The sequence below is a fragment of the Lactuca serriola genome, chromosome 5 (genome assembly GCF_051521515.1).
Source record: "Lactuca serriola cultivar US96UC23 chromosome 5, Lser_US96UC23_V15, whole genome shotgun sequence".
Lineage (NCBI taxonomy): Eukaryota > Viridiplantae > Streptophyta > Magnoliopsida > Asterales > Asteraceae > Lactuca > Lactuca serriola.
Window position 1 is genome coordinate 321094880 of NC_136412.1, and position 72089 is coordinate 321166968.

The 72089-nt window shown below is 38.2% G+C and overlaps 1 protein-coding gene across 1 annotated transcript; it reads left to right on the forward strand.

Annotated features, from left to right (window-relative positions):
- The first annotated feature begins 15211 nt into the window (after positions 1-15211).
- On the forward strand, positions 15212-18198 carry LOC145050892 (uncharacterized). The gene is made up of 5 exons (XM_078999080.1): positions 15212-15935; positions 16830-16969; positions 17048-17122; positions 17255-17443; positions 17752-18198. The coding sequence occupies exons 1-5, from the start codon at positions 15212-15214 to the stop codon at positions 18196-18198; spliced, it is 1575 nt and encodes a 524-aa protein (XP_078855206.1).
- The last annotated feature ends 53891 nt before the right edge of the window (positions 18199-72089 follow it).

The following is a 72089-nucleotide window of genomic DNA, read 5'->3' on the forward strand; positions in this document are numbered from 1 at the left end:
ATTTTAACATAATCAATACAAGCTTGAGAGCATGAGGGTAGACTTACCTCGTTTTTATTAGGTTCATGAGAAGAGGATACCATCAATGCAAACGGCAACTCCATCATTTGATCTTCAGCTGCAACAATCTCTGCCGGAGCATCATCACCAACCTGTGCAAGGTGGGCATTTTCAGGTCCAGATATGTTCAGGGCCTGCATCTGATCCTCCTAATCAAAGAATTGCACAACCATGGCCTTCTCACTGTTGACCTGAGCACCGTTGCGACTGTTTCCAACTGCAACCATTGTCCTGTCATTATTTAATCTTCTGTCTGGCTGTGGACAATCACGAGCAAAATGCCCTGGCTCGTGGCAGTTGAAACACCGCAACTTTCCCTTGCTGAACCCAACCTTCTTGTCAGAAATCATCCCCCAGTTGTTCTTTCCGGTCTTCTTGGCAAACTGTTTCGCCCTGAAAACTACCCTGGCAATTTGCCATGTGATATCCATCTCTTCAACGTCTTCATGGTGAATCTGATTGAGATCGGCAAATGACAGTTGGGGTGGAAGATCTCCAGCTACGAGTGCATTGTAGCAGTTAACAAGCCCTGTAGCAAGAGCGACATTTTCATCACCCTCCTTTCCTTTTGAAGAAGAAGCCATATCGGAGGAGGAAGCAGCTTGAGCAGCCACAGACGATTGGTTCTTAGAGAGATGTATGGATGATGCAGCAGGAAGACAAGAAGCTGATGGAGTGGAGCAGGACTGAACCTGAGCTTGCTGAGCAACAAATGATTGACCTGCAAAAGAAAAGGTGAGAGATGAAAGAGCATTGTTAGAAGAGATCCCAAGGTTCGTAGCTGAGTATGAGTTCACATGGTTGATCTCTCGCTGCTTGTCATCAATATCACAGGCCTTGATGACAGCCACCACTTCAGCAAGAGAGATCCAGCTAAGATCCTTAGTCTTCTTTATAACAACTACATTCATGTCCCAAGACTTTGGGAGAGCATTCAGTAGCTTCTTGTTTATCTCAGACTTGGTGTAAAAAATCCCGACTACAGTCATTTCAGTGTTAAGAGATGTGAACCGCTGCAGCTGTGCTTCAAGAGTTTCTCTAGGAACGTAGTTGAACATATTGAATCGTTGTCGCAACATATCTTGGTGACTCTCCTTCATATATTCATTCCTTTCATAAACCTCGATTAAGGCTTCCCACAAAGCCTTAGCAGACGTACACTCCCTAAAACCTTGAGCAATGTCCGGAGATAGAGCCATGGTCAAAGTGGCCAAAGCCCTTTCTTACTCTTCAACCTTCTCGAAGTCTTCATCTGTATAGTTTTCCATCTTCTTTTTAACCACTTGTCCTGCAACAGTTGTGGTTATTCTGACAGGATCTTTTATTATGCTTCTCCAGATTTTGAAGTCCTTCATCTTTATGTACTTTTCAATCCTATACTTCCATTATGGGAAACCTTCAGCGGACAGGAGTCTAGGAATTTGGGTGGTTGTGCCCATAACAGAATCCAGCTCGTGGTGGTGTGTTTGACTTTGAGAATCCATTAATATTAAATTAATTTTAAACATAAATTAAATTATTTAAAAATAAATTAAGTTTCTGGTCAAACACAAGTTCACAGTCAAATTAGGTTTACGACCGTAAACTAAGTTCACGGTCAGGGAGGAGTTTGCGGCCGTAAACTCTATTCACGGTCCGGAGTTTGCAGCCATAAGGTGTTTCCGGTTAAGGTTCATGGTCCAAAAATTTTAGTTTCTAGTTGATGAACAATCTATATTCACGGCCCAAGAACAAGGTTCACGGTTCAAGAACTGTGAAGAGTTTGCGGCCGTAAGCTAAGATTACGGCTGTAATCTCCTAGGAACTTGAGAAAAATGCAGTTTTTTGAATGAAACTTGAAACCCTTTCACATCAAACACCAACTTTAGTCGCAAACAGATAAGAACACAGTCCAAAATCGATTGTAGAGTGCTTTTGACGCTGTCTTTGCTCTTATACCAATTGTAAGGTCCTGAAACGGATCTTACCAGTGATCAAATAGCAAATACAATCGGTTAGCAATAAAGAACAAGTAGAATAGAGAATCAACAAGGTTGCACACGCTTTTCTATTAAGAATAACGTCTGGTACAACTTGTGGTTACAGCAGCCATGAACTCTGAGGCATCAACAACTGACAAAAGACCTAGCACACCTCTATATATACTGGACCTGGGCTGGCCTTGGGTTTATGGCCGTAAACAGGCTTATGACCGTAAAGTCACTGTCGGGCCGTAAACAACACATAAACTACCAAAAACTATGAATTGACCAAAAGAACCTATTACATAGAAAGCCTAGACCAAGCCACTAATTAGATCCTTCAAGTTTGTTTCAAAATTCAAATGTAGGATCAATTTGCTAATTTTATTATGTTTGGTGTACTAGTTGTTAGTTGAAAAGCTAGCTGATAACTGAAAAACTAGTTTTTAAATAAAAAGCTAGGTAATAGCTGAAAAGCAAGTTGATAAAAAATAATGTTTTGGTAAAACTATCTGAAAAAACTAGCTGAATAAAAGGCCATTTGAGAGAATGTGTGTCTATAAGTAATTAAGGGGTATATTTGGAAAAAATTTAAAAAAACTCCTAAAAAGCAAAGTCTAAGCAGTTTTTTAAAACGCTAGCTTATAAGCTACTTTTGGCTTGCCAAACATGACAACATAAAAAAGCTCGAAAAATAAGCTAGTTGTGGCACGCCAAACATAACTTTAGTAGGGGATTATAGTGCAAGATAGAACGAAAAAGGTGAAGAAAATGGGTGGGAATTAGAGGGACCGATTAAGTAGAATCTGCCATGTCGCAAAGTAGAGGTATAGAAAACTGTCATGTGACGTTTAGGAGTCTTTTATTAAGAATAGAGAAGAGAATAGAACAGATTTTTATGGTTTAGAAAATAGTTAATTATTTAGAATGAATATTTAGTTTTGACCGGATCTTATGCAAGTGTACGGTTCATTAGCTTAGACCAGTTCTTTAGGTGTAGTAGTTCATGTGGGCATCTTAGAAGGCTATATATAGCCTCTACTTATATGAATAAAAAATAGTTCTTTTGTCCCTTACTTTTCTTTATAAATTTCATATATAATTGTTTGGCTAGAGAAGTTTCATTGTTTACTCTCTTTCCATAGTTGTGTGACTAACAAAAGTAGGTTGTCACTTTTCTTCTTAAAAACTACATTTCGTATCAGAGCTCTTAGGTTCTATTGAAGAAGGTGTAAGTTTCTTTTGATAGCAAGAGAGGTGAAACCTCCATCCTTGATGATCTACTTTTCGGGTTAAATAGATACTAACCAAAAGCGGAGAAGAGAAGCGGAAAGAAATCAAAACAGGTGGGTTTTTATTTGCTTGCTCACAGCTTGTAAAATGAAACAGAAGAAACATGATTGTGGTTTTCTGGACAGGTGGTAGAGGACTCACTATAGGAACGAGTTGGATCAGAAAAGGTTAGGACTTTCACCAAGACAGAAGAAGAAAATGTCATTTATACTAGCAAAAGAAGCAGCCCCGGTGTCCTTTCAAGTGTCGGTGTTGACCCCAACGAAATATCCGGTATAGGAAGTCAAGGTTAATTCGATCATGGATGCACATGGCATATGAGAGACGGTCAAACTGAGGGCATTAAGTGAAGAAGCAGATCCAAGGAAGTCAAAACAAGCACTCGCTTTCTTGTTTCAAGCAATACCCGAATACATGGTTTTCTAAATGGTGAGTTACACCGATCCAAAACAAGTGTAGGATGGGTTGAAGATACGGTATTTGGGAGTGGATCAGGTGAGAACGGCTCGACTTGAATCGTGAAAAAGAGAACTTGATGACTTGCGGATGAAAGAGGGTGAAATGGTTGATGAATTCACGACAAACTTACCGGTTTAGCTGCAAAAGTAAGAAGCCTTGGATATGAGCTTAAAGAGGTGGAGTTGGTGAAAAGACTACTTAACTCGATGCCAAGATCGTTTTTCCAAATTGTGGCGTCAATTGAACAATGTTTTGAGCTAGAATCTATGTTGTTTGATGAGGCCGTTGGAAGCTTGAAAGCTTATAAGGAACGAATAAAAGGAAGCAAGAAAGTGGAAGACACTTAAGGTGAGTTGCTATTGGCTAGTCAAGAAAAAAAACAAATGGTTGTAAACATTGTGGCTATGGAGGTTCAAATCGGGTCATGGGTCCAGGAAGAGTCGAGATGGAAATGAATGTGTCTAGATAAAAGTCACGCTAAATGTCACAAATCTGGTGAGTATGGTCATTATAGCAATGAGTGTCCAAAGTGGGAGAAGCAAGAGGCAAATCTAATTAAAGAAGAAATTGCTAAGAACGAGTGCTATGAGCAAACTAATTAAAGGGTTGACTGTTGGGTTAATTGGTTTGTGCATGGCTGAAACTTTGAATTTAATAAGTTTTTATTGTTTTATGTTTTATGGTTTAGAAAATAGTTAATTTTTCAGAATGAGAATTTAGTTTTGACTGGATGCTTCTTTAGGTGGAGTAGTTCATGTGGGTATCTTAGAAGGCTATATATAGCCTCTACTGATATGAATAAAAAATAGTTCTTTTGTCCCTTATTTCTCTCTATCAATTTCGTATTATAATTGTTTGGCTAGAGAAGTTTTATTATTTACTCTCTGTCCATAACTGTGTGACTAACAAAAGGAGGCGGCCACTTTTCTTCTTAAACTACAGGTATATATCTATGCCGAAGAAAATACACCATTTTGTTGTGGTGCAAGTATACCACCATAAAATTCATGAATATTTTAAACTTTTAAGAAAGATTCAAAATCATCATTGTTTACAAACTGTTTCCAAAATAAGAGTCATATCAGAGAAATCCGAAAATCGTGAAATAAAAACATCAGGAGGTTCACGATCACGCTTTCGCCTTCCCGTGATCTTGAGAAGTACCTGAAATATAATCCAACAACTGAAAGCCCAAAACTTAGTTAGTTTCTCCTAAAATACCAATACATAGAAAATAACACAATATAATAACAACATGCAATGGGTCCACAGCTTTACATACTGGATTACTCTAAGCCCACAACATAAGTCTGGATTGCCTCAAAGGACCATAGCTTATGTCTGGCTTGCTCCTCGGCCTGGTCAGTCAACAAACTTAATACCGATAAGCCCTCAGTATGAGTCTGGCATACCCAGCCTGGACCACAGCTCGTATCTGGAATGCTCACGAGTCCTCAGTATGAGTCTGGCATGCCCTCCCTGGCCGTCAATTCATACCTGGCATACTCCAGGGTTTGTGGGCTACAACACAAATCAGTACAACCTCAACCCAACTCCCACAATATATCGACATATAACATATAATATTGTAAACAGATAAACAGGCAATTCACAGGTAGTCCTACAGATCTACCAGACTAGCAAAGCAAGACTAACATGCATAACTACAACATACTCATCATATTAGCAATACCAGGTTATCAAACCAATAGGCCAGCCTTGGTGTCTTCGACCCGAAAGTATAATGAGGAAGACTCACCTCACATGCAGATGAACTGATAAGATCTAACTCTAAATCTCAGCTCCCGACTCAAAGCCTACAACCATCATGACCAACCCATCAAAACCTCAAAATACCCAAAGTTCCCTCAAAATTCAAACTTGGTCAACCAAAATCAAATTCAAAGTCAACAGTCCATGTTGACCCAACTCGTCGAGTGCATGTACCAACTCATCGAGTTCCTTTAGTACTCAGAGAAATGGGGAAAACCCAAGCCAACTCGTCGAGTTATCAGGACAATTCGTCAAGTTCGTACAGTGTCTAGAAAAGCAGGAAAACCTCAGCCAACTTGTCGAGTTTTCCCAGCTTAGCTCATTCAGTCCTTTTTCATCCATTCTAATGGTTAAGAATGTAGATCTGGAACCCAAAAGCTGAAAACCCACGTAAAGTGGATAACTTTACGTCCATGCATAGCACAAAGAGGCTAAAACACTCAAAGAAGGCTTATTAAGGGACTTAGAACATGAAGGAAGCCTAGATCTAAATAAAGCTTGAAACTTTAAGACCAAGGAGACCACAAAACGTCCAGATCTGAAGTTATAACTTCATGACATGCTCAAACCAAGGACAAACCCAAAAATGAGCCAATATGACAATAAACTTTCAAGGAATGAGATCTAAGCTATACATAAGCAAGGTGTCAAATTTATACCTCCGAATGACTGCAACAAGAGAGAGGATCCTGGATATATAGCCTTCTTTCCACACAAACCACTTCAAGTTTCAAGCTTCTTCAAAAGAACACCAAGAAAACACTTATTCAAGCTGTCACACACACAAATATGGAAGAGAAATCACAAGACTAGGGTTTTTAGACCGGGAAAGCGGGTAAGGAGGTGACCCAAAGGGTATAAGGCCTTTAAATAGGGTGCAACACCCTAAAAATTAGGGTTTCATATTCAGCCACCAACTCGTCGAGTTTTCTTCTCCGACTCGTTGAGTTGGTCCAAAAAGATCTGCAACCCGTAGACTTTCAACACATCGAGTTGAGGCCATCAACTCGACGAGTTCTAAGTAAAAATTGCCTTTTTAATAAAATTCTCATACTTGGGAATCAGGATGTTACAACTCCTCCCCCACTTTAACTAGTCTTCATTCTCAAAGCCTGTTGCAGTGAACAAATCCGGATAATGCTCCCGCATCTCAGCCTCCGACTCCCAGGTCCACACGGATCCCTTCCGATGTTGCTATTGTACCTTTACCAAAGGTATCTCCTTGTTACACAGGACCTTTAACTTCCTTTCCAGAACAACCACCGGCCTCTCAACATAGTTCAAGAGCTCATCAACCTGAATGTCATCCAATGATACCATTGCATCCTCGTCCAGTACGCACTTTTGCAACTGTGAAACGTGGAAAGTGTTATGAATCTGACTGAGCTCCTCTAGAACGTCCAATGTATACGCAACCTTGCTAACCCTGGAAATAATCTGGAATGGTCCAATATATTGAGGGCCCAAGTTCCCCCTCTTCCTAAAGTGAATCATACCCTTCCAGGGTGAGACCTTCAGCAACACCACGTTACCGACCTGAAACTCCAACTTAGATCGGTGCCGGTTGGCATAACTCTTCTGCCGACTCTGAGCAGTCTGCAATCTTTGCATGATATGCTGAATCATCTCTGTAGTCTGCAGAACCACCTCGGTCCGACCCATGACCCTGTAGCCAACCTCACCCCAACAAACTAGGGTACGACACCTTCACCCACACAACAGCTGAAAATGCGGAGCACCAACACTAGAGTGGTAACTATTGTTGTAGGAGAACTCAACAAGAGGTAGCTAGGAGTCCCATCTCCTACCAATATCAATGACTCCTACCAATATCAATGACGCATGCTCACAGCATATCCTTGAGAGTCTGAATGGTCCGTTCGCTTTGGCCGTCGGTCTGCAGATTGCAGCCTCATGCCCAATTCCTCATGGAACTTCTGCTAGAAATGGGAGGTGAATCGAACATCACGGTCTGAAACAATAGAGATAGGAACCCCATGGCGAGCCACAATCTCGTAAATATACACATCGGCCAGCTTCTCGGCCAACAAGCTCTCCCGAATTGCCAGGAAATTAGCACTCTTGGTCAATTGATCCACGATAACCCAAATAGCATCAAAACCCTTCTTTGTCTTCGGTAACTTAGTGATGAAATCCATCGAAATCTGCTCCCATTTACACATGGGAACCTCCAGAGGCTGTAGCTTGTCATGCGACATCTAATGCTCGACCTTGACCATCCTGTAGGTCAAGCACATCTCAACATACCAACCGATCTCTTTATTCATGCACGGCCAACAGTAACTCAATCTCAGATCCCAATACATCTTGTTCGCCCTCGGATGGATAGAAAAGTGAGACTTATGAGCCTCCTCCAATACAATTTGTCTGACCCCACCAGACACAAGAACCCACACTTGACCACAACGGGTCAACAAACCACGACTATCCGGCACAAATTTGGTGATCTCACCCTTGATCCTCTCAATCTTCCAATTCTCCTCTCAAACACCCTCATAGTGAGCATCCTTAATCAAACCCAAAAGTGGAGAATCTAAAGATATCCGCATAAATTGCACCTCAACATAAGGCCCAGTCGACTAGCGGCTAGGAGCATCCGCCGCCACGTTTGCTTTACCCGGATGGTAAATGATCTCGCAGTCATAATCCTTGACCACGTCTAGCCACCCGCACTACTTCATGTTTAGGTTCGACTGATCCATCATATGCCTCAAACTCTTATGATCCGTGTAGATAGTACAATCGAACCCATAAAGATAATGCCTCCAAATCTTGAGAGTGAAAACCACCGCTCCTAACTCAAGATCATGCATAGGATATCTCGTCCCAAATGCAGACTGCTGCTCAGGGCCTCACCGGAAATCCAACCCCTTCCACGTCAGACGAGTGAGGGGTACTGCAATCTTGGAGAAATCATGAATAAATCTCCGGTAGTACCCATCCAAACCCAAGAAACTTCTGATATCCGAGGGAGACCTCGGAACCTCCCACTGCATCACCACCTTGATTTTGGCCGGATCGACTAAAATCCCATCTTGGTTATCGAGGTGTCCAAGGATCCGAACCTCTTGCAACCAAAACTCGCACTTCAAGAATTTAGCATAAAGCCGTTCTCGCCTGAAAATTCCCAGAAATTTGCGAAGATGCTACTCATGTTGCTCTCTGGTCTTGGAATATACCAAGATATCATCAATAAACACGATAACCGAGTGATCAAACATTGACATGCATACCTAATTCATCAAATCCATAAATACTGCAGGCACATTATTGAGCCCAAATGACATCACCACGAACTCGTAATGCCCATAACGAATCTGGAACGCGGTCTTCTCCATGTCCTTCTCCCTCACCCTGACCTGATGGTACCCAGACCTCATATCTATCTAGGAGAAACAAGATCCTCCCTGCAACTGATCAAAGAGATCATCTCTCCACGGAAGGGGATAACAGTTCTTTACCGTTAACCTGTTCGGCTCCCTATAATCGATGGATATCTGGTACGAACCATCCTTCTTCTTGACAAATAAAATCGGAGCTCCCCACGGGGAACTGCTCAAACAGATGAACAACTTTCCTAGCAGCTCCTACAGCTGAGATGACAGCTCCTGCATCTCAGGCGATGCCAATCTTTATAACGCCTTAACAATAGGGGGACGGACCTGGCAACCTGCCTCTCAGGAGGCACGTCGGGTAACTCCTCCAAGAATACATCAATGAACTCCCTAACAACTGGAACAACAACAACCAATACCTAATCCCCAACTCGCGTATCCACTACATAAGCCAAATAAACCGTGCACCCACATTGAATATACTGTCGAGCCCTGACTTCCGAATAAAACCCTGAACCCAGCTTGGTGTCCTCTCCATAAATAACCAGTTCTCCTCCACTTGGAGTTCTAACAACCCCATGATGACCCTCATTGTCGATCATGGAACCGAAACGGCTCAGCCAATCCATACCCACTATCACGTAGACGTCTCCCATAGGAATAGGAATTAAAATGATCGGGAAAGATACTTCGAAAATCTCCAGAATGCAACCCTGATAAACCGAGATAGTAGAAACCCCATGTTCGTTGGCGATAGAAACTTGCAACGGACACTCCAACTCTACTATGGGCAATGCAAACTCCCTACTAAAGGACCGAGAGAGGAAAGACCGACTCGCACCCGAGTCAAACAATACAAGAGCAAGCAATGAGTTCACTAAGAACGTACATAACAGAGGTACAAACATATGACCATAAAACAATCACAATCAAGTTGGTCGTAATGATAGCAAATCCTGGAACTGAGTGCTAGAACCTGCTGGCAGCAATCCCTAGCCATGTGACCCTGCCGGCCACAATTGTGGCACCTAAAAGATGACCGACAAGTACCCTCATGCGCCTTGCCGCACTTGCTACAAGTGCGGCCCTTCCGACCCGTAGATCTGTCATCAGTGGTCTGAAACCACTTTTTCGTAGGCTGCGGCTGCATCAGGGCCTGCCTTCGCTCTCTCAACTGAAGCTCTATCTCAAGCTCACGCCGCCTAGCGGCCTCCTGTAACTCCAACAAAGTATCACACCGTTGGGTAGAAATAAACTGCCGAGTATTCGTCTTGAGCATGCTCAAGTAACGAGTCATCTGAGCCTGCTCCAAATAAAACTCAGGGAAAAACATGGCCCTCTTAGTAAACATCTAGCTAATCTTCGTCACCGACTCTGATCTCTGCCTCAAATCCAAAAACTCATGAGCCAACTTTTCATGCTCAACCCGAGGTATGTAACGAGTGCGAAAAATCTCTCTGAACTGATCCCAAGATACCACATCCCTCTGCTCATTAAATTAAGATCTCGTAACAAGTCTCCACCAAACTTTCGCTCCAGACCTCAGAAGGTTCAGAGCGCACCTAGCCTTCTGGTCAACATGTCATGAACAAGTGAAAAAGCATCCCTTAATGTCAGATAGCCACCTCATGGCTATAATCGGGTCCCGAACTCCCATGAAGGCCGTGGGCTTCATATTATCGAAGTCCCGATATTGAAAGACTGGGCCTGGTCCAACACCTACAGTGCCTACGACTACGAAGGCTGCAACAGCAACAGTCTCAGCAATGGCTGCGAAGCGGTCATCAAAGAACTCTATCATAATGGTCTTGATAGACCCAAACATTTTCGGAATCTGACCCCGGACGATGGTCACAAGTTCCTCATGGAGAATCCTCCTGATCCTGGCATCAAACTCCTCTGACCTCATCTGACTGTCAACCCCTAATCCCGACCCGGATCTAATCTCAACTCGCCTCATAGTCACCATGCTGAAAATACACGAGGAAGATATCATATAATCCATATAATAACATGGAACCAAATCCCAACAAATCCCTAGGGGTTGTGACTTCCTTGCTACTCACACGGGTCATATGCTTTCAGTAGTACGGGCCCATACTAGCTTGAACACCTACCCGTGTTTGTCTCAAGGATCATCACAACACCCTATCAATACTCATAAGCATAGACGAAGAATCAATCCTCACTCCTAGAGGAAAGGCTAAATATCTCACTATAGGCCGACTGACCCCTCACGACTCATCCATGAAACTTCCACTAAACCTGCAGCACTCGTGTATGCTAGTCATACATAACACTGGACTCGATAGACATTCGAATGACTAATCCTACCCTAAGCCCTTCATCAAACAAGAACAGGAAATAAGGCCAAACCAAACATTCTCATGCTATAAGATCTTAGTTTTATATAACCATGATGCATACACTAAGGAACTACAGTAATGAAGTTAATTTCATAAAATAAAGGACCTAGGCTATCAGGCATCATATAAACAGGCAATTCTATCATGCAATTCCTAAATATCCCTAGCCTATCACTATCATGTTGTTCTAACATATCACCATATCAAATAATAATATGGTATTTTGGGGTCTACTTAATGGCTCCGACAGATCGTACACATCACATCCTCCTTTAGTATTTTGAAAATTGTTGAGTATTTATTGTTGCGTCTTTTGTGCCTTTTTACTTAGTCTTTTGTGTATCCGGGTTGGGTCTGTCTACCCGTGATTAATGATTAGGGTTTTACTATTTAAGGTGCATGCATGCATCGTTTATTTGTTAATTGTGTCATTGTAAACCCTACACACCTCTACAGTAGCAGTTCTTTATCGAGCTCTTCTAAGGCTGTAATTTATAATCAATCGACACATTCTTGATTCATATTCTGTGTTTGATTGCTTTTACTTGTTTGAATCTAATCGATCTTAGGTGTTTTCAACTCATCAATTGGTATCAGAGCAGGAGACTGTGTAATCTATACACATCTCTTATATCGAAAGAGTTTTTAGGGTTTCCGCTATTATTGGATCTTGTTCAGCCGTCACCATTGTTATCGACGCTGATCTTTGATCTTTATATTACCCAAAAACCATTTAGTTTACACATCTGATTCGTACAGGTTTTATCGATCTCTAAACATGTCAGACGATTCTCAAGTTAACTCAATAAATCTTTTGAGCAACATTTGATCTACAACCAGAATTCCCATTCTTTTTCCTAATGATTATGAAGTGTGGGAATTGCATTTTGAAGACTACGTCCTTGGGCTTGAAGACAATGGATATTTGATATGGGAAGCCATTACTGTCCAGCCGTTTACTCATACAGGAACAAGAAGAGAAATCAAAACTCAAGTTGACTATAACAAGCTTCTTATTAATGTTAAAGACATATCACAAGATGAGAAGGATAGGCTGAGAAGCAACGTTAAAGCAATGAGAATCACCAGGTTTGGTTTGCCACCATACACTTTTCGTTTGGTTAGTTCATACGGCCAACAAAAGCCATTTGGGATAGGCTTAAAGAAATATATTCAACTGATGTTGATCTTGAGCATTCCACTTAGACTCTACTGCTTTCAGAGTGTGGATCATTTGTACAAAATCCTAAAGAAATCATGGATCAAACTTTCAATCACTATAATCATCTTCTTAGTAGGATGATGAAGCACAAGATTGTCGTTTCGACTGTAAAAGCGCACGAGCAGTTCAAGACTGCACGTTGGCGAAGCTAGTTAGAATATTGAGGTCACATGAAGATGAAGTGATGAAAGAAAGGAATATAGTTTCTGGGATCCCTAGACTATAGATGGTGATGGTTTGGAGTCTGATCTCTTTGATTGTGAACTTTCTAAGGAGGAATTTGCTTTGATGGTATCTAATCTAAAGAGATTCGCAAAGAAGAACTTCGTTCGTAACAAGAACCAAAACTGACAAGGCATTTATAGCTCTGAAAAGGTAAAGGAGGAGAGTGTGAATAAATATCAGAAAGAAGAAGCAAAGAAGGATTAAAAGCTTGTAGGGGACTCTGGCTATGATTGTAATTACTGTTAAGGAAAGAACCATTTGGCCAAGGAATGCATGTTAAGAAGATTGAACGAGAAGAAAGAGGGAGAGGATGATGAAGCTTATTATCTATGAAAGCTGGAGGGGATCAAAAAGAAGAAGAACGCCGATAACTACATGTCTGCTTTGATTGTGCAGGAAAACGAAGCTAAAGATGAGTTTGGCAGAGTCTAAAGATGAAGAGGTTCGCAGACCAACTCATGGAAGGAGCTTCATTGCGAAGGTTGAAGTTTCGCAACTTCATGGAAGGTGTTTGATGGCTACAAGTGAAGTGTTAGAGATGAAAGGCTATGCAACTGATGGTGGACATTGCATCAATAGTTGTTTCGCAGCGAAACCAGTTCTTGAACGGATAAGCGAGTGCGACCAGGTGATCAACAAGGTAAACTCCATTCTTGAATCTTTGAAAATACATGTTTCTAGATATGAAATTGAATTGAACGACTTAAAATACACATTTTCAAGATTCGGTGATAGTTTAAAACAAACTCGCTTAACAAATTCTAACTTAACCGATCAACTCGGCAGGGTATCGTCAAAAAGTGAAGAGAGACGCATGTGGATTGAAAAGTTGGAGTCTGATTTGTCTAAGTCTGGGGATGAGTCAATTTATTTGCAGAGAGATCATTTAAGTCTTTTAAAATAGTGTAATATATTTTGTTTGATTGCCAAAAGACTTTATTTCAATATTAATCAGTTGCATCTAAATTATGAAATAGGGAAGAAAATTCACAAGATGATTTTTCCCTTTATTGAGTTGAAAGAGGACGAAATCGACATAGAGTGTTATAGGTGCGAATCCATCGCCTCATCAGACGAAACCTCAGATGCATATAGAGTAGGACTAGACAAAATTGAATCTTTCATAAAGTCCAAAGATCACAAAAACATGCTTAAATAGCTTTTAGTTGAAAAAGACAAAGAGCAAATTAAATCTGAAACTGTACAGAAGTTTGACCCGTTAAGAACCAAGTTAAATTCAGAAAATAAACTTGATGTTGAAAACATTTCTGAATTCGACGATGAAAGTGATATGAGTGAAAACACTGTGGAGGATGAGGTTGACTGCTCTGAGTTTGTTAAAAATGAACCTGTATCTACGAATGTCCTAATTTCTGAAAATTTAGTGGAGTTCGCATGTGTCTCTGAAAACAAATCTAAAGTTTTAAAAGCCAAAGCAACTGTTTTCCCAATAGTTCAAAATGTTCCTAACCAAGTTTTTATAACTAAAGTACTAAACCAAAATTAAACAGTTGAATTAACGTCCGTGGTCGAAGATGATAACAAAGATGGCTGTGATGAGTTCTTCTCGTCTGCTCCAATCGACAATGCAGACAAAACCAAATGTCTATCTGAAATGACCACATGGAAAACAAAGAGTTGATACGTAGCAGAACCCCTAAACAAAGTCAACTCAAGCTACGAAAAGGGAAGTCCAATTGGAACTAAGAATGTTCCAACTGACACAACGTCTGTTCGGACCAAAACCCTAACCGGAAAGCCAAAACCTAGGGCTAGTATTCAAAAATCCTCTTAGCAGTTCACAACTCTAAAATTCAAAAGGAATGCTAGATACAACAAAAATCTCAAGGAAAGAAAGCAGTTCTGGCAGTCTAAGAATCCCAACTTCATTCATAGAGAAAAACTCAATCCAAATGCGAAAGTCTCTTCATCTGCGAAACTTAAGAATTTTCAACAAAATCATGCTCTATAGGTATCGAATCAAAAAGTTTTTCAAAAACCATTCTTTCCAAATCATGCGAAACTTGTGCAGAAAACCAACTCTCACTTTTATCCTAATATAAATGCTTCGCATTCAGCCAAGACTTCGCGTGATGTCAAAGGCAATGGAAAAATAGTTTCGGAGCCTAAAGTTCCTCTCAAAAGATCCGAAGCTAATCCTAAGATAGTTGAGAAGAATATTGTTAAACAACAAATCCAAAATAAACAAAAGAATCTATTCTTCAAGGTTACGAACTCAAAATACAATAGGATTACTGTTTTTCAAATCACAAAGAAATATAAAACAACCTTAATAAAACGAACTTATCTGGTTGATCCTGCTATTTATTTTCCTGTGAAAAACGCACGAGGGCCCAAACAACTTTGGGTTCCTAAATCTGCTTAACTTTCGTAGGTAATACGTGACAAGTAGTTTGACTCTGAATGGTACATCAATAGTAGTTGTTCGCGTCACATGACAGGTAGGAAGGAGGAAATCGAGAGTTTAGCGCACTAATGGATGGAGGTAGATTGAAATACGGAAACAATTCACTTGGTGAAATCAAAGGTTATGGGACGATAACCAATGGAGAGTTTTCAATTCGCAAGGTCGCGTACATGGAAGGACTACAATACAACCTCATTAGTGTTTCGCAGTTGGTGGTGGAGACGGGACTGAAAGTTTCATTTGACGATGAAGGATCGGAGATAATCGAAAAGAAGTCCAAAACTATGGTCTTGAAATCAAAACGCAAAGTCGAAATTGATCCGCTGAATCTGAATCCCATCAAAGGGAAGCCAACAATTTGCTTACTTGCGAAAGCTTCTACTGATGACAGTTGGATATGGCACATGAGACTCTCGCATCTCGATTTTAAAGATATCAACAAGATTGTTCTTAGTAATCATGTGCGAGGTTTACCACTCCTAAAATTTGACAAAGAGAATCTTTGTGTAGCCTGTGAAATGGGAATACAGAGCAGGAAGAGTCATCCAACGATTGTGAACACGAAAGTCATTGAACCACTTGAACTCTTGCATATAGACCTTTGTGGTCCTTCTGCAATTGAAAGCATTGGTGGTAATAGATATATTCTCGTTACTGTAGATGATTTTTCCAGATTCAATTTGTTACATTTTCTTAAACAGAAATCAGAAGCCGCTCCTAAGCTCAAGGACTTCATAAAGCAGATAGAGCTTCAACTACGAAATCTGGTTCGTAACGTTCACAGTGACAACGGTATGGAATTCAAAATCCAAGCATTTGAAGCATTCAGCTCCTTATACTCCTCAACAAAACGGATTAGTTGAAAGACAAAATTTCTCGGTGTGTGAAGCTACGAGAACCATGTTGTCATTCACAAGTCTGCCACTTTACTTCTGGTCGGATGCGATTGGAACTGCTTGCTTTACCTAAAACCAACCCATCCTCAATAAGCGATTATCTGTCACCCCATACGAATTCATAAACAATCGAAAGCCTAATGTCAAATTTTTCCATGTTTTTGGTTCTAGGTGCTTTATCTTTAACTCGAAGGAACAAAAGAACAAATTCGATGTGAACGCTGACGAAGAGATCTTCCTGGGGTATTATTTAACTTCCAAAGCATATAGGGTTCTCAACAAAAGGTCTAAAAGGATTGAGGATACCTACTATGTCACCTTCGACAATAATTACATGAAGAAGTTTCAGAAGAATCACAGTCCAGCACAAGAGATCTTCCCTAAACCGAATCCTGCTACCATCCCACACTTCAACCTATATGAGGAGTTCCTAAACTTATTCAATGAGCCAGAAAAGGCAATCTCCTCAGAGTCCAAAGCAGTCGACAACAAGGAAGACTAAATGACGAAAATCATTGACGATGCTGCGAAAGAAATGGAACAGGAACACACCACTACGAAAGATCCTGAAGTTCCAATTCAACCTACAGATGCGAATGTTACATCGAGGGGGAGGGTTCTACTTCAACCTCCTCATCTGATACACCTGTTCAGGGGGAGAACAAAACCCCTGAAGTCAGCTTAGTGCCACCTTTCCAGGGGAGAATTCGAATTTAGAAGATGATATTTATACATCATTGGAGGGGGGGGGGGAATGGAAATGCAAATGATGATTCGGATGTACAATCAGAGTTTGAAGAAGTGAATGCAGAATTAGATCCAACATATGATCCAAATTACCCTCCATTGGCTAAATGGACTACAGATCATCCGAAAACTCAAGTCATTGGATATTCGTCTTCAGGTGTTCTTAAGAGAGCTCAACAAAAGGCAAAGCAAACTGCACTATTCTCTAAAGTGTAATTTTGCATGTTCAATTTATTTATCTCCAAAATTGAACCTAAAAAGGTTCAAATTTCTCTTGATCACTTTGATTGGGTACAAGTAATGCAGGAGGAGCTCAATGAATTCAAACGAAACAAGGTTTGGAGACTTATTCCCACTCCAAAGGATGCATCCGTTGTTGGTCTTAAATGTTTATTTTTCAACAAGATGGATAAGGAAGGTAGTGTGATAAGAAAAAAGGCGAGACTATTGGTAAAGGGATAATGTCAGGAAGAAGGCATTGACTACGAAGAAACCTTCGCACCATTTGCAAGGTTAGAATCTGTTCGCATCTTTCTAGCATACGCAGCACACAAGAACTTTGAAGTTTATCAAATGGACATCAAGTGTGCATTCCTAAAAGGGGAACTCGAAGAAACAGTGTATGTGGAACAACCACCAGGGTTCATAAATGAAAAAGTAGCTGAACCATTGATACATTCTGGACAAGGCATTTTACGGTCTAAAGCAAGCTCTAAGAGCCCGATACGAAACTCTAACTCGTTTTTAAAAATAGGCTAAATTTAAACAGGGAACAGTTGAACCAACCTTCTTTTGCAAGAAAGACGATAACCATTTTATGATCGTCTAAATTTATGTTGATGACATCATCTTTGCATCAACTAACCCCAGTTTAACAATTGAGTTCCAAAAGGTGATGAAAACTAAATTTGAGATGAGCTCTATGGTTCCGATTAATTTTTTTTCTTGGATTAAATAAAAGACAGAGTCAGGAAGGGATCTTTATCAATCAGGAGGCTTACACAAAGACCTTACTCTCCAAGTTTGGAATGGTGGGAGATTCAAATGTGAAGGTTCCAATGACATTCGGAACGAAACTAACACCATCTATGGATAAACCAGCTGTCGATATGACTCTTTATCGTCAGATGATAGGGTCATTGATGTATCTAATAGCTAGTCGTCCAGATATCATGTTTTCTATTTGCTATTGTGTTAGGTTCCAAGCTAATCCTCGCGAACCTCACATGACAGCTGTTAAGAACATCTTCAGGTATCTCAAGCGAACATCCTCATTGAGAATATGGTACCCTTCTAGTTCAGGTTTCTTTGTGCAAACCTTTTCGGATGCTGATCTTGGAGGTTGTGGTCTAGATAGAAAAATTACAACGAGAGGATGCCAATTTCTTGATGGAAAACTCATGAGTTGGTAATCTAAAAAGCATAGTTGCATATCCCTATCGACTGTTGAAGTAGAGTACATAGTCGTTGCATCTTGCACTTCACAAGTTATCTGGATTCAAAGTCAACTTCGTGACTATGGCATCAACATGAAACGAATCCTTATATTGCGATTTGGAAAGCACCATTCTCATTTGTCACAACCTAGTGCAACATTCAAAGATGAAACACATTGCACTGAGGTATCACTTCATCAAAGATCATTTGGAAAATGGAAATGTCGAGATACACTTTATAAGATCCGCTGATCAGTTAGACGACATCTTCACGAAATCCTTACCTGAACGACCCTTCAATCGCGTTCTTCAAGGCATAGGAACGATAGAGGCTGAATCCGTTCCGAAACCACCTTCGCAGTTAGAAGTGTTTGATTGGCCGGCGAATTGGTGTGAATGCTCGCAATAGCTCACAATCATCTTTTTGTTGCGAATTGGTGCGAATGCTCGCAGTAACTCACAGTCATCTTTTTGTCCTGTGAATCAGTGCGAACGCTCGCATTAACTCGCAACCAACTGTTCACACTGCGGATTGATGCAAATGTTCGTAGTGACTTGTAGTACACTGTTCATTCGTGGTTTGGAACCATTCGTATCCTTTATAATTTTTATATATTTCTTTTTATTTCTTTCTGTTTTTATTTACTTTTCTTTTTGAGAAATATCAAAAATCCAAAAATATTTTAATTCTTTGTGTTTTCATTTAAATCAAAAATCCAAAAATATTTTATTTCTTTCTGTTTTTATTTCTTTTTCAGAAAAACAAAATACAAAATTATTTTCTTTATTTTCATCATTTATTTCTATCATAAAATTATAAAATACCAAAAATATCAGCTAATTGAGTAGGTTTTAAGGTAAACATCTTGGTGATATCAATTACGAATGATGGGGCAGGTATAAATTTCGAAACCTTGCACTAGTTAAGTGTCCCTAGAAGCATGATGTTGCATGTAGGGCTGGCAATTCTCGACACGATATGCGACACGACCCACAACAAGACACGAAATAAATGGGTTTGGGTTGAGTTTTTCAACCCGCCAACCCGCTAACCCGTTTATTAAACGGGTCATATATGGGTTTCTAAAAAAATAAACGGGTTGACCCGCCAACCCGTTTATACTCTTAATAAAAAAATTATTTTTAAATGTATTTATGTATCAAGTATTAATATTCAATAAGTATTACATAATATATACCATTTATTCATAGCTATTTGACTGTTTTGATATTATGACTCGTGGTGGATGGTCTAATGTCATATGTCGTAACCTATAAGGCTAAGTCTGTAACATGTTTCTATGAATGTTTTTAATTTTCATTTGGATGTTTAAGACTTAAATATCTAAACTTCGGACCCATGAACCCAAATCTGACCCACGAACCCGCCAACTTGTGAACCCGTATAAATAAATGGGTTAGTGGGTCATATATGGCTTTATGTTCCAAACCTACCAACCCGTGACCCGCCAACCCATGACCTGTATATTTAAATGGGTCGTGTTTGGGTTGGCATATTTTGACCCGCCAACCGATGCAACCAATCAACCGATTTCTCTCACCTACTACTTCGTATAAAAGGATTTCGATGCTTCATTAATTAATTACTACTCTCAAAAAGCAATCAAATCCTCCGACGATTATAGTCTCTACTGTTCATCATCTTCTTCATCAAGCTTCAATGGAAGCTTCTTCAGAGATTCCTTTAGTTGTAGAAAACATGGACTAGTCCTCAATCCTCAACCTAAAAGCAAATCAAAACTTGATCTTCTGTGAAATCCCCATTTTCATGGCCAGAAAAGACAGATTTTGTTTATGCTTTGTTTGAAAATCAAAGTAACATTTTAAATAAAAGTGTTGCAGAATTTGTTCCCAAAATAAAATATGATAAATATTTATCAAAGCATTTATGAAGAAATTATTTCATTAAAAACCACGGGATGTCATGTTCGATACAGATCAAAAGCATAAACAGTACAATATAAGCCTTACAACATTTATTCATATCTACAGGCCTATAATCCGTAATCCCTCATCCAAACATCACATCTATGCTTGAGTGCCACTACTTGTATACAAGAAACTGAGTGGGTCAGGCTTAGGAGTCTGATGAGCACATAGGGTTTTCAACCCACAATAAATAAGTTTATTAACTTTATCAAACCTAACAAACCTGATTACCTGTTCCCGTTATCCTCACTTTACGTCCCTAAAACATCTAACACAATGGACCTAGTTTAAGGACTTTCATTGGGGTGACAACACTGCTTCGGGGATTCCTCAACAATTTATGTCAAATAAGGCAACCATGTGGGGGGTGTAGTACTGCTGGTGAGCACACAGTTCAAATAAAGACCTACAAGTTGCGAGCCTGCTACCGTTCCACTGGACTGTCTAGAATAGTTTGTGGTCGTCATCTATACTCTGCTAGATGACTACATCATCAATGACATCGATGCCTCTCATTATTTTATTTTATCACACATCAACTATTACATCTTCCCATGTTTTTTCGAGGTGAGATTCGGCCTATTCGTATGTTTCCAACAGACAAGCACTAAATCGACCATCTTACGTCGTAACTTCTTATTCTTATGGTCAACGATTGCCCCGGGCTCTTCGATTAGCCTCTTATTCTCAGCCTTCCTTAACTCTGAGATTGGTATTATGTCAGGAACTTCTCCCATTAACTTCCTCAAATAACACACATGAAAGGTGTTATGAATACCATCTAGTTCTTCGGGTAATTCGAGCTTGTAAGCTTCGTTCGCAATCCTCTTAAGAACTTTGAACGGTCCAATAAACCTTGGACTCAACTTTCCTCATTTCCCAAATCTTATAAGACCCTTCCACAGTGAGACTTTAAGCAAAACCGAATCTCCAACTTCAAAAGTCATTGGTCATCTTTTCTTGTTAACATAGCTCTTTTGACGATCCTGAGCTGCCCTAATCACCTTCAGCTTCTCAGTAGTCTTATGGACTATCTCTGGGCCCATAAACTACTTTTCTCCATCCTCAAGCCAACAAAATGGCGAACGACACTTCTGTCTGTACAAAGCTTGATAAGGTGCCATCTTGATGCTTGAGTGGAAACTATTGTTGTAGGAAAATTCTACCAGAGGTAAGTGCTCGTCCCAATTACCTTGGAATTCCAGGGCACATGATCTTATCATATCTTCTAGTGTTTGAATCGTTCTTTCGCTCTGGCCATCACTCTACGGATGGTAAGTTGTACTCAAACACAACTTTGTACCCAATTTCTCTTGTAGACTTCTCCACAATCTTGACGTGAAACGAATATCACGATACGATACAATCGTAAGAGGAACACCGTGAAGTCTTACTACCTACTTCATGTAAGCATTTGCAAGCTTATCCGTAGACCACCTCTTGGTGGCTGCTCTGAAATGTGCACTCTTAATGAAACGATCCACGACCACCCAAATTATGTCGTGACCGTTCTTCGTCTTGGGCAGTTTAGTCACAAAATCCATGGTGATGTCTTCCCATTTACCCATGGGTACAAGTAAAGGTTCTAAACTCCCATACGGTTTCTGATGTTGTGCCTTAACACTCGCACAAGTTACACACTCGGCCACATACTTCGCAACATCAAGCTTCAACATCGGCCACCAGTAGTAGGGTTTTAGGTCCCTATACATTTTAGTGTTGTCGGGATGAATTGAGTACATGGTCTTGTGAGCTTCTTCCATCAGAAGATCTCCTACTCCTCCCATCTTAGGTATCTAAATCTTGTCTTGGAATGCCTTCAATCCTTGGTTATTTGTACCTAACACCAATGTTTTGACCAAACGTTCTTCTTTTTGGTCATTCTTCTCTGAAGCTTCTTCTTGAGCTTTCTTGATACTTTCCATGATTGTCGAGACAACTTCTATTCTCAACGCTCTTGGCCTTTTTCTTTCAAGATTGACTTTTCGACTTAGAGCATCGGCGATGATATTCGCTTTACCAGGGTGGTAAAGTATCTCACAGTCGTACTCCTTGAGTAATTTCAGCCAACGTCGTTGCCTCATATTCAATTCTTTCTGATTAAAGAGATACTGGAGACTCTTATGATCAGTGAAAAGTTTACATTTTGTGCCATAGATATAATGTCTACATATCTTTAGGGCAAATACTACCGTTACCAACTCCAGATCATGAGTGGGGTAGTTCTTTTCGTGCTCTTTAAATTGTCAAGATGCGTATGCTATCACCTTTTCTCTTTGAGTTAGAACACATCCTAACCAGACTCCCGACGCATCGCTATACATGACGAAATCTTCAACTCCATCGGGTAGAGAAAGAATCGGTGCTTTACATAACTTCTTCTTTAGCTTCTTGAACGCTTCTTCGTGCTTCTCACTCCATGTACATGTAGCTCCTTTGTGGGTCAAAGCTATCAATGGAGCAGCTATCGAAGAAAATGTTGGGTTTTGAGCATTCTAACACTCCTATGGTGTACATGCAACCCTATAAACCTTGGATCTATGTTTTCTCTATTATACATGCAAATAAGAACTTTCCAAGGCTTTAATCCTAACTAGCATATTATGATGTTCTTAATCTACAAAGTACTATTTAGATGACATACCTTTTGATGTAGCTTGATGTCTTCAAGCTTTAAGAGCTTAGCCCCAATAGTGTGGAAGCCTCAAATGGAATCACAAATCACCAAAACACCTTGGAAGACTTTAGAGAATATGGATACTTGGTTCTCTCTAGTGAAATCGGCTAGCCCTCTTAGTGTATCCACACTAGTGCTCATTTCACCAACCAATGACATCTTTATATAGTATGGAGACAAGGGTTAAACCCATGACCTTTCATTTCATATGATCCATGGGTTAAACACTCCATGGACTATCCATGAAATCTTATCCCAACCTAAATGAACTTGGCCCATTCCATATATATAAGAGTCCACATTTAATTAGTTCATTTTGATCACTTAATTAATTCTAAATTAATTCTTGATCAATACTAATTAAATAATATGATTCCATATTAATATATTAGAACTTATAATATATTAATATTAATCATAAATATACTATTCTCAAAAGATTATCCATATAAATTGTGCCGATGAAGTGCAACCCAAATGGACCATGCCGGGTCGGGTCAAGTACATACCAAATATAGTTATGGACTTAGACATTAATCCAATAGTCTCCCACTTGGATAAGTCTTAAACTATTATTGCGTATGACTTCAAAACCTAACTGGAAATCGTAGCTCTTAAAGCCGTTGTCGAACTCTGATCTTGTCAACGAACTTGTCCATTAGATAAGGGATCATATATTCCTCCATTCTAGATATCATATGTACTGAGACATGGATTATAATCATTCTCTCTGTCCATTTGTTGTTTCCCGATTTCCGATTCATGACGAATGATTGATTGAACAAATCAAATCAGTCCTGGCTTGGCCAAGCACTCACATGTGTCATCATTAAATCATCTAGGGGCCCATAGATATCGATTTTATCTCGAAGGTAAAAGGAATGGATAAACTTCGACTCATATGGCTTGTTCTACTACTTGTTGAATCATACACAAAGGCATGTCTTATAACACCGAGTTACCGAATGCGTTTTCGTGCAATCAATGTACAACCAACGCATAGTAACAACTCATATCTCTAGGTTTGAAGAATATAAGATATTATCGTGTCATGATCACTCGTGATAAAATCCATGAAGTGATTCCAATGAGCGCGGGTTGAATCCAATACTCAGAACTTATGAGCACTCATGAGTGTTGTAGCCCTTTGTCCAACATCTTAGACCTCTACAAGCCAACCCATGACAGTCTTGATTCATATCTACTTCCAACATATGACCGACTGTGGATGGTTTGAATAACTTAGTCATTCCGGAAGAATAACCTAACTTATTCTGGAAGTCAAAACATGCAAAATGAAACACACTAATAATAGAATCTAATATGGTCTCAGAACTTATGAATATAAATAAAACACCTTTTATTTATCACCATATGATTACACATTATTCATTGTATACTGTTTCAGCTATCAACTTTATTCCTGAATTTAAAACAACAGTTGTCCCATGCTCCAACCATGTACACTATGTTTTCTAAACACTAGTCATGCCACACACCAAGTATGCATATTGTGTTTGTCTATGATCTTTACTTTGTGAACTAGATCAATTGAACATAACTTCAATGATTCTCTTTTCACACTCCCAATTCCTTATTGCAAATGCAAGAATTCCAAATTCATGCCATTTACTAAAATCTGATAGATTCTAAACTTATATGCATTGATCCTCTTGTAATGATTATGCACAAATTCACAAAGACTTGGCAACAATCATTACAGAGTATTCCAAAGGAGATCAACTCCTTGGAAACATTCTTCTTGCATTAAGTTTCCTAATCTTACAGATTGAATACTTTCTAACTTTGAAACATTTCCATATGTCATTTTGACTATCACTTCTGAACAGGAGTTGCCTCCTTACAGACTATGTCAATACGGTCCTTCCAATATTAACAGTATACTTCCAACTGTCCTTGAGCAACCAATCTTTGGTAAACCTTAGATTGTCCTCGACAATTGCTTAATCCTTTTAGTCACATCCAATTCTAGACCTTTTCCCTTCTTAACGCCCCAGGCATTTGGAAAAATTTAGAAAGGATGAATATATAGCACATGTAATCGATCCTATATCCGAAGCATATGGGACACGATTCATGATGTCTCACATAAAGACTAAACCAGTCTTTTGCTATAATATTTCCATTTCAATTTGCCAAGTTCTCATAATTCAGATTATGAAAAGGGATGCCGTAATCATAATTGAATTTTAGAACGCAAATAATGGACCCATATACAAAATTTTCTTATGTTGAGCTATTCCAACATGAAATTCATATATATATATATATATATATATATATATATATATATATATATATATATATATATCCTTGACTAAATACGATTAAAACCTCAATCTAAGATTTTAGATTTGAGATGAAGTATAATTTCCTCTCCCTTAATTATAGCAAAACAACTTTTTCCAATTGAGACCTTTTGTTTTTCTATAATTAACATTGCTAACTTGCAACCTTTATCATAAGTATCATGCTCCCACTAACATGATGATTATTAGCATAACACTTATGCTCCCACTAGCTTTGACATGTACTCAGAAATCAGCTGACTTTCTTAGCAAAGTTCAGATTTCTGATACTATGTTGTTTTGATAAAACTTTATCAAAATCATACACCTTCCCTTAGATAGCACACTTGTGTGTCTAAACAATTATGAAGAGGGATGTCGTAATCATAATGGTTAGACCTTTTTGCCACTTCTCACAAGTCCATGTTAGTGTGCCGGTTAGCCACACACGCTCCACTAACGACTTTGAGAATGCAAATATCACAATTGCTATCTAGACCAAAATCTACTTAGTGAAAGTGTTTCCTCACCATCATTTTCATGAATCGGAGAGAAACCTTATGACACTTAGATTTAATAGTGTATGTGTTCTTATCCATGTGAATTGTCAAAACCATAGTCACAAGACAAGGATAATGACAAATCCAAACTCATATGGACTGAACTTAATCTTAATTTCTTGCCACCTGGCAGCTCAACGGCCTGCCATTGCTTCCAAGTTGTTGTGCAACCAATTGAGAACTCTAAGAACTCATATGCAAAGCTAACTTTAATTGGAATGGGCACAGAATATGTCAACACGATAGGTTATAAACCTCAAGTCGTGTGCTAGTGAAGAAATAGAGGTTTTTGTTCTTGATTACTTCTTGAACCCTTTCAGGATCTTTTAGACTCCCACTGTCTCCTTGACCTATAAGACTTTCTTGCCAAATATTCAAGAGATAGTGTGTGAATTCTAATCAAGAAAAACACTTAACACAATTAGCCTTAGTTGGTCTTTGTTTTATCCAAAACATAACACCTTACCAATTTCAAATGTACAAGAGTAGAAAACTTTTACTCTTACATTTGACAAGTGTTTTAAACCTTCTTTAAGACATGTCACTCAAATTTCAATCTTGGAGTATGACTCTAAGACTTATATTGGAACGAAGTATGACTCATCTTCTTGATTTAACCATTTCAACAACTCAAGTTCCTCTTCTTAGTCATAAGAATGCACTAAGATTTCCTTAGAGAACTAATTTTGCTATGGTTTCTTAATCATTAAGATGATCACAAAACTGATACTAAAGTACTCTCCCATCTTTTCAGATTTGAGAAACTTTTATCTTTCTGCCTAAGTTGATTTTTCTTATTCGCTCTGCCTTACATTGGAACCTTATCCAATGTCTCAGAGTTACACTTAAGCTTGTAAGTATAATCATATTTACTGATCTTTAGTAAATTATGACGAATAATCTTATCGATCTTTTGTGGTGGACTTGACCAGTACACAAGAATGTGTACTCGATCCCTTAGTCCTTCACCTGACTCACACATCCATGTGAACAAGTAATTAGTATTAATTTTCCAATACTTGAAAGTTCTCATTCATCATACAATACAACTTGCATGACTCCAAGTTTCTATCCAACTGAAACTTGGGTGATGAGAATCTTTCCTTATTTGGTAAATTTACACACTACCACAAATGAAAGAATCAAATTCATATTTCCAATATTGCTATCAATGGAATCATATAAACAACATCTTTTTTCCCAAATGCCATTGTAAGGATATTCTAAAATAAATAAAATTAAAAACTTTTTCTTTTATTTTAAAACTTTGCGGAAAAACTAATCCTTACAATGCAGATGTATATGAAAACTTGTTGTCATCTATTCCTAAGCAATCTATCATAACTCTTAAGCACGTGCTCAAAATTCTGATCACCAAACCATGCGATTGAAATCCATCTTCGCGATCAGAATCAACATATACTTCCTTTAAGTTTCTTTACTTTTCTTTGATTCTTAAAACATTAACATGTGACCCAGCCACATCTTGTAATAAGAATCTCTAAGTAGGAACTTAATAGAGTTAGACAATGGACTTTACCATCCTTAGGTAAGTTTGGCAGCTTCGTAACCAAAGCCCTTTCCTTTGGCAATAGAAACATATAGACCCTTAGGTAATAGTACATGAGATTATCTCAAACTTAGCCTTTCTCTTTACCATTTGGTCAACCAAGTTGACTATGGCCAATCCCTTTCCATTGGGAAGAGAATGCATTTCTGGATTTCCTGTGTCTCTATTATCTCTGTTTATAAAGTTTTGGGAAGTTGATCTCCTAATCAAATTTGCTTTACTAGTACACTAAATTATTTATGATTTAGCAGCACCAAACAAATAGATAAGATCATTAAGGGTCTTGTCATAGTCTATTTCATAGGAGTCCCAAAGGAACTCACTATGTGTCTTAGAAAGTGATTGAACCACTAACTTTCTCAAGACTTTGACACCCAACTCTCCCGGCTTGTCAATATGTGACTTCATCTCCAAGATGTGATCACACCTAGACCTTGCCTTGCCAATAGGGCTTGAGTGACCTTGAACTTGTGGGTTAGGGAGAATAATTGGAGGAGGTGGAGGAAGTGAAGTTCCAAGATATTTGGGAAGATCATAGATGTTTGAACTTGACATCTCTTGGGAGATATTCAAGATATTTGATTTAAAGTCCTTAATATAACACCCAATATGAAATATTAAGGCTAGGACCCAACAAACTATTTTATAACTTAGAAGAGGGATGACGTAATCCAAGCTATAAAATATTTAAAGGTAGGTGAATGACGATTCACCAATTTCCACCAAGATAAACGAAATGTAGAATTAGGTTTTAATTGGATTTGAAACTCCTAGATCTTTTGAGATTCATTGAACTGTTCAATGGCATGTTTCAATCTCGAGTGTGCCCTTCAGGTTTTGTGACTGGGATGCCGAGGATCACAAAACAAGGTGTGAAGTAACCATGCAAATTACTTGGTACCCTTAATTGTTTACCCCTCAATCGATGTGTCGGTTAACCACACACGCTCCATCGATACTATGATAAACATTAAGTTACCCTTTGCCTACCTTGTTAAATACGAGTTAGTGTGTCGGTTAACCACACACGCTCCACTAACCGACTTAAACAAAGTGCAAAGTGTAATTTCATGGATTAGCACCTTATTCACATTTTCCTAAGTAGCTAAGATTGGGTATTTATAAAAGGTTTAGTTACTTAGTATTTATCATTAATACTTTTAATGAAGGGAGAATTATAGTCCTGTCAAACCCGTTCGGCTAACGACCCTCCACCAGTCAAGGAAGCGGTGGGTGAGAGTGGACACCCATTAAACTGCCATTTTATAGGCAGTAACCTTATACCCCCCTTATATACTGGTTTCGTGAATGAGGCCTACTAACGGTAAGACTGACTTTACTCTTATACATATATATATATATATATATATATATATATATATATATATATATATATATATATATATATATATTATTAACTTATAATATTATAAAGTATAAGGGTTGAATTTTAACTTTTAAAATTCTAAGGGCTAACTTGGAATTAAAGTATTCATAAGTGAAAACTTTTCAAATTCCAAACTTGAGGGCAAGTTTCGAAACTATTCAAAACTAATTAATTCCATAACTTATGTGTTTAAAGTAGTTTTAACCCAACAACCCTATGCAACCCTTTCCATCATTTGAATTGTGAGGTTTGACAATTAGTCTTAAGTGTTTAGACACACATATAAACTATCTAAGGCAAAGGTGTATAAGTTCAAGAGGCCTTGATAAAAAGATTATCAAAGCACTAAGTATTAGAAACATGAACTTAAGAAATTCAATTAGCATTGTTTTTCTGAAAGTTAAGATGTTTATGAATACATGTCGAAGCTAGTGGGAGCATAAGTGTTATGCTTATAACAATCATCATGATAGTGGGAGCATAAATGTTATGATTGTATGATTATTAAGGAAAGTATTGCAAGTTGGCAATATTAATTATAGAAAACAAGAGTCATTCTTTGCAAAGTTGTAAGGATGGAATAGTTGTTTTGCTATAATTAAGGGAGAGAATATTATGCTTCATTTCAAATCTAAAGGTTTAGGTTGAGAAATGTTAATAAATTTAGTCAAGGGTACATAGTGTGTTCTTAAAATTTCAATTATGATTACGGCATTCCTCTTCACAATTCGAATTTTGAGAACATAGCAAATAAAACATTATGCGTCGTGTCCCATACGCTTCGGATATAGAATCAATTGCAAATGCTTTAATGTTTGACCATTCTAAAATTTTCCAAATGTCGAGCGCATTTAGAGGGAAAAGGGACTAGAATTGGTTTTGACTAAAATAATTAAACAACTATCAAAGGACAATCCAAAGTTCGACGAGGATTGGTCGCTTGTGAGTAGTTGGAAGTATAGTATTGGAAAATATGGAAATGTTTCCGTATTGGATGGACCATATCGACATTATTATGAATAAACAAGATTCTAATTAAGAATAAGTTGTCATATGGAAAATATGGAAACGTGTCCATATGGGGAATTGAATATTGAAAACCTATGACTAGATTAGAAACTTTTATGCAAAAGGATGTTCAAAGGAATGTTCTTTGAGTGAGAAACATCATATCTAAGGAATTGTCTTGTAACAATCTCCGATAGAGGACTTTGTAATATCATTGGCAATAGTCTTTGTGACTTTGGTGCAGTGACATTACGAAAGGATTATTGCATAGAATGTTAGAATCTAGCATATTTTATAAGTAACAAGAATTTGATATTCTCACACTTATGAAAAAGGATTTGAAGTTGTGAAATGAGAATGATTGGAAATGTGTTCAATTTGATCTATTTCACAAAGTAAGAACCATAAGAAAACATTGTGTGCATGCTAGGAGCATGGGACAAGTGTTGTAATTCAAGTAAGAAGTTGATTAACCGAAACGACAAATAATGAGTAATCGATATGGTGATAAATAAAAGGAGTTTTATTTATGCTCAAAGGGTTGAGGCCATATGGGATTAGTATTATTCTTGTGTTTCACTTTGCATGTTTTGACTTCCAGAATAATTGAGTTTATTAAGAATAATTGAATTATTCAAACGGGCCAGAGTCGTTCATATGTTGGAAGTAGATATGAATGAAGACTGTCGTGAATTGGTGTGTGGATTGTCTAAAGAGCATTAGACATAAGCAAATGTTTGCTGCAACGTTCATGAGTGCTTATGAATATGATTTGAGCATTGGATTAAACCCACACTCACTTGGATCACTCCATGAATTGTATCACGAGTGATTCGTGAGACGATAACATCTTATATTCTTGAAACCGAGATGTGTGAGTTGTTTCTTGCGAATCGGTTGCACATTGATAATATGTAAACGCACTAGTAACTTGGTGTTATAAAACATATTGTTGTGTGTGATTCAGTGCGTGAGTGCAAGCGAGCATTGTATCAAAGTTGATCCATTCCTTTTATTCAAAGTAGGATAAAAGCGATATCTTTGGGCCCCTCGATGATTTAGTGATGACAAACGTAAATGCTCGGCTGGGCTAGGGCTAATTTGATTTGTTCAATTAGTCAGTCGTCATAAATCAGAAATCAAGAAATAGTACAAAGAGAATGATTTGAAATCATGTCTCATATGATATCTAGAATGGAGGAATATATGATCCCTTATCTAAGGACACGCGTATCTGATATGATCAGAGTTGACAGCGGCTTTGGAAAGTTACGATTGCAGACCAGGATCTGAAGTCATACGCAGAATAGTTGTTAGACTTATCCAAGTGGGAGACTGTTGGATTAGTTTCTAAGTCCATAACTATTTTGATATGTACTTGACCCGATGGTGCATGGTCCTTTTGGGTTGCCTTCACCAAAACAACTTGATAGGATGAATTATGGAGAGAAATGATTAAATATGATTTATTAATATATTATGAGAATAATATATTAAAGGAGAAATCATATTGTTTAATTAATATTAGTCAATAATTAATTGGTAATTAGTTTTGTGACTAAAAGAGATTAATTAAACTTAAGGGACTAGAATTGTAATTATAAGATAATTGCAATTTGGGCCATGGATTGCCTTGAATCAAGAGGTGGACGAAACCCATAAGGAAATCGTCCATGGGCTTGATTAAAGGAGTCTATGGGTTGCTTAGGGCTTAAGCAACCAAATTAGGGTTTCCTTGTTAGATAACCCTAATAGCCTCACTATATATAGAACCCTTAAGGCTCAAAAACATGGACAAGCTTCTAGCTAGGGTTTTCACACGGTTTTGGCAGCCTCCATCCTCTCTCCTCTTCATCCTCTTGCTTATGGTGTTTGTGAGCCATTAGAGGAGTGACACTTGTGACTCTAAGCCTTCCAAAGTCAATTAAAGGAGGAATTGGGATTGTTATTGCTACATAACAATCAAGGTAACATTATAAACTTATTCTATTATCTAATATGATTACTTGTATGCTAGAATTAGGGTTTATAGTCTTGGATTCAAAGCATGTACAATAGAGAAACCTAGATCCAAGTATTAGGGTTTGTATGAGCACATAGGATGTTTTATGACTATTTTGGCATATAGCATTTCTGAAATCCAACAACCCTATGCAACCCTTTAAACCAGATTCCCCGTACCACAAGTGGTTAAAATATATTAGAAAGAAACTTATATAACTCATAATAATAGCCCAAGTACTTATTATAAGTTCCTAATAACGTTATCATAATTAAATAAAAGTTGTATTAAAAATAGTGTAGGCGTAGCTCACTTACAACGGATTTTATAGAAAATCGGGCTTCGCTTGGAGCAGCGTTTCTGAACCAAAAAGCTATTTTCTCAGAGCCTTCAGGAGCCTCGGGACTTCCACCGGGTGCTAGGGGGTTTCCCTAGGCTTTAGGGGGCTTAAGGAGAGCTAGAGAGAGGTTCTAGAGAGAGAAAGAAGGCTTGATAGGTGTGAAGAAATGGAAATGTCCGACACCTCTATTTATAGGCTGCCAGACTAATGGACTCACCGAGTTGGGTCACTGACTCGCCGAGTTAGTGCCATGTGTCATCATCTGATGTCGTGCCTTGGAGAGAAAGCAACGGCTCTGATCGCGCTACGTCACCTAAACTCGCACAGCAACCTCCCGACTTAGAAAAATCATAACTCTAGCATATGAGATCTGTTTTCAACGTTCTTTAAATCCACGTGTAGGTAACAACAAGATCTACAAGTTTCATTTAGACTCTGTCGGCTAATTCTCAACCGATCTTAAATTTAACTGTAAGAGGAAATTATACTGTTAAATGTCCGCATAAATTTCATAACTTCTACATACGGACTCTATTTTCTTCTGTCTTTTTACCATTGAGTTCCTATTAATGAGATTTTCAATTCTAATTTAGGTCACATAGGTCAAAAGCGCTCAATCTAAAATTCGAGTTTCGGGTTGTGCACTGCTAAGCCAAATCTTAGAAAATTCATAACTTTCTCATACGAAGTCAGATTTGGGCGTTCTTTTGATGGACGCTCTCGGTTTAACATATTCTATGACTTTCGTTTAGATTACTAAGGCCAAAAAGTCCTCTATCATAAATTCACTTTTTACGTTTCCAGGTGTCATGCCGGTTTTGCCGCGAAACTTCGACAGACCATAACTTCTTCGTTATAACTCGGATTTCGGGTTCTTTATATGTCCGGAATCCTTGTCACGACCACTACCACTTCATGTATCGATATCGGGTTTATTCAAAACTTAAATTTTGACGCTTATTTTTATCCTTTATTAATTACAACTTTATAAATAAGTAATAAGCATATAAATTCACGTAATACTCAAATAATTCATCTTTATTACTTCAAAAAGAGTTACAATAGTTGACCTAGACTATTACATCACTGCATTAATGCTTAGCCATGAAACACAGACATTACATCCTCGATCTTGACCAGGCGAAATATGACGGGTTTCTCCAACCAATCGTTGAGTGCCTGAGGTATTCTCCGCTCGTCATAACTCTTACCAAGTCTGAAATCGTTCCAATGGTGCATCTCTCAAAGGCCTACTCCATTTCCAGTTACACAAAAGGGGAAGTAATGGTCTCCTTCGAGATCTTCAACAAAAAGACCCACATCACAAGATCAATATTCTGTCAAATTCTAGGGCTTCCACAGGGTCTTTACCTAATTGACCCTGAGAGTGTCTCCAACTCTGCAATCTTGGAGATGTTTTACGAAATGGGCTACAAGGAATCATTACCAGCAATTTTTAAGTTCAAGAAGCCTAACTTTCTGCCTATGTGGAACGGTCTCTTTACAATGATCTTAAAAAGCTTCTTAGAAAGGGTGACTGGATCGGACTATGCGAACAAGCTATTCATGAAGATGATGTACGATATCTACTCTGGCATCAACATGGATTACGGGTCTGTTCTCTGGGCTCGGTTGGTTCAAAGCACTCTTTCTACCACACGACACAGTGAAATCTCCTGTGATCGGTTCTGGACCATCATCGTTCAAAGGGCGATTACCAAACTCAACCTTCCAGTCTTGGAAGGGTCCTGTATGGCAGCCATTCAAATCTTTCAAACCTCCAACATCATCTTAGCATAAAATCAAAGTTCGGTTTTATCGATACCATTCCTAAAGCAATGCTTCGTGATGTTTCAGCATCGAGTGAGATACTACGAGCCAATCGCAGTTTGCTCCTCTCAGCCTTTCGCCCAATGACTGATGAAATGCGAAAGGTCCTCGAAGAGGCAGACAAACCCAAGAAAGGAGGCAAGAAGAAGGGCACGAAAGTTGGTCCGTCTGAACCAGCTCCATCTCCAAAGGAGGGCGGGAAACGAAAGCTTGAATCCGAACCTTTCACAACAGCTGAAGCACCTAAGAGGAAGAGAGTCAAGAAGATGGCTTGTCGACCACGAACTCCGACACCAAGCGATCAAGAGGATTCCCAATCTCAAACGGTTTCGGATACTCCCAATTAAACGGAGGTTCACAACAAAGAAGATGTTTGATCTCAACCGAAGGTTTCAGAGCCTGCAACTACGCATCCTGAGGTAACGACTGAAATCCGAACTTCTATTCCAATTAATCAAGAATTTTTCCAATATTTTTTTGTCGCTTCTCCAACTGCCACTATTTCCACTCCCATTACAATTTCCCCATGCCCACCGGTTTCATTGGGTGTTTCGCAAGTCCAAACCCCATTCTTCACTGATTCCACCGCCACCACCACTACCTCCACTGTTGTGATGGGTTTTGGTCATAAGACATCCTATGTGCTCATACAAACCCTAATGCTTGGATATAGGTTTCTCTATTGTACATGCTTTGAATCCAAGACTATAAACCCTAATTCTAGCATACAAGTAATCATATTAGATAATAGAATAAGTTTATAATGTTACCTTGATTGTTATGTAGCAATAACAATCTCAATTCATCCTTTAATTGACTTTGGAAGGCTTAGAGTCACAAGTGTCACTCCTCTAATGGCTCACAAACACCATAAGCAAGAGGATGAAGAGGAGAGAGGATGGAGGCTGCCAAAACCGTGTGAAAACCCTAGCTAGAAGCTTGTCCACGTTTTTGAGCCTTAAGGGTTCTATATATAGTGAGGCTATTAGGGTTATCTAACAAGGAAACCCTAATTTGGTTGCTTAAGCCCTAAGCAACCCATAGACTCCTTTAATCAAGCCCATGGACGATTTCCTTATGGGTTTCCCCATAGAATTCGTCCACCTCTTGATTCAATGCAATCCATGGCCCAAACTGCAATTATCTTATAATTACAATTCTAGTCCCTTAAGTTTAATTAATCTCTTTTAGTCACAAAACTAATTACCAATTAATTATTGACTAATATTAATTAAACAATATGATTTCTCCTTTAATATATTATTCTCATAATATATTAATAAATCATATTTAATCATTTCTCTCCATAATTCATCCTATCAAGTTGCTTTGGTGAAGGCAACCCAAAAGGACCATGCACCATCGGGTCAAGTACATACCAAAATAGTTATGGACTTAGACACTAATCCAACAGTCTCCCACTTGGATAAGTCCAACAACTATTCTGCGTATGACTTCAGATCCTGGTCTGCAATCGTAACTTTCCAAAGCCGCTGTCAACTCTGATCATATCAGATACGCGTGTCCTTAGATAAGGGATCATATATTCCTCCATTCTAGATATCATATGAGACATGATTTCAAATCATTCTCTTTGTACTATTTCTTGATTTCTGATTTATGACGACTGACTAATTGAACAAATCAAATTAGCCCTAGCCCAGCCGAGCATTTACGTTTGTCATCACTAAATCATCGAGGGGCCCAAAGATATCGCTTTTATCCTACTTTGAATAAAAGGAATGGATAAACTTTGATACAATGCTCGCTTGCACTCACGCACCGAATTACACACAACAATATGTTTTATAACACCAAGTTACTAGTGCGTTTACATATTATCAATGTGCAACCGAATCGCAAGAAACAACTCACACATCTCGGTTTCAAGAATATAAGATGTTATCGTCTCACGAATCACTCGTGATACAATTCATGGAGTGATCCAAGTGAGCGTGGGTTTAATCCAATGCTCAAATCATATTCATAAGCACTCATGAACGTTGCAGCAAACATTTGCTTATGTCTAATGCTCTTTAGACAATCCACACACCAATTCACGACAGTCTTCATTCATATCTACTTCCAACATATGAACGACTCTGGCCCGTTTGAATAATTCGATTATTCTTAATAAACTCAATTATTCTGGAAGTCAAAACATGCAAAGTGAAACACAAGAATAATACTAATCCCATATGGCCTCAACCCTTTGAGCATAAATAAAACTCCTTTTATTTATCACCATATCGATTACTCATTATTTGTCGTTTCGGTTAATCAACTTCTTACTTGAATTACAACACTTGTCCCATGCTCCTAGCATGCACACAATGTTTTCTTATGGTTCTTACTTTGTGAAATAGATCAAATTGAACACATTTCCAATCATTCTCATTTCACAACTTCAAATCCTTTTTCATAAGTGTGAGAATATCAAATTCTTGTTACTTATAAAATATGCTAGATTCTAACATTCTATGCAATAATCCTTTCGTAATGTCACTGCACCAAAGTCACAAAGACTATTGCCAATGATATTACAAAGTCCTCTATCGGAGATTGTTACAAGACAATTCCTTAGATATGATGTTTCTCACTCAAAGAACATTCCTTTGAACATCCTTTTGCATAAAAGTTTCTAATCTAGTCATAGGTTTTCAATATTCAATTCCCCATATGGACACGTTTCCATATTTTCCATATGACAACTTATTCTTAATTAGAATCTTGTTTATTCATAATAATGTCGATATGGTCCATCCAATACGGAAACATTTCCATATTTTCCAATACTATACTTCCAACTACTCACAAGCGACCAATCCTCGTCGAACTTTGGATTGTCCTTTGATAGTTGTTTAATTATTTTAGTCAAAACCAATTCTAGTCCCTTTTCCCTCTAAATGCGCTCGACATTTGGAAAATTTTAGAATGGTCAAACATTAAAGCATTTGCAATTGATTCTATATCCGAAGCGTATGGGACACGACGCATAATGTTTTATTTGCTATGTTCTCAAAATTCGAATTGTGAAGAGGAATGCCGTAATCATAATTGAAATTTTAAGAACACACTATGTACCCTTGACTAAATTTATTAACATTTCTCAACCTAAACCTTTAGATTTGAAATGAAGCATAATATTCTCTCCCTTAATTATAGCAAAACAACTATTCCATCCTTACAACTTTGCAAAGAATGACTCTTGTTTTCTATAATTAATATTGCCAACTTGCAATACTTTCCTTAATAATCATACAATCATAACATTTATGCTCCCACTATCATGATGATTGTTATAAGCATAACACTTATGCTCCCACTAGCTTCGACATGTATTCATAAACATCTTAACTTTCAGAAAAACAATGCTAATTGAATTTCTTAAGTTCATGTTTCTAATACTTAGTGCTTTGATAATCTTTTTATCAAGGCCTCTTGAACTTATACACCTTTGCCTTAGATAGTTTATATGTGTGTCTAAACACTTCAGACTAATTGCCAAACCTCACAATTCAAATGATGCAATTTTACAATCACTATCTTCTTAAAATCTTTCTTAGTGAAAGCATTTCCTCACAATCATTTTCATGAACGAGGAAATCTTATGACACTTAGATTTTAGCGGTGTATGTTTTCCTATCCATGTGAATTTGTTAACACCAAAGTTTATGACAAATTCAAACTCATATGGACCGAACTTTCTTAATCTTGATTTCTTGCCTTATGGTAGCACAGCTGCCCACCATGTCTTCCAAGTAGTTAAGCAGCTCACCCTTTCCTATCAATGTACCTTTCATTGATTAAGGTGCTTTGCCTTTTATGCGTTCAAAATGAGAACTCATAGAACTCTCATGCATAATTAACTCGATTGGATTGGCACAGAACCAAAATAATGTCATCACGATAGGTTGTAAACCTCAACTCGTGTGCTAGTGATGATCGATAAGGTTTATTTGATTTGTTCTTGAAACCTTTCAAGACCATTAAGACTCCCACTGACTCCTTGACATATAAGATTCTTTTGTCAATAACCATTTCTTGACAAACAAATATTCAAGAGTTAGTGTAGCTTTTATCAAAACACTTCATAAATTGGTCCTAGTTGGTCTTTGTCTTATCCAAGACATCACAACTTACCACATTTAATGAATGTTTTAAACCTTCTTAATACTTTTCACTCATTATCACAATCTTAACTCTAAGACTTGTCTTGGAATGAAGTATGATTGACTTCTTGATTTAACCATTTCTTCAATTCTTGATTCCTCTTCCTAGACATACAATTGTACTAAGACTCACTTAGAGGATCAATTGAGATATGGTTCTTAATCATTAAGACCTATCATAAAGCATAAAAGGTACTCTCCCTTCTTCTTAGAATGGAGAAACTTTTATCTTTCTGCCTACTTGATTCTTGTTATTCGTTCTACTATTGATTTAAACTTTTTCAATCAATTCAGAATTACACTTAATCTTATAAGTATAATTATATTTACTAAACCTTTAGTAAATCATGATGAATATCTTGTTACTCTTATGGTGGACTTTGATCAACACACAACTTTGTGTACTCGATCTCCTAGTCCTTCACTTGACACTTTGTTAATGAATTAGTCTAATTTCCAAATACGAAATTTCTCATTCATCATTCATCCACATTGCATGATTCCAAGTTTCTGTCCAATTGAAACTTGGGCGATGAGAAACTCTCCGTATTTGGTAAATTCTCGACTTTCCATAAATAGCATAATAAGAACCAAATCCATTATTGTTAATAATAGAAACATTTTAACATCAATTTTTCATACACGCCATTGCAAGGATAAATAAATAAAATTTAAAATCAAAATTTATTTTATTGCGGAAAAATTTGTCCTTACAATGCAATTCATTGAAAAACTATGTTAATAAATATTTCTTAGCAATCTAATTCTAACTCTAAGTAGTAGCTCAAGAATCTAATCTTCAAGTAATGCGATCAAAATCCATTTTTCTTCACGGTTAGATTCTGCTCACTTCTTCCCTTAAGCTTCCTTTCTTTTCTTTGATCCTACAAAACATCAATTGTAATCTTATCACATTATGTATTAAGAATCTAGAATAGAAGCTTAAAAGAGTTAGTTTACCTATATTAGAGCCATACATTTCGACTCTCCCATCTCTTAGATCTCTTAGGTAAATGGGACAACTTCGTCTCCAATGCCCTTTCTCTTGGAAATAAAAGCAAATTGACTCTTTTGGAACAGGACATGGAACTACTTCAGACATTGCCTTTCTTTTATGGTCAAACTTTTCGATCATAGCATGTCTTTCGTTGCCATTGTCTATATCCATAGAGGTCTTGAAGGCAGATTCACCAATCAACTTTGCTTTTCTATTGCGCCAAACCATTGATGATTCAGCAGCAATAAGCATATAGGTGAGATCTATAAGGGTCACGTCGCGGTTCATCATATAGTACTCTCTTACGAACTCACTATATGAGTTAGGAAGTGATTGAAGAACCCAATCAACAGCCATTTCCTCACAGACAACGGATCCCAACATTCTTAACCTATCAATGTGTGACTTCATCCCTAGGACGTGTGCACACATTGACTTTCCTTCTTTACTTGCCAAAAGGGCTTGAGTGAGCTTGAATTTTTCAAGCATTCGAATTTGTGGGTTAGGGAGAATAATTGGAGGAGGAGGAGGAAGTGAAGTATGATCTCTTGTTCCTCGATCGAATCGTGGAATATCATCTTCATGTGGAATGCTTGTTCCACGGGATTTGAGAAGACCATAGTTGTCAAACTTTGACATCTACAAAACGGGAGAAAATGAATTCAAGTTAGTTGATAGATAGATTCCTTAGTAAATCACCCAAATGAGATACTAAGGCTAGGACCCAACACAATATTCTACAACTCGGGAGAGGGATGCCGTAACCCTAATTGCAGAATATTTGAAGGTAAGTGAATGGCGATTCACTAATCTCCACCACGAAAAATGAAAAAGAAATTTTAAGTTTTAAATCTATGAAAACACCTAGATCCTTTGAGATTCATTGAACATTTCAATGGCATGTTTAAATCTTGATATGCCCCTCTTGTTTGTGACTGGGATGCCAAGGATCACAAAGCGGGTGTGAATAACCATGCAAACTTACATGATGCCCTCACATGTTACAGTCACCTATTCGATGTGTCGGTAATCCAAACACGCTCCACCGAACTATGACAAACATTGAGTCACCCTTTGCCACCTTTGCTTAGAACCATTTAGTGTGTCGGTAAACCACACATGCTCCACTAACGTCTTCACAAGGGCACAAAGTGTAATTTCATGGAATTGCATCAATTCACTTTTGCCTAAGTAACTAAGATTGAGAATTTTATAAAACATTTAGTTACTATAATAATTCATTATACTTATAATGGAAGGTTTCATCCTATCCTACCCGTTCGGCTAACGACCCTCCACTAGTCAAGAGTGCGGTGGGTAAGAGTGGATACCCATTCAATCGCCATTTTATAGGCAATTTCCTTAAACACCCCTTATAGACCAGCTTCGTGAATGAGGCCTACTAACGGTAAGACCGACTTTTACTCATACATATATATAATGTTAGACTTTTAATGTTATATATAGTATAGGGTGTATTTTATACTTTTAAAATATTAAGAGGTCAAATTTAACAATTATACCTTTAATTCAATTAAATTGTAAACCAAAACTTTTATGGATTTATTAAACCTCTTTTAATTATACACCTTAATTAATTAATAAAACCATAAGGGTGTGATTTGAACTTTTTCAAAGCTATACTAGAGTTTTAGAATTTAACATTCCTAATTAAACTTTTAATCAACTTTTAAATTCCAAAACTTGAGGGCAAGTTTTGAAACATTTCAACACATTAGGGTTTTGAATTTAAATATACATCAAAATTAAACCATTTAATCAAAATTTAAATTCCAAAGCTTGAGGGCAAGTTTTGAAACCTTTTTCAAAACATTAGGGTTTTAGCTATTTAAATTTCAAAACAACAAAACTTTTGGGTTCAAATTTAAACTATAAAACCTAAAGGGGAAAATATGAAACTTTTCATAACAACAAGGATTAAATAACAAATAATCTAAATTAACAATTAATTACATAATTATCCATATTTGATTTATTTAATGATTTCTTGCGAAACAATTTATCAATTTAGTCAAAATAATTAATCAATTATCACATAAGGAAACAATTATCTTATTAATTGATAAATATCTTCAATTACATCAAGAATATAGTCAAATATATCATAAAATCGGATTTATATTGATCTAACATGATAAGGTAACTATCCATAAGCAAAAACAGCAAGAAATCGCGAAGATATCCCCATCTGACGAGTTGACTCGTCGAGTCAGGCTTGGACTCGTCGAGTCTGCATGGACTCGGCGAGTTCAGCTATGGACTCAGCGAGTCCAGCCTCCAGAAACCAAAAAATCGAATTTTTTCAAACAAATCAAGCATCAATACAATAGAAACCAGTCTAGTCTCTGATACCACTGATGGGTTTTGGTCATAAGACATCCTATGTGCTCATACAAACCCTAATGCTTGAATCTAGGTTTCTCTATTGTACATGCTTTGAATCCAAGACTATAAACCCTAATTCTAGCATACAAGTAATCATATTAGATAATAGAATAAGTTTATAATGTTACCTTGATTGTTATGTAGCAATAACAATCCCAATTCCTCCTTTAATTGACTTTGGAAGGCTTAGAGTCACAAGTGTCACTCCTCTAATGGCTCACAAACACCATAAGCAAGAGGATGAAGAGGAGAGAGGATGGAGGCTGCCAAAACCGTGTGAAAACCCTAGCTAGAAGCTTGTCCACGTTTTTGAGCCTTAAGGGTTCTATATATAGTGAGGCTATTAGGGTTATCTAACAAGGAAACCCTAATTTGGTTGCTTAAGCCCTAAGCAACCCATAGACTCCTTTAATCAAGCCCATGGACGATTTCCTTATGGGTTTCCCCATAGAATTCGTCCACCTCTTGATTCAAGGCAATCCATGGCCCAAATTGCAATTATCTTATAATTACAATTCTAGTCCCTTAAGTTTAATTAATCTCTTTTAGTCACAAAACTAATTACCAATTAATTATTGACTAATATTAATTAAACAATATGATTTCTCCTTTAATATATTATTCTCATAATATATTAATAAATCATATTTAATCCTTTCTCTCCATAATTCATCCTATCAAGTTGCTTTGGTGAAGGCAACCCAAAAGGACCATGCACCATCGGGTCAAGTACATACCAAAATAGTTATGGACTTAGACACTAATCCAACATGTTGATCCACTAATCCAGTAACTGTCAACGCATCTGATGCGGGGGCAGGTGCTTCAGATTTCATAGTCAGTCATTCCACTCTACCTATCTCTCCTTTCCGCAAGGATGATCCAGATACGATCTATCGTAGTGACAACGACGACTTCTCAGGATTCACCTACAATCCATTTAATATTCGAACTGAAAATGATGACGAAGCTCCCGTCACAAGAAGGCAACTCAAGGCGATTAATGAAAAACTAGACTCATTGCTCCAAGCTTCTAAAGCATCATCCAGTGACGATTATTCACAAGCAACGATGAAGTCCTTCCTCGATTCCCTTACAAAAGAACACTCAACTAATCTGGAGAGAAAATGAACAAAGCGGTAGATGATTCTGCTTCAGTGTGCAACACCACGACCGAAAAAGTTGATAAACTAATTTTCGATGCTCGTTTGTTTATGGAGAAACTTCAAACCTCCTTCGATTCCAACACAACAAAGGCTAATGGAGTTATTTATAGCCTTGGATCCATGCTTAAACGGAGAAAGCGAAACTCGAAGAGGTTCGCAATGGTCTTCAAACAGACAATTCCGAGCTCAACTCCTCTATTTCATCGAGGATCACAAAGATTCAAGATGAATTGGAAACTGAGAGCAAGATAATGGATGCTCTCGCTGTAAAGACTGAAAAGGTGAATGTCTTAACATTCAAGATAGAGCACGCAGAGAAACGAATCATTGATCTGTTGTCTGAAAAGGTCGTTATGAAAAGTTGTGTAGTAGATGTGAATGCACTGATTTCGGACATCACTGAGACTCGCAACTCGATGATCACGATAACAGTTAAGAAGCATCTCTCCGAAAAACTCACGCCGGTATTCGCCATGCTCAATAGACTGGAAGGTGTTTCGGAATCAAGCTCAATTCCGAAACAAGGGGAAGAAGAAGTGAAACAATTCAAGAAGGAAAACCCCAAACCTTCAGTCAAGCCCACGGTTAAGCCAAAAAGCGAAAATGAACCAAAAGGCAAAGAGAAGCTTATCAATGAAGAACCAATAATTGATAACATTGAAGATGAAGAGCCTGACGAAAACGAGCTGAAAAGACAAAAAGATCATGAAGCTCAAATGGATGAGCACCAAAGAATTATTCGTGAGGTTGAAGAGAAAGAAAAAGTCGAACGCGAAGCTCATGCCACGCTGGAAAGCCGAAAGCATTTGTTTTTGGTATGGACCTTGAAGCGAATTCTGAGTGAAGTTGTGGATATGCCGAGTCAGTATTGGTTGGAACCAGTTGTGTCATTCGATCCTCTGAATACACAAGATTCGCAGCTGGACCTTCCGATCACTCCGAAAGCCTTTAGGTTTCGCAGTTTTGTGAAAGTTACAAATGTCCTAGCAACAGACAGCGGTGCAGACCACTTGCTTTTCTCGTTCTACCTTAAGAATATGAAGTTACAGTATGAGACATGGAGTGCAAGCAAAATTACGGTTATGAAGGTCACCGGTCCAATTGAAACCGATAGCTACCCAAATGCGAAATTCAAGGTTGCTAGAGGTTCAACGAGCCAGCTGCATGAGTTTACTCTTTTCGATCTTCCATGCCTAAACCTATATGATTGGATCATGATGTACAACTTGTTGCTAAGGGATGGACAGAAATATAAGCCCGTTGTTGCTCACCTTAAGAAAATGATAATTTCATACATTCATGAGGTTGGCCAGATGGATGTTGAGATTGTTGCAATGCTGCGAAGGAAGCCAAGTGTACTCCCTAAAGATAACCTATATGGTTTTGACAAAATGAAACTTAGGAAGATACAAAAGGACGGATGGTGTGTAGCCTTTCAATTGAAGGAGCGAACTGATGCAAACTTTCATAAAGTTTGTTTTTTCTCGACGACAAACATTTATTCACGACTTCGTGCCTGGATAATATTTTGGAATTCGTCAACAAGCACAAGGGTAACAACAAAGGTGAAAAGAAGTGCTTTTTAGACATGATTCAATGGTAAATCCAAGTTCGCAAGGTTCTGTTGGGCGTGATTCCGAAAGTATTTGAAGTGCAGAAGCGAACTCAGTAGTGAAGGACTCTCGCCTCAATCGATGCAAAGGGGGAGATTGTTGAGTATTTAGTGTTGTGTCTTTTGGGCCTTTTTACGTAGTCTTTTGTGTATCCGCATTGGGTCTTTCCACTCGTGATTAATGATTAGGGTTTTACTATTTAAGGTGCATGCATGGATCGTGTATTTGTTAATCGTGTCATTGTAAACCCTACACACCTCTACAGTAGCAGTTCTTTATCGACCTCTTATGAGGCTGTAATTTGTAATCATTCGACACATTCTTGATTCATGTTCTATGTTTGATTGCTTTTAATTGTTTAAATCTAATCGATCTTAAGTGTTTTCAACTCATCAAAACTGTTTGAAAATCATTTTAAAAATCTTTTCCTTAGTTTGATACTGGATTCACACGAGTGTTCCTCTAATTCACTCAAACCAAGGCTCTGATACCAACTTGTAACACCCATAAAATTCATGAAAAATTTAAGCTATTAAAAAACATTTAAAATCATCATTGTTTACAAACTGTTTCGAAAATAAGAGTCATATCAGAGAAATCCCAAAATCGTGAAATAAAAACATGAAGAGGTGCACGATCACGCCTTTTCCTTCCCACGATCCTGAGAAGTACTTGAAACATAATCCAACTATTGTAAGCCCAAAGCTTAGGAGTTTCCCCTAAAATACCAATACATATCAAATAACACAATTAATAACAACATGCAATAGGTACACAACTTTATAGACTGGATTACCCCTGAGCCCACAACATAAGTCTGGATTGCCTCACAGGCCCATAGCTTATGTCTTGCTTGCTCCCCGACTTGGTCAGTCAACAGACTATATACTGCTAAGCCCTCAGTACAAGTATGGCATGCCCGACACGACCCTCAACTCGTATCTGGAATGCTCATGAGTCCTCAGTATGAGTCTGACATGCCCTCCCTGGCACTTAGCTCATATCTGGCATACTTCAGGGTTGGTTGACTACAACACAAAGCAGTACAACCTCAACCCAACTCCCACAATATGTTGACATATAATAGATAATATCGTAAACAGATAAACAGGCAATTCACAGGTAGTCCTACAGATCTACCAGAATAGCATTGCAAGACTAACATGCATAACTATAACATACTCAACATATTAACAATATCAGGTTATCAAACCAATGGGCCAACCTTAGTGCCTTCGACTCGAAAGTATAGTGAGGAAGACTCGCCTAACAAGTAGCTGAACTAATAAGATCTAACTCCAAATCTCAACTCCTTACTGAAAGCCTACAACCATCATGACTAACCCATCAAAACCTCAAAATACCCAAAGTTCCCTCGAAAGTCAAACTTGGTCAACCATGGTCAAAGTCAAAGTCAACGGTTAAGGTTAATAGTCCATGTTGACCCAACTCATCGAGTGCACATACCAACTCGTCGAGTTCCTTTAGTACTCAGAGAAACGGGGAAAGCCCAATCCAACTCATCGAGTTATGAGGACAACTCGTCGAGTTCCTACAGTATCCAGAAAAGCGGGAAAACTTGAGCCAACTCGTCGAGTTGTCAGGATAACTCGTCGAGTTTTCTCATTCAGTCCTTTTTCATCCCTTCTAACGCTCAAGAATGTAGATCTGGAACCCAAAAGCTGAAAACCCATGTAAAGTTGCTAACTTTACGTCCATGCATAGCACAAAGAGGCTAAAACACTCAAAGAAGGCTTATTAAGGAACATGAAGGAAGCCTAGATCTAAATAAAGCTTGAAACTTTAAGCCCAAGGAGGCCACAAAACGTCTAGATCTTAAGTTATAACTTCATGACATGCTCAAACCAAGGAGAAACCCAAAAGTGAGCTAATATGACAATAAACTTTCAAGGAATGAGATCTAAGCTATAGATAAGCAAGGTGACAACTTTATACCTCCAAATGACTGCAACAAGAGAAAAGATCCTGGATCTATAGCCTTTTTCCACACAAACCACTTCAACCTTCAAGCTTCTTCAAAAGAATACCAAGAAAACACTTTTCAAGCTCTCACACACACAAATATAGAAGAGAAATCACGACACTAGGGTTTCTGGACAGGGAAGGCGGGTAAGGAGGCCACCCAAAGGGTATAAGGCCTTTAAATAGGGTGCAACACCCTAAAAATTAGGGTTTCATATTCAGTCACCAACTCGTGGAGTTTTCTTCTCCAACTCGTTGAGTTGGTCGAAAAAGATCCGCGGCCCATAGACTTTCAACACGTCGAGTTGAGGCCATCAACTCGTCGAGTTCCAAGGAAAAATTGTATTTTTAATAAAATTTTCATACCTGGGAATTGGGATGTTACAACAAGTAGTTAATTTTTGAGTTAAAAAGAACAAGTTGCTATGGATGGACGGTGTCGTTGCATTACGCTCGGGAAAGAACTCTACGACACCATCCTCGTTGGAAACATGTTTATGAGCTTCTAGGGGTTTAACATGAACCATCTTCTTTAGAGTTGTTTTTTCCAAGCCTCTTTGGTATCTACCAACCCTCCAATAGTTATATGACCCTCAAACGACTAGTTTATTATTTATTTTATTTTTTTGGAGTGCCGAGAAGAAGGATTGAGACAGGAGGGGAAGTTAGAGTTTCATTATACCATTATCATGTGGGTTTAATTTTTTACTTTGAAAATTAACTTGGACGTCAATGTTATTTGATATCACAATCCAAAGGTCTGTCAAAGAAAATTAGAAATAGAGAGCTATATACATTTTTTGTTGACTTTTATTTTGATAATACATTTATAAGTTGTTGCTATAAAAGTTCATTTTATAGGCTTATTGTCAAATAAAGGTTCAATTATTTAAAATAAATACATGATCTTGCTATGAAAGACAATTTCCACATGTTTAAGGAAAATAAGGAAGAGAAGAACGACCCTGATGTTGCTAAAGGGAAAGGAGGGTACAATATATTGATACCCACCACCCTAATAGTTAACCAATCTTTTATTAAATTTGGGGTTTGGTTAAGTAAAATATGATGCACGAGATATTGAAAGACTTAGCAGAGTTCTTAACTTCTTATGTATTAATTAGATAAGGATAAAGTGGGTGGAAAGAGATTCAACTTCAACCAAACATATCTTCTTACCCGATAAGAGTACTAAGCTTCATATTATATGAACATAAACCTCTCAATAAGATTGGGTTTTTTAAAAGGTTTTCTGAAATTAAGGGACGTCCATTGATACCCTTTGTATACATATAAATCCACCGAAGCTTTTATGATATCACATATCTATCCTTTGTAAAACCTGTTATAAAAATTATGAACGCAAACCAATTGTTTCGAAAATATGAGTTCTTATTTATAAGCTTTTTATGACTTTTGTATTTTCTTATAATTTTGTTAAACAACCATCTTGACAAATAAAATTAAAGATCATGACTTGAAAGGTTAACCAACTATATCATTTATATATATTTGGTCACTTATTTATTTGTAATTTTTATTTATTTATTTATGCATTATTAACCCTTAAACTTGTTTTTCTGTTTAAAACATACAATATTACCTGCAATAGCATGTAAAACTTGTTTTGGAGGTTTGAGTTTCATCTTCGACGACATTTTCGGTGGATGCAAGCTCCGGCGACATCTCCAGTCACTCACCAAAAGTTCTACCAACCTTTTCTCCAACATTTGCGGTCATCTTCTCCGACGTTCCTTACTTTGCAAGAGTTTTGCATATCTTGGTGGCTATCGGGAGCTTGTCTCTTATCATCTTCTCCGTCTTCCATTGGCAACCTTGAAAACCAGTCATCTTCTCCCTTTTCTCCATCTTTAGTTTTACCTCTTAGATTCGCTTTTTGTTCATTTTGTGAATCTCGATGTGCTCTATAGTTTGATTTAAGTGAACACTTGTGGCAGGAATAACATACAAAGACAGAAGATGAAAAAATCAACAAGAACCAAAAAGGTCACACACATTCACAATTATGATTGCTCAGGCTAAACCATAAATTAGAATCAAGTAAATTGGCTAGTAGGAAACTTAGTAATTCGAAATTGGAACAAGATCCTAACAAAAGAGGGATCAAAATCACATTAGGGAAAAAATTACAAATCACTAACAACATTAGCAGTCATATTATCCACATTCGTTTCATGTCGAAGCTCAGCATACAGCTCTAGACTCCAATAGACTGACCCAACAACCATTAACGGTCTGATTGAATCGAAAACGATATCGGAGGAATGATATTTATTTTCGTAAACCCAGTCAGATTGAACCGAAGATGTTGTCGGAGCTTGCTTCCGTCAGAAATGACGCCGAATGTGGAACTCAACACCCCCCCCCCCCCCCCACCACCACCAAAAAAAAAACATTTTGATCTGCTATTGCAAGTAATAATAACATGTTACAAGTTTAAGAGTTCATAGTACATCAAAAAAAATTAAATGACCAAATATATACAAAATATATAATTGGTTATCTTTTCAAGTCATTGTCCCATGAAATTAATAATTCCATAAGTGTCAAACAAACCAACCCGTGACCAAAACAAAAGTTTAAAACCATGCATATTTAAAAATATATATATATATAAAAAATTATCATTTAATTGCAAAAAAACACAAAACCGTTTAAAAGACTTGGAATCATCGTAAAAGTTTGATCGAACGACCCCCATATCTATTTCTGAAAGCATAAACATAAATTATAAAAATAAACTAAAAGTTTAAGAAATCAAATAATATAAAATATATAAATCATATTTTTTGAGAATTACAAAAAAGATATAGAGGGCTTCAGCCCGTTTCATTTTTTCAATAAACCCATTAGGCCTGGCCTGGTGGCTGTTGGGCCTGTTATACTACTTCTAAACATTAAACACTAAATACTAAATGATTTATTTTGTTTAATCGAACAATTCCATAGCCTCAAATACTAAAATCTAAAATCACATTACAAGCCATCTAAGAAATAAGTGGAAAATAATATAAACATGTTCAACACCAATGTCACACTCTCTTTAGCAAGCAAGAATCAACTACGGTACCACACGACATCACCAATACTCTATTGATGCCAATGCACTTTTCCTTCTTAAATCGTCATCTTCAAGACTTTTAGTTTTATTCCTTTTTTTCTAACACATTTTAAAAATATCAATGGAACAAATTAATATATGTTTGTGTCATTCAATCTCAGGATGATTATCATATCCAACATAATTTCTTATTTAAAATATCCAAATCCGGTTCTTTTGCGTTCAAATCATGGTTAAACATCCTAAACACATATTGATATTGAGTTTTCGTTAGCAAGTAAACATCTACGTCGCTATGTCATATATGTTTTAACAAAGACCAAACTAAAACTGTAACATTTTTCATAACAAAAATATTGAATTTTCGTTAGCATATAAACATCTATGTCATTATGTCATATATGTTGTAACAAAGAACAAACTAAAGCTGCAACATTATTCACAACAAAAAGTTTAAAAACAGAATGTCATTATATAAATATAGTGATTATTAATAAATATAAAAAATATATATCATTAATAAGACACCCCTTGGGCATCCTATTAACCATTTTTTAAAAAGTCAACCAATAATTAACTGCTTATAATCAGTTTTTCCGGAAAACAACGCAATTTCAACCAATAAAAATATTTAAAAAATTAATTAAAGTGTCCATATTGCAATATAGGGCGTCTTTTTAACCAATAATATATATATATATATATATATATATATATATATATATATATATATATATATATATATATATATATATATATATATAAAAGTCGTCATTGACAATATATTTTTTTAGTAAAGAAGGTAACACCTCTGTAAAATGTTATTAATTAAAAAAAGAGTAGGTTAGATCCACCTATGAAAAGGAAAATGCCCCTCTACAGTCCCAAGAGCTAAGCAACCTAAGTATAGATTATAAAACAACAAAATAAAGAGGCCATGAAAACAAATATTGACATTTTTATGTATGACATTACCATCTTCGTTATTGACATTTTTATGTGTGACATTATCGGTTCATGCGTTTCATTTTCTTGTTCACTTGTAACATTAGTATAACCTTTTTTTTCTTCGAAAAACTTATTGGTAGATCATTTTAAGATTCTATTAATTTTTAATTTTTAGTTTTTTTTTCACTTGCAGACAAAAAATTTTCTAAGAAACATTTTGAAGACAAACCACTTTTAAGCAACAAAAGATTAATGAAAGTATGAAAAAAAAAGTACATGTAAGTCTGTAAGGCTCTTCGTTTAAAATAAAAAAATTAAAAAATTAAAAAATAAAAAAATAAAAATAATAATAATAATAAAAAGCGTTGTGTAAACACTCGTAAAACACGATGCGCCAAGATTTAGAACTAAAACGCTTCATGCTATGTGGTGCGACTACCAAACTTGATTGCACATAACATTGTTTTGCCACTTTTTTGAAGTGCTAAGTCGAGCTTAAGCACGTTTAGTGAATTTAATTAAAAACAGGCTTTTAATTAAGTTGGGTGGGCCAGGGTACATAGTAGTATGTTTAATTAAAAATAAAATATATTTAGGTTCTATTTGTTTTTTTTAAAGCAAAATATCTGCAGTCTACAAAGTACATCTGTAGATCTCTACAGCAGAAGATGTGGAACAAACGTCTGCAGTCTGAAAAAAAAGATTATTTGTTATTTTAACATCTGCAAACTACTAAAATAAACTAAAATTTAAATAAACTGATTTTTTAACTACAAAGTAATTTTTAATATATTTATGACTTTGTTATAAATAATTAACAAATCGAAATCAATTTTTATGTATTATTGTATAAATAATGAAAATAAAAATGGTACAAATTAATATATATTTAACAAAACCCAACAATTTTGGTTGCAACATTATGTTTAAACATTGCAATTATGAATCAAATAATTTGATATATAAGTGAATGAAAATGAACTTGGATTTTTTCAATTAAATCAATTAAAACGTGTCATGGATATTTTTCTAAGAAATAGATGATGCTGTATTAAATAATATTTTATAAAATTTGACACAAAAAATATAAGAATATATAATTTTTTTCATGTTTATATAAACAACTTTAACGACCATTATTATAATAAATTTGTCAAAAATATCATGTTCGTATCGTTAATTTTTTTTTGAAGTATTGTAATTTTTTTTTCAAATTGTTTATCACTTATAAAGTTGGAATAAATATAAATTCAAAAAAACTAAAAAAAATAAAGTAAATGTGTTTTTTTAGGCTAGATGATGTCTAAAAATGTTAGAAGCCTCTAATCCACATTTGCGCCAAGAAGAGGGCGCACAGACATTTTTAGATTTGTAGTTTTCAAAAAAAACAAACACTCTGCGAATGGTAATGTCTGCACGTGGTCTGCGCCGCACAGACAGAAGATACCAAAAAGATCTGCAGACAAAAAACAAACACCACCTTAGAAACTAAGGTGATGTTTGTTTTTTTGAACCTGGTCTCACGGACCACCTCTGCAACTCTCTACAGTAGAAGATGTGGACCAAACGACTACAAACTGTAATAAGAAATGTGTTTGTTTTTATAACATCTGTATGTTGCCGCAAATATTAAAAAATTAAAATAAACTGATTTTATAATTCGAAAATAGATTTTTAATACCGAAAATTTAATAATATATGATATTTCGGTAATAATTTATGATATTTCAAGAAAAAAATAATGATATTTTTTTAAAAAAATAAAGATATTTTAGCATAAAATAATGATATTTTAACAAAACACAACTGGCACCTAAAAGTCGCACGACTATGGTTTGTAATCAGTATTTTCATACCCAATGATCGGTGAAGATGAGATGGAAGAAGATCTTTGAGTTTATATTGACAAAGGAGATTAGTTATTATGAGGATTTTTAGTTTATACCGACGGATGAGATGGTGTTGTCTAAGTTGGCAACGATGGTTATGAGGATTTTTAGTTGTTATGATTCCAAATTGAGATTAGTATGCATTATGCATTTTAGAGTAATATACTATTATTAAGTATTTATAAATACTTTTGTATTTTATATATTTTTTTTATTTGGTTGAATTTCGGGCACCTCGTGTGTTGTAAAGTGAACGATTTGTGCTCAGCGCTTCGGGTCCAAAAACCAAGGTAATACTTATAACTTAGAGGGTGTTTGGATAGGTACAAAGTGAGTGTTTATAACTTATTGCTTATTCTCACCGCTATAAGTTATATTTAAATGCTTGGATAGAAAAAGTTAAAAATCAGCTCATTCTGGTGAGGATAAACAAAATAAACTAATTTTAAAAACCATTTTCTGCTTATAGCTTATATATAGCTTATTTATAATCCAAATATTTTTACAAAAACTGTTTTCTCACTCGGCGCTATAAGCTAATTATAAGCCATATAAGTTAAGCTAATTTATCCCAAAAAAAAAGGTTCTTAATATATATAGCAATGTTAACAAAAAAAAAAGCAACATCTATTCATCCAAAAATCAGAAATCAGCAAAACCAAAACTTAGAAAGTTAAAATAAAAAACAAAAAACAGAATTCAGAGATAAGCAGGACAACCAAAGCTTACACAGTAACAAACAATCAGGATGCATCCATATTCCAGATTCGAACTTCAGAAAGAAATCCAGTTATCCAGAAATCCCAAATCGAAAATAAAAAATTAGAGTTTTACTTGAGTCTTGACAATGGAAATCAGAAAATCAAAAAGAAATAAGAAATCCCATATCGAGAAAAAGAAATCAGATTGGGAATTTGCATTTCAGCTTTTGAGAAATTCGATACTAACCATATTTAGGCTAGTGGAAAGCTAGAATTATGCAATGGCGTTTGGAATTGAGAGACCTATGATGCCTTGGGAATCTTAATCGACGTTGCTAAGGAGTTTTTTACCATAATAGTATGGATGGAAAAAATATTTACCATTTTAGTGTTCTTTCAAAACTATTTACCATTTTAGTGTTTTTCTCATTTTTTTTTTATTTTTTAGTTTTCTTTTCATTTTTTTTTAATTTAAATATCTTATTTTTCGTTTTTTCGTTTTTATTCTAACTTTTTATTGTTTTTCTCATTTTTCTTTACTTTTTAGTTTCTTTTCAGTTTTTTTTTTAATTTAAATATCTTATTATTTTTTTTTATTCAACCTTTATATATATATATATATATATATATATATATATAAATGACAGCTTTCATTTTAGTTTTTTTATCATTTTTTACTGTTTTTTAAATATATGTTTTTTTTCTGTTTTATTTAAATATCCGATTTTCTTATACAACCTTTTTACCATCAAATTTTAGTCTCAACATTAAAAAATCATCAAAAACCACCATTATAATCAAACTTTAAGGTGCAAAAATTCCAACATTCACATACAATGTTTTTAAAGTGAAAAAAAAATCTCAACATTGTTTCTTACAAAAAAAAACACCACAAAAAAACTCCAACATTGTTTATTACAAAAAGAAAAACATCACAATCAGCTCGAGAATGGTTGGAGAGTCATCCACTTAATAGATGTCCGTATATGCCAAGGTAATTTAATTTTTTTTTTTTTACAGGTAATGATTTTTTACCGGTTCAAGATGAAGCTAATTGTGATGTTTTTCTTTTTGTAATAAACAATGTTGGAGTTTTTTTTGTGGTGTTTTTTTTGTAAGAAACAATGTTGAGATTTTTTTTCACTTTAAAAACATTGTATGTGAATGTTGGAATTTTTGCACCTTAAAATTTGATTATAGTGGTGGTTTTTGATGATTTTTTAATGTTGAGACTAAAATTTGATGGTAAAAAGGTTGTATAAGAAAATCGGATATTTAAATAAAACAGAAAAAATAAAAAAAAATAAAAACATATAATTAAAAAACAGTAAAAAAAGGATAAAAAAACTAAAATGAAAGTTGTCATTATATATATATATATATATATATATATATATATATATATATATATATATATATATATATATATATATATATATAAAACAATAAAAAGGTTGTATAAAAAAGAAAAAAAAAAGATATTTAAATTTAAAAAAAAAACTGAAAAGAAACTAAAAAATAAAGAAAAAATGAGAAAAACAATAAAAAGGTGGAATACAAAAGAAAAAAAAAGAAAAATAAGATATTTAAATTAAAAAAAAAAAACTGAAAAGGAAATAAAAAAAAAAATGAGGAAAAGACTAAAATGGTAAATAGTTTTGAAATAACACTAAAACGGTAAATATTTTTTTCATCCACCCTATTACGGTCAAAAACTCCGCTCCTAAGTTGGATTCCTCCGATTTGTGCGCTTGATTTGGTGACTTGGACCTTTTTAACGGATCAAAGCTACAGAAAGATAAATGGGCACCTATTTGTTTGGGTAATTTGGGCGGTAACCAGTTTGTCCTGGGCCCGGCTCTGAGAACCAATAACAGAGGACGAAACACTTAATATACTTGGAAACTGTTAGATTTTGAACTATATAATCATTTTTGTATTTTATTTAAAAGACCATGAAAATGTTGTATTTAGGTTATGCTTGGCATCTCATGGATAACTTATTAGAACTTTTTTAAATTTTCATGTTTGACAAACAAAAAAATAAGTTATAAACTAATGTTTTTAAAAGCTACTCTAAGGCCCTGTTTGATTTGGATCTGACTGGGTCCAGTCAGACAAAAATATATGAGTCGGTCAGCTCCGTTTGTTTGATATGCTTCAATTTTACATCTGAGCGGGTCAACAATGTCTTACTCGGTCATAACCAAAAACCTTGCTGACTGAATCTGATTGATATCCTTTCCACCATTGCCCCTGAACCAGTACCACCCTCATCCTCCTTCCTCATAGCCATCAATTTAATCCCTGGAAAGGGAAAAAGAAACATGAACAAAGGCAGCAAACGAGGTGGTCTTGTGGAGGATTAGCAAAAAGAAACACGAAAGGGGAAGGAAGGGTGGAGCAGATTAGGCACACAGCAGGTGGGGGGTGGTTCTGTGGTCTTCGATCGAGACAATAAGGAAGAAAATCGAAGGAGAGTGTCGGTGGAACTTGGTCCGGTGACGGCACCGACGCTTTACATCTCCGACGTTACCTTGTCTCTGTGACATTACTTTGCTTCTCTTGGTTGGATCGGTTTCCACCTTTCTTGTCTCTTTACTTGGTCCACTAAAGGAAACACTCCAAAAATTGGAGATAAATTGACGCCTTTTTTCTTTTTAATAACTCCTAGGGTTTTAAAAGAAAAAAATAAAAGCCCAATACGTGTATCTTGGATTATACAACTAAAAATAATCTCATAACTACCATGAATTTATTTTTGAATTGTTATTATTTTATATACTAATAATATATAATTAAAGACACTTATCTTTGGTAGTAATCTAATATGTGGTTTAATAGATTAATAACACATTTATTATTATTATTATTATTATTATTATTATTATTATTATTATTATTATTATTATTGTTGTTGTTATTGTTGTTGTTGTTGTTGTTATTAATATTATCATCATATTGCATAGAAACGCGTAGAACATCAGGGTAAAATAGTCATTTTGCACTAGTCAGCATATTCAGTCAGATTTTCAATCAAACGGCATGATTTCTTACTCAGTCAGAATATCTTACTCAGACAGATATTTCGCAGTCAGCACTTTCTCATTCAGAAACTATCAATCATGGCCTAAGTGTTTGGGATTGCTTATTAGTCAATAAGCATTTTTCGACAAAAATGTTTATTAGTTTACGTAGTAACAAAAAATAGTTTTTTAAAATGTGTATGGATTAGTTTGTATTGTGTTAAAGAAGTTATAAGTTGATAAGTCATTTTTAAAAAAGTATGTGGATTATCTTATAATTTAGAAAAAAAATCTCATTATTTTGGGAAAACAAAATAATCCTAATTTTTTTTATTATAAAGGGTTTTATGTAGAAAATTCTCATTATTTTGGGAAATTTTTGATGAAATCCTAAAGAATAATTTTGAACAGAAAAGTCTCGATTATTTAATATTTTCCTCAAATTAACAAAAAAAAATCCTTATTTTTATTTCAACAGGTAATGACGGATTATCGTGTAAAATTAAATAATTGAAACTTTTCTATTAAAAAAAAATAGGATTTTATCAAAAAAATTCCCAAAATAATATGAATTCTTTGCATAAAATCCATTCGAAGGTACATATTTATGCCCAAGAAAAAGTCTCATTCTTTCAATTTAGTCTTTTTTGACCAGTTCAGCAAGTCATCTGCCCATGTGTGTAATGTCTCAAAAATCATAGTAAAAATTTTCACTTTAAAGAAAATAAAAGTCGTTTTCCATAAAACCATTAGTTATCAAAATAATTGTTTCAACACATGACATATAATCAAAGTATCGAAATCATAACATCTCTCAAACTATAAGGACCAATGGATAACATGCACAATCATGCCTTCACCTTGTCATGGTCCTCAAAAGTACCTGAAACATTTAAATTCACAATTGTAAGCCAAAGTTTAGTGAGTTTTCCAAAATACCCCACATAACAATACACATAGGATGCACACATACATGCCTATAACACAAAGTTGGACCGCCACCTGAACCTACAATATCCAAGCCGGACCGCTCCCCTTGGGACTATAATATAAACTGAACTGTCCGGGTCTCTTGGCCTACATCACACAGCTGGACCGCCTAAACCTAACCATAATATGTCGACATATGCAAATAAAATAACAAGCAAACACATGTAATTATAACAGATTTACCGGTCTAACAAATCACTAAAACATATCAACATCGTAACACATAAATGATACATATTGTAGTACAAAGTATAGTGAGAAAATTCACCTCACATACGAACAGATAAACACCGCAGCTCACACGGAAGTAAAGACAAATACTACAAACCACATATACATCAATTAGAGACAAATCCTCAATCTACAACATAACGCCCCCACGTTAACAACAAAAGTCAACCTAGTCAAAAGTCAACAGCCGATATGCCACGTCGTGGCCAACACCATGGTCACGTCATGGTGGCTAAATGCCAAAATGATCACGAATTCTCTTACCACCACGCCATGTCAACAAGATTGCTACACCGTGATAAAGTCCTGACCAGCTTAATTCATTAAGCTCTTAATCCTTATTTTTAGAGCTCCAAGGCTCAGATCTAGATCAATTAAGGCCATACATGGATATAGTTTCCAACTTTATCTCTTCTCTAACCTCTAGAAGCCTAGATTTTAAACCTTGACTCAAAAGGGACTAAAAGACCTAGAGAACTCATGTATGGTTGGTTTTATGATCAAGATGTAAACTTTATGAGATCATGTGATCCAAAAACTAGCATAAACCTTATCCACGGTCTTGGAGTTGCTTCAAACTCCAAGGATCCATTTCTAAAATCCAAAAAATGACTTAATCACATCATAAGCAACCCATAGAATAGAAAGGTATGAACTATATACCTTCTGGAGCCTACGGATAGTTGTAGAAGCATCCCTCAATAACAACAAGTGCCACCACATGCTTGAATCACCCTTTCATTCTTCAAAGAACCTTGAAAAGCCAAGAAGGAACACTTTTACACCACGAACACACACTGACACACTAGGGTTTCTCTCAAAGGGATAAAGAAGGAGCTGTTCGGTGCTTTCTTTTAGAAAAGAGGCATGACCTAATTTTAGGTCTTTATATTTTCTTTATATATATATATATATATATATATATATATATATATATATATATATATATATTGTTTAATAGAGGTCTACAAGAAAGGTCTTCTAGCACGAAGACATTGGCCAAGGTCTTTTAACGTGCATACGTTTTGCAGTCTGTAGACTTCTAAAAAAACACACTTTAACACTTTGTAGCAGTAAATATCTTTTTGCCCACAGAAAAAAGTGCTTAAAAAGAGCTTTTTTCGAAAAAAAAAACAAACAACACCTTAGCTACCCACCTTTTCATTTTGATTACAAAACAACTACCGAGACCACGAAGAAAAGCCCATGAATTCACAACACCGTATTTTCAAGAAGTGAACTCGCTATGGGCTCATGATATCATGTATATATATTTCGTGTGGACATGCCATACGTATAATTGGTATCAGAAACTCGTGTGATACATCTTTGAATATTTATAGTAAGTCAATATAAGATGATTTAGATATGTGAGTCTGTAGTTGGATGTGATTATCGGTGAAAGCATAGACGAATCTTCTGTCTATATATATATATATATATATATATATATATATATATATATATATATATATATATAGGGATGTTATTCGGGTCAGAACCGAACCGAACCGACCCGAACCCGAATAACCTAAGAACCGAATAAGGGTAATTGTATGAACCGAAAATCAAACCAAATAAGCAATACGGGTTTGGTTCGGTTCCTATTTTATTCAGTTCGGTTCGGTTCAGTTCCGGCCCGAATAACCAAATATCATGTACAAGATGATTGATGACCTATTATGATTGTTAAACCTGAATAATCCAAATAACATTTACAATGTGATTATAATTATTGTATTTTGTATGACTTTTGTAGTTTATGATTTCATAACAAATATTTTAAAGAAACAAATTTGTTAATTAAAAATAATAAAAAGTATATATAATTGTTTCAAAGGTGCAAAAAGAGTTAGAATTTGTGTACTAAGAATATAAACACAAATAACACAGATTAACGTTCAAGGCAGTAGATCGATCAAGGCAGCAGCCGCAACTCGCAAGTAGGGATGAGAAAAACTCTCGATCGATCAAATATTCATGTCATCGATTTGGTGTATTACGCTATTGGGATCGATTGCGTTGATTTTTTTGTTTCCAGGTTACGTGGGTATTGGGTTACGATCGGTAGAACACAAGAGTACAAGACCGAATAAGCTATCGATCAAGGTGAAAAAATGTGACTTTTCAAATTCGGTTCGGTCCATTTGGCCCGAATAAGCCCTTATTCGGGTAACCTGAACCGAATAACCCGAAAACCGAATAAGCCTCATATGGATACCCGAAAACCGAATCGAATTGCTTATTCGGGCCTAATTCGGTTCGGTTCGGTTCGGGTTTCGGTTCGGTTTCGGTTTCGGTTTTCGGGCCAAATTCTCATCCCTATATATATATATATATATATATATATATATATATATATATAGGGTTAGGTTATTTTGTTTTCACTATCTATTGTGTGCATGTATAACTGATTCTGGACCAATCATTTTAGTTATTTTAAGAAAGTAATTAATGTATATTACATGTTGAAGATATAATAGGTATTAATTACATCTTCAGCATTTAATATGCATTAATTACTTTCTTAAAATAACTAAAATGATTGGTACAGAATCAGTCATACATGCACACAATAGATAGTGAGAACATTTGAACCTAACTCTCTCTCTCTCTCTCTCTCTCTATATATATATATATATATATATATATATATATATATATATATATATATATATATATATATATATATATTCATCGACAACTAGATTGTTTTAGGATTTGGCGATATGTATTAGGTAGGTTAAATGTCATTATTAATTATAGGATGAAGATAATATACACACGAGAAATCTACTGAAAATTCCTTGTGTTTTGACCCTATTAAGGATCTAGTCCATATCTTTTTTTAGTTAGTTAAGTCCCAAGAACAGTAATTGTTTGTATTTTGACCATTTTATTTGGTAAACTGGTTACCAACAAAATAAGAGGAGTTTTTTGCTTTTATATATATATATATATATATATATATATATATATATATATATATATATATATATATATATATATATAACGATTTTTAAAATATAATTTTATTTTTTTAAGAGTAAATTACATAAATGGTCCTTGTGGTTTGTTTAAAATCACAGTATAGTCCAAACTTTAAAATTTTAACAGACTACATCCATGTGATTTAAAAAAAAACGATTGTCTCTCCACGACTATCTAAAGGAATATCAAATAGTTTCACAATTGACTTCTCCTAGGACACCACAACTTAATGGTGTCACAGAGAGGCTTAATCAGACCTTGTTAGACATGGTTTGTTCCATGATGATTCGAGTTTCTCTTCCTATTTCTTTCTGGGGGTACGTCTTAGAGACAACCACCCATATCATTAATCTTGTGCCTACCAAGACGGTTGCCAAAACACCTCACAAGAGGTGAAGATGGAAAGTTCCCTCACTAGACCATATCAAGGATTGAGTTATGAATCTTTTGTTAGATAAGAGACTCATGACAAGCTAGAACTTAGAAGTGAGAGGTGTATTTTCATTGGTTACCCACATAAGTATTTTGGATACTTGTTTTACAGACCTAGTGAGAATGTGATCTTTGTAACTCAAAGGGGAGTCTTTCATGAGAGAGAGACTCATATTTATAGAGGACCGTGGGAGTGCAATTGACCTTGAAGAGATTCAATAGTCAACCAATAAAGGAGCCTTAGAAGACACTAGCACTCAACCAGAGGAAGAGGTTCTAGTTGAAATGGTTGACAAGTCATTATCTCTTCGTCGATCCAGTAGAGTTAGCATACCACCCAAGATGTATGGATTCCATATAACTTCGGACGGTGACACATTTATCAGTGATATGACTAGGGGCGGAACACAAACACTACAGCTAGAGGGGCCGAAATCAAAACTTCATAATTGAACTATATTATGACATATCAAAACTTCATAATTAAATTATATTAACAAGTTTTATTTGGTTCAAAATAATGACATATCAAAAGTGTAAACACGAAAACTAATATAAAGATTGTTACATTGTTTATCAAAGTGGAACGCGACGATCTTTTGCATTTTTTAAGTCTTTTATAATTGTCTCTAAACTAATCTTTTCGGAATCTTGAACAAAACTTGGGTGTTTTCTTTTAAAAAACTCACCAATAGTTGATTGTTTTTTCATGTTGATATCCACTACAATAAACAAATGATTTTTTATTTTAAAAAGATAATATATAATACTTATGATATAAATTAGTTTCATATCAAAACAATAAATATATATCTTAGTCCAACATGTACCGATGTATAATTCTTATGAATTTATATGCAAATAAATCAACATTTACTTTAGAATAATGAATAATAAACTAATAAATATAATAAATCAACATGAATAATAAATTAATAAATAGAAAATTATGTATACATACTTTTACTTTTATGTATATATTAATTCAATATGTATATCTAATATCTTAATTCAATATGTGTATGTCAGTATGTGAGAGGAGTAGAAATTCATAAGAAGTTTTATGACTGAAAACCGAAACATGAAAACAATCAACTATCACAGTACAAAATCCCAGAATGACCCATGGTGCGGAAAACAAGATGCGTGTATGATGTGCCGCTACCGTACCAGCTCCTTCCCCTTGAAGAAGAGGTACGTGAAAACAAAACTGCAAACTGTAATCACGAAGCTTAGTGAGTTCCCCCATAATACCTCATACCATACACACATACAATGAACAACTAGGAGATACGGGCCTCGCCCATACTCATGAAGATACGGGCCTTGCCCACACTCCGCTAGCTGGGAGATACGGGCCTCGCCCACACTCCGCTATCTGGGAGATACGGGCCTCGCCCACATTCCCTTATCTGAGAGATACGGGCCTCGCCCACACTCTGCTATCTGAGAGATACGGGCCTCGCCCACACTCCACTTTCAGAGAGATACGGGCCTCGCCCACACTCAGCTGCTAAACCATAACATACAAGTATCACACAGACAATGAGTATAAACAATTCTATCATACTGGCATATGTCATAATCAAGCTCAACCATGAGATACAGGCTCTGCCCACACTCCGACACTAACATATCGTCTATACGGGCCGGCCTTGGTGCCTTAGACCCGTTACTACTGGAAGGAAACTCACCTCGAAAAGTAGTTGCTGAAAGTCTGACTGCTAGACGTCTGGCTGCTGCACCGGTAATCCTTCGGCTACAAACCCATAAACATAAATTAGCCACTCATAAATATCCTTAGGTCAATTGACTGACCCATCCCTAGTACAAGGTCAACTCCTTGGTCAAGTTCAACTCCCAGTTGACTGGACTCGCCGAGTCGTGGCACAAACTCACCGAGTCCTTCTCCTACTAACCCGGTCCTACTCGCCAAGTCCCTCTTCCCACTCACTGAGTCACCCTTAACTCACTACTCGGGACTATAGAACCGACTCGTGATCCGACTCGTCGAGCCCAAGAACAACTCACCGAGTCCTACGAGCAGATCTCATACTCACTTCCAAATCCTCACCAGAGCATCCCTTAAGAGGATTTGGGGTTCTGGGACTATTGCTACACGTTAAATTGCTAATTCCACGTGCAGATTCGAAGGGTTGGACCTTCAACACTTAAACCCCTCTTACTCAATGAAAGTTCATATGACTCGCCGAGTTTGAAGAACAACTTGGCGAGTTCCAGGCAATCTTCATAGGACTCGCCGAGTCTAAGACCATCTTCATAGAACTCGCCGAGTTCCACTTTGGGACTCGCCGAGTCCCTCCGACCCACTTCCCATACAGACCAAATCTGAGACATGCAACGCTTCTAAACCATAGATCTATGCTCCTAGGGCATGCTTCTCACGTAAAGTTGCAAACTTTATGTGCATGCATGGCCCTATAAGCTCATGATGGCAAATCCAAGCTCTTTAAGAGGTCATACACTCAATAGGGACCTCAATAACTCCAACCACAGAGACTTTATACTTCTATGATGTCCATAAGATCCCAATCTGAAGTCCTTTCAGAACTTAGAGCATAAATACTTGGAGTTTGAGGTTTTAGGGCTTGAAAACCACTAATTTGGGACAAAAAGGGGATCTAATGAACTAGTGATCAAGGTAAGAACTTTTCTACCTGAATGGAAGCTTCTCACAGTGTAGATTCCGGATCTACCTCCCCTCCTTGCACACTTCAACCTCCTATTCCTTCCTCTAAGCTCCAAACCTTCTCCACAAAGCCAAAATCACTCTCAAGAACAATATGGGGGCTAGGGTTTCTTTCTACAGCTCTTTGGAAGTGTTAGGGACAAAGGAGGCCAAGTTAGAGCGTTTAAATAGGGTGCAAACACCCGGATTATGGTTTTTGTCCAAACAGGGTCTACTCGCCGAGTTTGGGGACCGACTTGCCGAGTCCAAAGTTCAAACCCCGCGCCTTATCCCGCTCCTACTCAGCGAGTTGGTCCTTCAACTTGCCGAGTCCAAGGCAAAAATGCACAAAATTAAAATATTATTCACAAGGAGTACGTACCAGGAACCAAGTGCTACAAATCTCTCCCACTTATTTTAGACTTCGTCCTCGAAGTCTGTTGATCGATCCTGAAACAGCTCGGGGTAGTGCTCCATCATCTCTTCCACCGTCTCCCAAGTCCACTCTGATCCCTTCCGGTGCTTCCATTGCAGCTTCACGAGTTCCAACCTCTTGTTCCTTAGATCCTTCGACTTCCTGTCAAGGATTGCCACAGGTCGCTCGATGTAATTCAGGCTGTCATCGACCTGAATACCCTCCAAAGGCACCACTGCCGAGTTGTCTACCAAACACTTCCGCAATTGAGAGACGTGGAAAGTGCTGTGGATCTGGCTGAGTTCGGCTGGCAGATCCAACCTATACGCCACCTTGCCCACCCAGGCTACAACCCTGAATGGCCCGATGAACCTTGGGCCCAACTTGCCTCGCTTCCTGAATCGGATAACGCCTTTCCATGGTGACACCTTCAGGAGAACCATATCCCCGACTTGGTATTCCAAGTCTGAACGGCGCTTGTCGGCATAACTTTTCTGACGACTCTGGGCAGTCTGGAGCCTACTCCGGACCTGCTGGATCTTCTCTGTCGTCTGAAGCACCACTTCGGTGCTTCCCATGACCCTCTGGCCAACCTCTCCCTAAGATATCGGGGTTGTGCACCTCCTTCCATACAACATCTCGAAGGGAGGATGGTCGATGCTCGCATGATAACTATTATTATATGAGAATTCTGCCAACGGGAGGTAGGTATCCTAATTACCTCCGAAATCCAGAACACATGCCCGCAACATATCCTCTAACATTTGGATGGTCCGCTCGCTCTGACCATCCGTTTGTGGGTGAAAAGCGGTACTGAAATGCAAACGAGTACCCAACTCGTCATGGAACTTCTTCCAAAACCTGGAAGTAAAACGCACATCTCTGTCTGAAATCACTGATACTGGCACCCCGTGCCGCGCCACTATCTCCCTGATATAGATGTCGGCCAACTTCTCGGCCGAGATGCTCTCCTGAATTGGGATAAAATGGGCGCTCTTGGTCAATCGGTCCACGATGACCCATATAGAATCCACTCCCCGCGCGGTCCTGGGTAGCTTCGTGATAAAATCCATCGTAATATCTTCCCATTTCCACAACGGGATATCCAACGGCTGCATCTTGTCGTGCAGTCTCTGATGCTCGGCCTTGACCTTCCTGCAGGTCAAGCACCGCTCGACGTACCAAGCCACATCCCACTTCATGCAGGGCCACCAATAGCCCCGAAGAAGATCCCTATACATCTTCGTCGCCCCGGGATGAATGGAGAATCGAGATTTGTGCGCCTCCTCCATCAAGACCTGGCGCACACCTCCGAGGTACGGCACCCACACCCTGCGGTGTATTGTCAATAATCCCCTGCTATCATAGTCAAAGGAGGAAACATGACCCAATACGCGCTTACTCTTCCGATGTTCCTCCTTCATGGCCTCCTGTTGGGCCTCCCGAATCCGCTCCAAAAGCGGAGTCACCACTGTCATCTGCATGCAAATATCCCTGATCGGCGCCGCCTTGCGGCTAATCGCATCGGCCACCACATTGGCCTTCCCTGGGTGGTAAAGGATCTCACAATCATAATCCTTCACCACATCGAGCCATCGACGCTGCCTCATGTTCAAATTCGGCTGATCCATGAGGTACCTGAAACTCTTGTGGTCCGTGTAAATGGTACACCGAACCCCATAAAGGTAATGTCGCCAAATCTTGGGGGTGAAGACCATCGCCCCCAACTCTAAATTGTGCGTCGAGTAGTTCGCCTCGTGAGGCTTCAGCTGCCTCGAAGCATAGGCAATGACATGACCTCTCTGCATCAGTACCGCGCCCAACCCTGAAATGGACACGTCACAATATACCACAAAATCCTCTACGCCCTCTGGCAGGGCTAAGAATGGCGCCTCGCATAATCTTTGTCTCAGAACCTCAAATGCTGCCTGCTGCTCAGGCCCCCATCGAAAGACCACGACTTTCTTAGTCAGCCGTGTCAGGGGTATGGCTATCTTGGAGAAGTCCTGAATGAATCTCCGATAGCAGCCCGCTAATCCTAGGAAACTCCGAATCTCGGATGGAGACTTCGGAACCTCCCACCTCATCATGGCCTCCACCTTGGCCGAATCCACCGAAATCCCGTCCTGGTTGACAAGGTGCCCAAGAAACTGCACATCGCGCAACCAGAACTCACACTTGGAGAACTGTAACACCGTAAATTTGAAAACAATTTTTTTCGCATTTTATAAAAACACAAATCATTTATCATTCATAAAAACATCAATGTTTGAAACTCAATCCATGTCATATAAAAATCTCAAGATCTGATAACATAAAATCCCGTGTGTGTGTACTGATCAAACCGGCGCCTTCCCACGGTCATCACTAGTACCTAAAACAAATAACACCAACACTGTAAGCACAAAGCTTAGTGAGTTCCCCAAAATACCACACATAGCACATATTAGCCACTCGAGGCTATAACTTTGTGGGTCCGTGGACCCTACTCTGTGAACCCTCTGGTTCTAACTCTGTGAACCTTCCGGTTCCAACTCTATAAACATGCACAACATAAATCACATAGAAATAATGCAGTACAACACATAACATAAATATAGCATACAAATACTCTGTCACATAACTCTGATTACCTATTCAAGGTAAAGTATAGTGAGAAGACTCACCTCGCGTATCTCGATAACTCGCAAATCTCGGAGATCACTCGCGCTCGATCCCCCGAGCTATAATCCTCCTATAACACAATATATCTCTAATTAACACTTTCACAACTAAGGTTGATTACCCTATCAAGTCAACACTGGTCAACTCTGGTCAACGGTCAACGGTCAACTTTGACCGGACTCGGCGAGTGCACTAGAGCGACCCGGCGAGTCTATACGTGTTCACTGACTCCCTAGGATCCTCTCTTGACACGTCGAGTACTTCCCTAACTCGACGAGTTCCACCTGGCATGAATCGCGGGGCAACCACGACTCAACTCGTCGAGTCTCAAGAACAACTCGGCGAGTTCAGGCTTGACTCAGCCCCCTATTGACTCTCCCTGACTCACTGGGTCATCCCCCAACCCGGCAAGTCTACTCATTGAACAATTTACGCAAAACCCCAACCCTACTCGCCGAGTCTCAAGAACAAATCGGTGAGTTCATGCCATGCACAAACTCTAATGACCTTCTGAGGTCAGATCTACTTTCCCAAACCATAGATCTGGTCTTCCCAAGCATGAATGTCACGTAAAGTTCGAAACTTGATGCTTGTATAACCCCCACAAGGCATCAAAATGAGATTTGGCCCCGAAAATGACAACCTAGGTCCAATAACTCCATAATAACCCAAAAAGCTCCAAGGGTTAAGGTCTCTGGACCTCTTTGAGTTCAGATCCAAGGCACAAACTCGAAAAAGGACCATTTTCTTCATATAATCACTCTCCAAAGGGGTTAGAAAACCCTAACTCTAAAGATCAACCCTAAAACTGAAGGAGGTTCGAACTATGACCTCAAAATGAAGCCTCTGGACTCTGGATCTGCTGGAATCTCACCTCCTCCTTGCTCTTGCCACCTTGTTCTTGCTAAACAAGGAATACAAAGGCCCAAAAGTGACTTCCTCTCTCCCAAAACGAATTAGCTCTCTTAGGGTTCTCTCAAGGGACTGGTAGCCGCAATGGGAGGTATAAGTGCCCTTAAATAGGCTCCAAACCCGGGGAATTAGGGTTTCATTAAACAGCGTGGACTCGCCGAGTCCACCTTTTGGACTCGCCGAGTCCAGACGCGAACTCATGCCCAAAGCCGCGATCATACTCGGCGAGTTTGGGCTCCAACTCGCCGAGTCTCCTCACAAATCACCAAAAATATAAGAATGAATAATACCTGGGAATCCGGGCTGTTACAATTCTCCCCCACTAGAACTAGAGTTCGCCCTCGAAGTCTCGCTCTGCAAATAACTCCGGATGCTGCTCATGCATCTCACGCTCCGGCTCCCAAGTCATCTCGGACCCCTTCCGATGCTGCCACTGAACCAAGACCAAGGGTACCTCCTTGTTCCTTAGAACCTTGATTTTCCGATCTCTGATTGCCACTGGTCTCTCAGCATAATTCAGGCTCGCATCCACTTGAATATCCTCTAATGGAACCACTGCCGACTCATCGGCTATACACTTCCGCAGTTGCGACACATGGAAAGTGTCATGAATCTGCCCCAACTCTGCTGGCAAATCCAAACGATAGGCTACCCTGCCTACCCCCGCGACCACCCGGAATGGACCAATATATCGGGGCCCCAACTTGCCCCTCTTCCTAAATCGAATCACTCCTTTCCAAGGAGAGACCTTCAGGAGCACAAAGTCGCCGACTGAAACTCAAGCTCGGACCGGCGTCTGTCCGCATAACTCTTCTGACGACTCTGAGCGGTCAACAACCTCTGCCTGACCTGTTGGATCTGCTCTGTCGTCTGAAGCATGATCTCTGTACTGCCCATCACATGTTGTCCGACCTCTCCCCAGCAAATGGGGGTCCGACACCTCCTCCCATACAACAACTCAAAGGGCGGCATACCAATGCTTAAATGATGGCTGTTGTTGTAGGAAAACTCCGCCAAGGGCAAGTACGTATCCCAACTCCCCCCGAAATCCAGCACACATGCCCGGAGCATATCCTCGAGCGTCTGAATCGTCCGCTCACTCTGTCCGTCTGTCTGGGGGTGATATGCGGTACTAAAATGCAGCCTAGTACCCAACTCCTCATGAAACTTCTTCCAGAATCTGGAAGTGAAACGTACATCCCGGTCTGAGACAATCGAGATCAGCACCCCATGCCGAGACACCACTTCCCTCACGTACATCTCTGCTAACTTCTCTATGGATGAGCTCTCACTAACAGCAAGGAAGTGGGCGCTCTTCGTCAACCTGTCCACAATCACCCAAATTGCATCGACTCCCATAGCTGTCCTTGGCAATTTGGTGATAAAATCCATGGTGATCTGTTCCCCCTTCCATTCGGGAACCTCCAACGGCTGCAACTTACCATGCGGTCTCTGGTGCTTGGACTTAACCCTACGGCAGGTTAAGCACCTCTCAACAAACCACGCAACATCCCTCTTCATACAGGGCCACCAATACTCCCTCCTCAGGTCCAAATACATCTTAGTGGCCCCAGGATGGATCAAAAATTTTGACCGATGAGCATCTTCCATCAAAATGGTACGCGCCCCTCCCACAAACGGTACCCATATACGCCCCTGAAAGGTCATAAGCCCCTGACTATCGGTAACGAACTCCGATACCAACCCAACAACTCTCTCCCTCTTCTGGTTCTCCAATCTCACGGCCTCAGCCTGTGCTCCACGAATTGTGTCCAACACCGGAGCCATCACGGTCAATCGCAAACATACACCTCGCAATGGGGCGCTCTCCGCCCTGCGACTCAGGGCGTCGGCTACCACATTAGCCTTTCTCGGATGGTACAGAATCTCACAATCATAATCTTTGACCACATCCAACAACCTCCTCTGCCTCATATTTAGGTTGGGCTGATCCATCAAATACTTCAGGCTCTTATGGTCCGTGTATATCGTACACCGAACCCTATACAGATAGTGACACCAAATCTTGAGGGCAAACACCACTGCCCCCAACTCTAGATCATGGGTGGGATACCTCGTCTTATGATGTTTCAGCTGCCTCGATGCGCATGCTATCAGATGCCCTCTCTGCATCAGCACCGCTCCCAACCCCAAGATCGATGCATCCTAGTATACCACAAAATCCTACATCCCCTCCGGGAGGGCTAACACCGGGGCTTCGCATAACCTTTGGCAAAGCGTCTCAAAGGAGGCCTGCTGCTCGGGGCCCCATGAAAAAGCGACACCCTTCCGAGTCAACCTGGTGAGTGGCACTGCGATCTTAGAGAAATCCTTGATAAATCTCCGATAATAACCTGCCAACCCTAGAAAACTCCTGATCTTGGAGGGTGACATCGGCACCTCCCAACTCATCACCGCCTCAACTTTGGCCGGGTCGACCAATATCCCTTTCTGGTTAACGAGATGACCCAGGAACTGGACCTCTCGCAACCAGAAATCAAACTTGGAGAATTTGGCATAAAGCCTCTCCGATCTCAGAACTCTGAGGATCTCCCTCAGATGCTCCTCGTGCTACTCTCTAGATCTCGAATATACCAAAATGTCATCGATGAATACAATCACTGACCGATCTAGCATCGGCCTGCACACTCGGTTCATGAGATCCATGAACACTGCCAGGGCATTGGTGAGCCCGAAAGGCATCACCACAAACTTGTAATGCCCATAACGCGTCCTGAACGTTGTCTTCTGGATGTCCTCATCTCGCACCCTCACTTGATGATATCCAGACCTCAAATCGATCTTGGAGAACCAAGATGCTCCCTGTAACTGATCGAACAAATCGTCTATCCTCGACAACGGGTAACGGTTCTTGACCGTCAGCTTGTTCAACTCCCAGTAATCAATGCACATCCGGTGTGAACCATCCTTCTTCTTGACAAACAGGATAGGCGCTCCCCACGGCGAGCTGCTCAGACGAATAAACCCCTTCCCCAGCAGCTCCTGAAGCTACGAGGATAACTCTTGCATCTCTAGAGGTGCAAGGCGATAAGGCAACTTAGCGATAGGTGCGGCCCCCAGAACCAAATCGATACTGAACTCCACTTGCCTCACAGGAGGCACACCCGACAAATCCTCTGGAAATACATCCGGGAACTCACGCACTATCGGAACCTCCTCAACTGACCTCGGCCTCTCGGAATCCACCCGCGTATCCATCACATGCACCACAAAACCCTTACAGCCCTGCTGAAGACACTGCCTCACCCTAGCGGCCGAACAAAACGCTGATCCAGAACGTGTACCCTCGCCGTACACCGTAAGAACTCCCCCACTAGGGTCTCGTATGGTCACCAGCTGTCGCTCGCAGTCGATAACTGCACCGAATCTGCTCAACCAGTCCATGCCCACAATGACACAGACATCACCCATCGCAATAGGAACCAAATCAATCGGGAACTCAACACCGAAAATCTTGAACACGCACCCCCGGAGAACCTCCGTGGCATATATCACCCTCTCTTCAGCTATGGAAACTCTCAGAGGCCGAATCAATGCCTCACGACTAACACTGATATGCTGACTAAAAGCCAAAGATACAAAAGACCGACTCGCACCCGAGTCAAATAACACCAAGGCAGGTACAGATGTCACAAGAAAAGTACCTACGCATAACATAATATAAGCATAATATCTCAACATCAAAATAAATACACGAAAGAATACATACCAGCCACGACATCGGGCGCTGCGCGGACCTCCTCTGCGGTCAACTGAAAGGCTCTCCCTCGTGCCCTCGGCGCCTCGACCTTCACTGGCCGACTCTCGGTGGCTCTGATGGCGGCAGGGGAAAATCCCTGAGGTGCTCGCTGAGCTGATCCCTGCAACTACGGACACTCCGCCTTCCGGTGTCTGGTCTGGTTGCAGTGGAAACACACTGCAAACCCCTTGGGGCAGTCCTTGGCCATATGCCCCTCCTTGCCACATTTGTAGCAAGATCCAGCTCTACATACTCCATCATGACCCTTGCCGCACTTTCCATAAGTGCGGCCCTTCTGGCTCCCCGATTTGGGATCAGCGGGCTTGGCCCGCTTGGCTGCCGGCTGGGACTGTGCCGGTCGCCGATCCCTCCCCTGAGACTCCGCCTCCTCCCTGGCCTGAGTCTCTAGCTCAATCTCCCTCTGCCGGGAATTTGCCTGAAGCTCGGCAAATGTCCAGTACGAGGAGTTCGCCACGAACTCCCGAATGTCTCGCCTCAAAATACTCAGATATCGGCTCATACGTGCCTGCTCAGTGGACACGTGCTCAGGGTAGAACATCGCCCTCTCGTGGAACATCCTGGTAATCACCGTAACAGACTCAGTACCCTGCTTGAGGTTCAGAAACTCCTGGGCCAAACGCTCCCTCTCCATTTGGGGAACGTACTCATCTCGGAACATGGAAGTGAACCTCTCCCAGGTCACTGCCGCAAGCTCAGCAGGCGTAAAGTGCGTTGTCACAAATTTCCACCAGTCCTTCGCTCCCAAGCGAAGCTGGTTCAGCGCGAACCGAACTCTCAAATGCTCAGGAGATGAGCAAGTGAAGAAACACCCCTCTATGTCAGAAATCCATCTCATAGCCGCCACCGGGTCCTAGGTCCCATCAAACTCCGGCGGTTTTGTGTTGCTGAACTCTCGGAACAGCAACGCATCACCACCCTGCGGCCTCGCGGCAGCAATAGCTGCGGTGGCTGCTGCAACAACAGCCTCAGAAAGAGCGGCATAACGCTCGTCGAAGGTCTCAATCAACGTGGCCTTAATAGACCCGAACATCTCTGGTATCTCTGCCCTGATGGCCGCGGCCACCTCCTCATGGATGATCCGGCGGATCTCCTCATCACTGGCCCCACTGCTCTCAGGCATAAGACGTGTCCTCACCATGATCTACC

Excerpts from the sequence above, each read along its gene's own strand:
- LOC145050892 (XM_078999080.1), top strand. The coding sequence starts at position 15,212 with ATGGATGGAGGTAGATTGAAATACGGAAACAATTCACTTGGTGAAATC. Across the intron at positions 15,936-16,829 it reads TAACGTTCACAGTGACAACG|AGTTTGAAGAAGTGAATGCA; the intron begins GTATGGAATTCA and ends ATGTACAATCAG. Across the intron at positions 16,970-17,047 it reads TTAAGAGAGCTCAACAAAAG|GTTCAAATTTCTCTTGATCA; the intron begins GCAAAGCAAACT and ends GAACCTAAAAAG.